Below are 72089 nucleotides of genomic sequence, written 5' to 3' on the forward strand. Positions count from 1 at the left end.
AATATGGTTTATTTCTCCATCAATATAATTTCATCTATAGAGGTCTTGCACATCTTTTGTTAGTTTTATTCTTAGGTACTTAATAGTTTTCTTTCAAATTGTTAATGGATGCTTCTTTAAAAGTACATACTTGTGCATTTCTTGAAATTTTTTTATAATTTGCTATTAAATCATTTTGTAATCCAAAAGTTTTAAAATTCTTAAAATGTCAACTGTTTACATACAATCGATACAAAAATACAAGAGATATTATCTGAAATGTGAAAGTATTAGCATAGTATTTCTCCCCAGCTTGGAAGGAACCCATAATTTAGTATTTCTTGTAGTACATGATTTAAACAAGATATATGCCTAAGTCTGGAAAATGCTGAATCAACTTCCTTGCTGCATTATAAAACTTTATTTTCTTATTCCTCTTTTCTTTCCCATTTACTGTTACCCATAGTGAGCTATTTAATGATTTAGAAAGATAAGTAGGTTCTTTCTGAGCAATCAGAATGTAAAGTCATGCTAATGAGGTAATTAAACATTTTGAATGTTAATTAAGCTGAATCTAGTCAGTGATTTAATTTACTACTAACCTCTATTCACCATGTACTAAGTGCTGCAGGGAAGACAGATTGAGGTCAAATCTCAGCTTATTTTCCTCACTCATAAGGAAAATTAGGAGGTACCAATAAATTATTTAGTTTTTAGCTCCAGTATTTTTAGTCCACTTAGGGATACCCTGAAACAGGCATCCAGCCAGTCTAGTGTTGAACCTGGAAACTGTTTTCCTTCCCTTCCATCGTCATCCCAGACTATGTTTTCTTTTGTTTGTTTGTTTTGTTTTTATATTGTTTATTATAACAAGTATTTTCCTGCTCTGAATAATTCTCAGTATGGTCAAACACTTGACCTTAAAAATAAATCTGGAAGTGCTGTCTTTGTCTTAACGGATTATCTTAACTGTTTGTTCCATATACCGTGATCTCAGTATACATCTCATAGTAATTTAGTTGTCAATCCAACTATGAGGTCCCCAGTACACAGCAGCACCCAGATCAAGGCGATCCAATTAATCTTGCCCAGCCTCAGGCCAAATTCAGAGGCTGATCTACTGGTTGTTGCAGGATGCGTCCCAGCTTCCCAGAAAAACTCATCCCTACCTCAAACCCAGACCCCAAGACCCTCATGATCAGGTGAGCTAAAGCTTCAATGCCTTTCGGGTCTTGGCAGGGCTCGGGCTCATTCCGGAGGGGGACGTCTGCGCTTTTCAGACTAGCAGCACGCAGGGTAGACTGATAATGGCAGAGGAATCTAGCCCCAGACAGCTGGCCCATTGTGCTAACGGCTGGAAAGTCCGCCTCCGCTCTGACGCTAGGAGAGGCTCCGCCCCGCGCGTGACGCCAGCGTCAGGCCAGTCCCGGCATGCTCCGCGGTCACCGGCGGTCGAACGCAGATGAGAGGAATTTTTCCCGTGAACAACCACTGCTCAGTTCAGCTGGTGTCCAGACTTGGGTCGGCAGGAGTGCCGCCTCCAATCGTTCTCCTACCGCTCGCCCGTCAGTCTGAGCGCCCCCAGCCCTCACGCGAGGGCGCCCCGGGACGGAAGGATCCACCAGCCTGTCGGCGCCCGCCGCTCTCGTGGTCGCCGTCGCGGTCGTCGTCGTGGTAGTCTCTGCCGTCGCCTGGGCCATGGCCAATTACATACACGTCCCTCCCGGCTCCCCGGAGGTCCCCAAGCTGGACGTCACGGTTCAGGATCAGGAGGAGCAGCGCTGCCGGGAGGGGGCCCTGCGACTCCTGCAACACCTGCGGCCGCACTGGGACCCTCAGGAGGTGACCCTGCAGGTAACGCCCACACCTCAGCCCTGGGTCTTTCACGACCTTAACGAAGCCCTGGGTGGTCTCACAATCCCTTCTATTCCCGGAGAGAGCTGACGGGAATGTCTTCTCCCTCAGTCCTTTGAGATGTGACCGTGTATTTCCCCGTCACGCCGAGGAAGGTCACTCCCCCTTCTTTCCCAGTTGCTTGCTTGAGGTAGTCCTGGGGGCATATTTCCTCTGTGGAAGCGGCTACGTAAGTGACGCACCCCTTCCCCGCCGGGAGGATTCCTGTTGATAGTTGCCCCTCCTCCCACTCCCCTGTCCATTTTAAATGCAAAATGAACATTTTCCGCCCCTCCCCCTTTGCAAGGGGTCCTCGCCAATCGGCCCAAGCAACCTTTTCTACTCCTTTCGCAAAGGATGCAGTAATTAATCCTCTCTGATCTTTTCCTTTCCCTTCTCTCCCCTCCCCCAACGGTTTACTCCCATTTATGCCGGACCCTGCGTTTTACCCTTTCAAGTCCTCGAATTGGCGAAAGTATTCGATTCCAAATACCCGTGTCCGTGCATTACTAGATTGTGTTCTTAGGGAGCACTACACACATTGCTTTATTGGGATCCATATTAATGAATTTTTTTAGTCGTATTAGTGAAATGAACTATCTTATGTTAGAATGATCAGTGGCTTGTGAATATTTCTTTTTCTTGCCCACTGTATTCATAGACAAAAATTAGGAGAACAAATTCTTAAGAATCTAGGCGTTTTGTAATAACTTCTAATAAGTTATGATTTAGTATACTTGAAATTTATTTTGAATACTCATTTTTAAGTTTTGGAATTTCAGGAACTAAATGAAAATGAACCTTCTTTTCCCTTGCAAACACAAAACAAAATCATTTTAAAGGGTAGGATATTTGTGGTTTGTTTCAAATCTAAGCAATAACGTAAGACTATCACTTGAACTAGCCAATTAATCTGCCTTGTTTTGTTCACTAAATTATTCTGCAGTTTTATTAACAGTATCTCAGATTCTTTGCTAAAGTAGCCACCTATATACAAAGATGAATAAAACATGAACAGTGCCCTAGGGCCCAGAACAGTTCCTGACACTCAAGCTTTCTTTAGTGTTAGTTTCAGTTCTTAATTCCTAGAAGAGTTTTGAGCATGTTTTTTTAAAAAAAATGTTAGACAAAATTCTTGAAATTTAGGGGAGTGTTTATTAGCTAACTACATAGTACATAGTGAATCCAAAATGATTTTCATTTGTAATTAAAAAATTATATATCTAATGAAGGAAAATTAATCAAAACACCAGAGTTTTGTTCTTTATTCATTAACTAGTTTGCTATAGAAGGTTTTTATATTTATCAAAATGATTTGTATTCTGTCAGTCGGTTATTAATTAAACATACTAATTAAAGGCATGCTACCAACTGGTGCTCGCAAAGCAGTTACTTTTTAAGCAGAGATTTTAAAGTTTGAAGCTTTGACGATTGGAGTTTCTGTTGATGTATTTGTAGAACAGTAATAGCTACCATGAGATACTAGGTTTGGATTAGGTGATCTATATTTTTTATCATTTAAACTCCCAAACAATCGTTTAGGTAGGTACTTTCCCTTTTTTTTTGTTTCCTTTCCTATGAAAGTGAAGTAAAACCAGGATATAGGTAAAAAAAAAAAGGGGGGGGCACAAAAATGTGGTAAACATCAAACTGTTTTTGATTGTTGGCAAGTACTTGAGATTGAATCTTCTGTCTATGTAGCTTCTTCTGACTTTAAGACCTTTCAACTCATAAGCCAAACTTCTAATATACTTATTTGTAAGTGAAGGTAAATTCTAGCACTTAATTTTGCCTAAAGGATGATTATTAGTTAGAAATACAATCCCTCCATGTGTAAGCAAAGCTTTTGATCCAGAAGCGGGGACAACTACTAAGCTGAATAGGTGGTTATTCATCTCTCAACTTAGATATGACTCCCACATTCTAGGTCACTACAAACTCTGCTTTTATGATGCTTCAGGATTTACTTAATAAATCTCAATGAGATTTTTTTTTTTATATTTGCTTTTATTTTTTGAAGTGTAAAGATATAAATCACATTTCAGGAGTGGAAGTATGTATCATATAATCAACAGATTAAAACAGTCGGTATCAGTAACACATACAGCCCGTTTCTTTTCAAAAACAATTTTTTTAAAAAATTTTTATGTGATTTAAAATATGCTTTAAACATACCTTAGAAGCTTATTCTAGTAATATGTTTCTTACCTGGCAGTTACTCCTGCCAGCTGAACTATTCAGAGCATAACAGAATTTCCAAAAGCAAGCACAAAAGACTTTAATGCAGTCAAAATGGTAGAGGGCCCAGTCTTTGCTGGAAACTTAAGACACATGGAATAGTGTATCTCATTTTAGATAAGGTTTTAATAAATTTAATTACTTCGTTTTTCTATCTGTACAAGATTAAAAGAATAAAGCATAAAAGGGGTGGTGAGCTTTTTGGTGTACAGTACCTTAGAATAGGCGGAGTAGGTATAAACAATACCATTTTGATTGCTTTGTATTTAATAATATTTTACTGTTTATGAAGCCCAACAACAATGCTGTGAGGGAGATGTAGAGTTTTAACATGTATTTTATAGTTAATGAAACTGAACTTCCACTTTCTAAATGGCAGATCTGGAATGAGAACCCATCTTATGAATGGATCTAGATCAAGAAAAGTTTAAACTTAAATCAGGGAAGCCATGTTTGTGAAAAATTAATTTCTTAAAAATAAAAGCTTTGGCTCATAAAAAGATTTTAAGTTCCCCTGAACATAAATTTATATTACTTTTTACATTTGACGTTATTTTAGAAAAGGGATTCACTTCAGCTTTCCTTTAAGATAGTTACTCCTTTTGTTATGTAACAATTCCCTATCTTATTTGAAGATGTGGAATTTTAATTTGTCTCTATTTATTTGGATAGTCCTTGTATAAAGGAATAAAAAATCAGGTGAGATCTCTTAGGCCCAACAAATAATTCTCAGGAGACTCTTAAAATTGTTTTTCCTTCTAAAAAAGTTGATGAATCAGTGCTTGGAATGTTCCAGTATGTTGTCTCTGGATCTTTCTCTCTGCAATGCTGGTCAATGCTTTTTTCATTAACTTATTATGTGAATTGTTTTTTTCAAATGTGGGGCCTGTAGTAGATGATGGAAAAGGTAGGATAGAAAGACCTTAATTATGATTTGGCATTTTAAAACATTTATTCTTGTTACAAGATCTGGATGAGATCATTTGTATATGTTACATTATGTTAACTTAGTTTTTCAATAAACAGTATACTATAGTGGTTAAGAACATGGGGTTTGAACATAGTGCTGGTTTTGAGTCCCGGCTTTGTACTTGACTAGATTTGTCATCCTGGTGAAGTTACTTAACTTTTCTAAGCTGTAAAATGGATCCAAATACTTCTACCTCAAAAGGTTTATGTGAGAATGAAATAAATCCTATCGCTCATAATTATTGCTACTGAGCATGTACTATATATATTGGATGCCCGAATCAAAAAATCAACAACACATCTCTTCTTTGAAATTTCCAATTAATGTGCAATACAAATAAGAAAATAATTGTAGTGTTTTTGTAACGAGCGTTCAAATTTTATTCACCTGTAAAGATTACACAAGAACATTTAAAAAGCATTTAAAAAACTGTTCTGCTGTTCCACAAGTTTTTGTATGTTTTTGAATGCATAGTTTTGAAACCTTAACATTATTTTTTTAAGTATACATACACTATCTTGGAAACCAGTACTTGTGTTAGGTTGTGTAGCTATGTAGCAGTTTTTATATTCCCTTAAAGTAGTTACTGAAATATTCTATTAAAAATCTATAACACCTTTTATTTTACTAGTGATATTTAATAGTGAATATTCTTTATTTTAAATGAGGAATCAAAAGCCAAATATATACAGTTGCTCTGTTGTATTTTAGTGTTCTAATTTAATAATTAATTTTCCTTCCCATTTTTAAAAAGATGAGTTTGTTCCTTACTTTATATGATAGAAGTTTCTGAAGAGTCTTAGATAAATTTAGGGTACCAGAAGGATACAATATTCATAGGAACCTTGAGTCTTATAGATACATATAAGGGGTCATAGTTTTTATTCAGCATAACTTTTAATATCAGTGGTTAGGTCCAGTTTTCTATTTCCTGTATTTTCTCTTTATTTTCAGTGTTTTATAATAATGCATTTAAGTGGGTGGTAGGACCTAAGAATATATTGACTATGGCTAAGAGATGTATAATGTTTGATAGGCTCCTATCAAAGATGTACAATGTTTGATAGGTTACCATGTGTTTTAGTAAGACATGACTAAAAAGACAGGAGCCTAACGTTCTAGTTCATTTTCAGGTATTAACAGCTGTGTGACTTGGACTAAGCAAACCACTTTACCTCTCCTTGGGGCCTCAGCATAATGTGGCGGAAAGGATGATTTTTGAATTCTGACGCCAGCCATTTGTAACCTTTGGCATGTTTTTAAATCTCTATAAAATGCGATTGCTGTCTGCCTTGGAAAATAGTAGAAAAGTGGAAAATAGTAGATTTTGCTACTATATTACTACTTTACTACTATACTACTAATAGTAATTTTACCACGAATACTGATTTTATTACCTTACTACTAATAGTAGAATATCCTGAGAATTAAATGAAATACATAAAATGATGCATAGCACATTTTAGTGTTAACATGCCTCCAGTCTCTCATCTCTCTTCCTTCCCAAACCCCTCCCCATATTTATAAGTGGAAAACTTGATCTGAAAGAATTGTAAGCCCCTAAAATTTAGTAATTCTGATAGATATTTTTTGTACTAGATATGCTATTTTCAGCAGCATTTCTTTGTACAACTAACTGTACCAGAAGGTAGGCATAGGAGAATGTAGGAGGGAAGACTTCATAGAGGAGGGTACCTAGGCTGAGCTTTGAAGGAAAGTTATGATCAGATGGAATGGAGAAACATTTCTGGGCAAAGAAAACTACTTTCACAAAGCGAGACTGAGTATTTTGGGCAGAATGGAGTGTGAACAAAAAAAGAAGGGACTGATTTTTGAGAAAGGGAGTGGTGAGATATGAAGGTTTCGTACCTCAATTAGGAGGTGGTATTTTATTAGCTAGGACATAATAGGAAACCATTGAATGTTTTTAAATAGGTGAGGTATATCATGTACGTTTTAGAGAAGTGGTAGGCTACAATGTAGGCAGTGGCAGGGTTGGTTGAAGGAAATATTTTGATTTGAGGAATAAGTGATCACTTAGGATATTCGTTTTGAAACTGGTGGTTACCACACACTAATAGGATGATAAATCAATATAGTGGGTTGAAACCACTACAATTTAAATAGATTAGTTAAAATGGCATGTGATAGGATAGATCATAGAGCCTTGCAAGTAATAAGGTAAGTGTTGTTTTGTGAAGCTTGTTTTAGTTGTATATAAAAGTATCTCTTTACTATGTACTGAAATTAGATGATAAACATTATATTTCTTGCTTTGTATTGCATTAAAAATGTTTGAGAAAGAATTAATCTAGGAGAGAGTGTTGTTAGTCCAGACAAGAGGTGCTGGGACCCAAATAGGACAATAACCTTGGAGAAGGGAATAAGGGACAGATTTGACATTTCAGAAAATAAATGTGCATGACTTGTTAATTGCTTGTCGGTGAGGGAAGAGGGAAGCTTATGGATTTTTGTTTTGTTTTTTGTTAGTGACAAAGATGAGGTAATAGAAGATGTGCAAGGAATCAGAGGTTGTATTTCTAATGATTTTGTCTTATAAGGAGTTATTTTACTCTTTGATATAACAGATGGGCTATAAATAGATACTTTTCTGTCACTCTTTTAAAAATTGTGAGATACAACAAACATACAGGAAAATGTATGAAACATAAATTATTGTAGAAAAAATAGCTGTGTAGCCCAAATCCAGGGAGAGAGAAAATATTACCAGCAACCCAGAATATCTTTTTCCCTCCCTTGTCCTAACCTCTCAGTCTTTCTAGTGGTATCACAATAGCATTTTTTTTTTAAAAATTAACAATAATTTGAATTACTCATGTTTTGCAAGTCAGTACTCTGAGAAAATAATATACTGATTAAGTACATGAATTTCCTTTACTATGTGAACATGAAATAATACAAAAAAGATGTATTACAGTGTTAAACTTTGAGTAGAAAACAAATTTCCTACCCATATTTTATTTAAAAATTACCGGTGTTTTATTATCTTCTATTATACTTTTTCCGTTTTTATTTTACATAGTTGTAATCCTACCATATGTACAGTTTTGTATTCTTTTTTAAATATAACCTTTCTTAACCATTTTCCCATATTTGTATGGTATCGACTGTAATTTCTGATAGCTATGAACAGTATTTGGTCATGTTAAACATGTGACTTAATTTTTTAAATGAGGATTTTAAGTTCTGAAGAGTACAAAGAAGAAAATTACAAAGGCTCATTCTATCTAAACCTGTTGATTTTGTTTCAAATTAGTATAGGTAATACATTCTCTTAATAAAATATTTAAAACATATACAAGACTGTATATGAGATGCGAAAAGTCAAACTTCCTCTACTCCAAGTCATTCTCCCAACGGGTAATTTTGTGAACAGTTTCTTTTGAAATTATAAAAATTGAGCAGATTATGGAATTACCAGTGTGCATATCAACCTGTGTTTATAAATATCAGTAAATGTAATTATATTCATTTTGTATACATAACTAAGTTATTCTGTATCTTGCTTTTTAAAATAACATATTTTAGACATCCTCCCATGTCAGAATATGTAATCTGCCCTGTATTTTTTAAGCAACATTGAATTGTTTCTATTTTTTGGATATTAAAAACAGTATTGCAATAAACTGCTTTTATACATATATTTTGGAAGACTTCTAAGTAAATTCTTATTGGAATTAAAAGGTTAAAAACTGCATGTGTCAAGAGTTGTCCAGAGAAACAATCTCATATATATAATTTACTTCAAGGAATTGTCTTATACAACTATGGAGGCTGGTAAGTATGAAATTTATAGGGCAGGCTGTTGAGCTACAAACTCTGGCTGGAGTTGATGCTGTCTGTAGTCTTGAGGCAGAATTTCTTCAGGAAAACCTGTTTCGCTTTTACATGTCCTTTAATTGATTGGATGAGGGTCCTTATGATTTTGGAGAATAATCTTTACTTAAAGTCAACTGATTGTAGGTGTTAACTACATCTACGAGATACCATCACAGTTGCATCTAGATTAGTGTTTGATTGAATAAGTGGATACTGTAGCCAAGCCAAGTCTGCATATAAAACTATCATGCTGTTTCACACCTTGATATTGCCAAATTGTTACGAAAGTTGTATTTATACTTCTCAAAACAGTGTTAGAGAGTATCTTTCTTTTATACCTTGTCCAATGCCTGATACCAAATTTAAAATATTTTGCCATGAATATGATATGATATGAATATGATAATGATATTTTGTTATTACATTACTTTTAATTTTGTTATTTTGGAAGATGGTGGAATCCAATAGTTTATTCCACAAAACAGTTAATTGATTTGTATTAATTTCCATCTTTTAGCCTAGTTTATTAGGCATTATCTTAATAATTGAAACTTGTCTTTACTGTTTTATTGGCCTGAGGAAGCTCATCATTTGAATTTGGTAGTTAATTGGTTGTTCTAGGCCAGGGGTGTCCATACTGCGGCCCGGGCCAACTGCGGCTCGAGATCCATTGTTAATTGGCCTGCAGCAAATTCCAAAAATATATTTAGTTTACTTGAATAAACCAGGTGAGGCGATACGTGCTTCACCTCCAGTGAGTGGCCCGGCTGTTTCTGTATTTTACCGCATATGGCCCTTGGTGAAAACCGTTGAAAAAAGTTTGAACACCCCTGTTCTAGACCATAAATAAAAACGTATCTGCTTCTCTGTTTGGGATTTGTTTGGGGCCGTTGAATGCTGGGAGACCAGTAGTAGCTCCCATCAGTCCACCCAATCGCTCATAATGCTCTATTAAAAACTTTTGCCTCAACCCCATCAATGTCTGCTTTATTCATCCAATTTTTCAGTAACCACTAAAAGCTTCCACTCTTTTGGGACAGATAGATTTGCCATCTCCCTTACCCTTTTTTTTTTTTGAACAATTCTAATTTTCTTAGTATCATCTCCAAGACCCATAAAAGGAAGCTTGAGATAGCAAATTGAGTACAGCATTCTGAACAGTTTTCTTTGTGATGCTAACATTAAAGTTACATGGGGACCCATTTAGAAGGACCTTATTACAGTATTTACCAGGACCTGGTGGCAGGCGTATTAACTGGTTGGATATCCTGGTCGTTACATATAAAGCCAGTGTGGTATGGCCTGCATCTGCTGCATATCAGCCAACTTTATCTGGAGTATTCCACTTTGCATGTGAAGGAGGGACAGGACATTTATCCTTTTCAGGGTAAACAAACTTTCTAGCTCTTTTTTATCTGTTGTGTTAGCTAGTAGTCTTGTTGGGATTAGGTTGCTATGTGTTTGGGTTTGTCACAGCCATTCAGGCCTGCTTAGTAGTGAGCTGTGGGTCTTTCATTAGCCCATATCCTGCCATGGTTTTCCAAACCATAGACTGCTCCTAACTTAACCATTCTTACGAGCCATACTAATAAAGGTTCTTTAGCGAGTTGGCTATATTGATCCAAAAGTGAGACGACGACTTTATACTATATCCCCTGGTTTCAGTAGTTGCCTGATTTTTGTCCCCCTGCCACCTAAATCATCTTGGTAAACAGAGGTGCTTATGCAGTTATCTGCTGCGCAGCATGCTTCTCTCTTTTAAGATGGTTCTGAGGTTAGCAGCCTGATGTTGGATTAGACTGGCCGAAATCTGGGTCAGTGCAACAGTTTCTATCCTGAAACTGTTTTTACTTTAGTTTTGGGGGGGTGCAGTTTGGCTAACAACAGTCAGGGAATTGTGCATTTAGACGATTTCACATTATTTTGAACTTTATTGTGGTGGAGTGACTCAACTTGTCTATGGTTAGAGCTCTCATTTCTAATTGTCATTTACTTTTACTTACTATGACAGATGGCAACATGCCTGCTGTTTCATATTATGAGTGATTGAACAAACAGTGAGGCATCAGGGGTTTTATCATCCTATGCCTCTTATTCTTTTCCCCAAATAATGTGTTATCAATTAGTCTAGGGTCATGCTAGGGAACCCATAAAGTTGAGGGTGGTCTTGATATCCCTGAAACAGGTTTTTAATCTGTGCTGTCACTGTAACTTTGAATAAATATTGAAACTTATTTAGGCCATAGTTTTCTTGTCCAACAACTCGATCATTTTCAAGTTACTTTATAATCTGTCTACATAAGCAAACGTTTATTGAATGTCTCTATGTTGTATGTAAGCCAGTTTCTTTTTATAATTACTCTCTAAAAAGAATGCTAAAAGTAGATTAATTAAAATAAAATTATGTTGATTTCTACATAACAGGAGAAATGAAATACTAAAGAATAGGATTTTGTTAAGTAAGGTTGAGCTTTGGATAGCCACAAACCTTGTAATATCTAAGATTTTTTTTCTCCCTCAAGAACCAATTTTTGCCCCTTTGGTGATGATACCATCCCTGTTGAGAATGCATGTAATAGACTTAAGAAATTTTATTTAATTTTCTGTAGTCATACTTCGTTTTATTATTCTTTGCTTTATTGAACTTCCCAGATAACTGCATTTTTTACAAATTGAAGGTTTGTGGCAACCCTGCATTGAGCAAATCTATTGGCACTATTTTCCAACAGCCTCTGCTCACTTCATGACTCTATTACTTTTAATAATTCTCACCATATTTCACACTTTTTCATATATTTGTTTTGGCGATCTGTTATCAGTGATCTTTGATGTTACTATTGTAATTGTTTTGGGGAATCACAAACCATGCCCATATAAAGACGGTGAATTTAATAATGTTGTGTAGGTTCTGACTGTTCCACCGACATGCCATTCCCATCTCTCTCCCTCTCCTTGGGCCTCTCTATTCCCTGAGACAACAATATTGAAATTAGACCAATTAATACAATGACATCTAAGTGTTCAAGTGAAAGAGTTGCACATCTCTCACTTTAAATCGAAAGCTAGAAATGATTAAGCTTAGTGAGGAAGGTATGTTGAAAGCTGAGATGGGCCAAAAGCTAGGTCTCTTGCACCAGTTAGCCAAGCTGTGAATGCAAAGGAAAAGTTCTTGAAGAAAATTAAAAGTACTACAGTGAACACACAAATGTTAAGAAAACAAAACAGCCTTATTGCTGATAGAGAAAATTCTGGTGGTCTAGATAGATCAAACATTCCCTTAAAGCCAAAGCTTAATCCAGATCAAGGCCCTAACTGTCTTCAGTTCTGTGAAGGCTGAGAGACGTGAGGAAGCTATAGAAGAAAAGTTTGAAGTTAGGAGAGGTTGGTGCATGAGGTTTAAGGTAAGAAGCTATCTATAACATAAAAGTGTAAGTTGAAGCAGTAGGTGCTGATACAGAAGCTGCAGCAAATTATCCAGAAGATCTAACTAAGATAATTAATGAAGGTGGCTACACTAAACAACAGGTTTTCAATGTAGATGAGACAATGTTCTATTGGAAGAGGATGCCATCTAGTATTTTCATAGCTAGAGAGGAGATGTCAGTGCCTGGCTTCAGAGCTTCAAAGGATAGGTTCACTCTCTTAGATGCTAATGCAGCTGATGACGTTAATTTGAAGCCAGTGCTTGTTTACCATTTTGAAAATCCTTGGGCCTTTAAGAATTATGCCAAATCTACTCTGCCTGTGCTCTATAAATGGAAACACAAAACCTGGATGACAGCACATATGTTTATAACATGATCTACTGAATATTTTAAGCCTACTGTTGAGAACTGCTGTTCAGAAAAAAAAGATTTCTTTCAAAATATTACTGCTTACCTCCATCAGAGCTCTTGGGTGACCAATTTTTCAATTATTTTCATTATGGGCAGCATGTTTAGTGTCTTGAGATCTATGCTGAAGTCATGAAGATATTCCTCAGTGTTTTCTAGAAGTTTTATTGTTTTGATATTTTACATTTTGATCTGGAATCGTTTATGATGTGAGATGGAGGGGATCATGATTCATTTTTTTACATATGGCTATCAGTTATTCATTTATTGAAAAGACCATCTTTTCTCCATTATAGTGTCACCTTAGTGATAAATCAGTTTCATAGTATGTGGATTTGATTGCGAATTCTGTTCTGTTCCCTTGGTCTGCTTTGTCTGTTGCACCATTACCACATTGTCTTGATTACTGTCAAATTTGCTATAGGTCTTATTGCCTGGTATAGTTACTATAATCCTTGGTGTAGAACTCTAGCTTTGTTCTTCTTTAAGATTGTCTTGACTATTCTTGACTTTTTAAATTGCCATATAAATTATAGACTCAGCTTTTTAATTTATACAGAATAAACAGATGGGATTTTGATTGATATTTTGTGGAATTTATAGATCTTCGAGAAGTAAATTAACAGTATTGAGTCTTGCAATCTATAAACATGGTATGTCCTATTTATTTAAATCTTTAATTTCTCTCAAACTTGAATTTTTCAATGTGGAGACTTTTCGTTTCATTTGATTTTTTTCCCTCTAGGTATTGGATGCTTTTTGATATTAATGTAAAGGGTATCATTTAAAAATGGTTTGTTAGTATGCAGATATTCAATTGATTGTTATACGAGGTGTGATGAAACAATGCAGTAAATGTTTAAATAAATAAGAAAATTATTACAGTGAGAGACACATTGCCATTAATTCCCCTCAGAATACTCCCCTTTTCTTCAAACACACTTATGCCATTGTTCTTGCCACTTTCTGAATCAGTTGTGAAAGTCCTCTTTTGTGAGTGTCTTTAGTTGTGCTGTCATGGCTGCCTTGATGTCCTGAATCGATTCAAAACGCTTATCTTTCATGGTCATTTTGACTTTGGGGAAGAGCCAGAAGTCGCACAGTGCCAGATCTGGTGAATAAGGTGGATGAGGACACATCGTAATGTTTTTATTAGACAGAAATTGCTGTACAGAAGCGATGTGTGACACAATATTCTCATGATGGGGGATGAATTGCTCATTTCTCAGGCTGTTTTTGATGTTGAAGGACATCCTGATCTCATCTTCAATCAATTCGTAATCAACAAAATCCCTCGTACCACTTGTAAACCATCTTCAGGGTCACTGCAGCATCACCATAAACTAATTTTACCATTTCGTGTGTTTCTTTAGCACTTTTTTGCAGTTTGAAACAAAATTTCATGTTAATGTGTTGTTTGTGATCCATGATTTATGGCACACTTTAACACACACCTTCTCTCAACTGTAGCTCACACCCGACTGCACCAAACAAGTTGAAACTTGTCACACAGTTACTAAGGTTCGACGTGCCACTTGCTGTATTGAAGATCCCTGCCTTTCCATTGGATGGCACTCAGCAGCAGCACTCACCCTATTTTTTGATCACAACGGAAATGCTCCACGTCACACATCCCTAATAAAGCCTCATGCAGTATGCAAGTTGGGTGAGGCAGGGTCTCAGGAAATCACTAGAGTGGAAGAGTTGTGTTTACCAGGTTAAGTAGATTGTGGCTTGGTGCCAATCTTGGGCCTGGAACTACCCAGCAAAAGTCTCAGCACATGGAGTCACGTGGACCCAGTAGTTTTCCAAGAAAGTGCAATGTGGCGAGGCTGGCTGTTCCCTGAGAAAATACTTCCTAGCTGGGGGAGTTGCGTAGGGTGGGGCCCCCAGGAGTTAGCAGAGTGGAGCAATGGAACCAGCCAGACAACTTCAGATTCAGATTTGGCCATGTGTGGGGGGGAGGGCTCAACACAGGAAAGATGGCGCCTGTCGGCTGCGCTGGAGGACAACCCTCTACACAGTGAAAATGGCTACTGTCCCTCCAGTCCTGTCCCCGAAACCACTCAGTCTCTCCCGGTATGTCTCTGACCCCTTTGAGTCACTGTGCCTCCACCAGATCCCAAGGTGAGTATCTCTGAGCAAGTGAGGCTGTGCGTGTGTCCTTTAAGATGACGTCTGGGTTCCCCCCAGCCTTCCGTCCCACTTGGTTGGATGGAATTCCCACTGTTTTTCATAGCCCGATGTTGTTGGGTCTCCTCTTCCTGGCACCAGTACTCTGGGCTGGAGAATCCATTGCGAGGCTGAGGTCCCTCGTTTGTCTAGGGGGACCTTTGCTGCCAGGATATCCCTCCTGATTGTCATCTATCACATGGATGTTTGGGGCTTGCCCTTCTGCATCTCTGCCCCTCCTACTTATCTCAATATGACTTCTTTATATCCTTAGTTATAAAACTTCTGTTCAGCTAGACTTCAGATGGTTCTCCAGGTTGATAGTTGTATAATTTAGTTGTGATTATAATGTGTTCACAGAAGTAGGCGAGGCACAGTATTTATCTACTCCACCATCTGGGATGTCTCACCTGCTTTTTAAATTTTTAATATTTGTACTTACATGTTTCTACAAGCACCCACAGATTTTGATATGTCTTTTTTATCATTCAGTTCAGAATGTTTTCTAATTACCATTGTAGTTATTTTCTTTATCCCATGGATTTTCACGTTCATTGCTTCATTTCAAATAAGTGGGAGAATTTTTTTCTTTATTGTGGCAAAAAGCAAATACAAAATTTACCATCTTAACCATTTTTATTTGATATGTGTATGTGTGGTGTGTTACTGATGTCTAGCTCACATCCATTGTAGTTTGAGAAAATATCTGAATGATTTTAATCATTTGGTATTGAGGCTTGCTTTATAAACGAGCCTACAGTTAATTTTGATAATATTTCATGTAGACTTGAAAAGGATGCATATTCGGTTCTTGGGTATAGTGTTGTATGTCATTTATGTAGGATTTTAAATTGTGTTCAGATCTTTTGTACACGTATTGATTTTTTTCCTGTTTTAAAAAAATCAGCTCTTTAAAGATGTGCTCAAGTTTTGAACAGTTACTGTGGAATGTATTTAGTATGTCAGTTTTTGCTATATATATTTTGAAGTTGTGTTATTGGATGCATACACATTTAAAACAGTTATTTCTTGTTGGATCAATCCTTTTATCATTATAAAATGTCCCTATTTATCTTCAGGACTATATCCTTAAGCTCTATTTTGTTTGATATGATGTAACTACATCAGCTTTGTTTTGCATGTCTCTTGTGAAAGCCGCATATATAGTTTTTTTTTTTTTTCATACTTAGCCTTTTAATCGGATTATTTAGTTCTTTTACATTTAATGTAACTACTTAGGTAGTTCAGATTTTCTTTCTACCATCTTAACTATTACCTTCTGTTCGACCCATCTGTTTTGCATTCCTATTTCATTGCCTTTACTTTTTTTTCTTTCTTTCAATGTGTTCCAAGGCTCAGAAGAATTGACAGTATAATATGGAGTGACAAATTAAGCAATTACAGTGCATTTTAGTAAATGCTATGTGTAGGGTACTAGCAAACACTGAGAAGTATTTATGCCTTACTTGAGTTTAGGGACTGTCTTCTAGAAGAGGTAACCCCTGTATTGGAATTTTAAAGGAAGTTGGAAGTTAGTGAGGTGAAGGAGTAGAAGGGTGAGTTTGTTAACTAGATTACTAGATAACTTGAAGAGATATCAAGGAACTTGCATACCCTAAGGGTCTTGAACTTTATTTTCTGAGCAGTGTGGGACCATTTGAAGATTGCCAATCATCATATTCTTAAATGTTGTTTAGATATCTTATTCAGGTGGCAGTCAAGAAAGAGAATATTTTTAGAAGGCAGGAAGGTGGTTAAACTAGCCTAAGAGAGACCAGTGAGGCTATTGAAATCCTGCAGATAAGAGATTGACAAGATTTGAGTGTTGGAAATAGGGATGGAGAAACAGAAGAATTACCTAGGAAGAAAACTTTATGTGGGGGATGAAGAGGGAGGGTTCAAGTGGTTACCATCAGCATAATTTTACCATCAGCGTGAATAAATAAGTTATATTATTCACATATTTATATTTTTACCCTGGGAATTTATTATGACTATCACTTCATTGCACGTGTGTGCCTGTTGTACAGTAGAGAATGTTAGGGTTAGTATTGGAGTTGAAATTCTGTCATACTTACAAATATCTATAATAGTATTCAGTAATCTGTATTCAGTAATCTTATTACCTATTTCTAGTCCTTTAAGTGCATATGTCTTGCATGTATATTTCTGTATGTACACATAACTGTGTATACATTTTTTTGGCACCCTCTGTATGTAGTTATCCACATACTTGTTAAGAGCTTAGTGGGTGCCAGGCACTCTTCTAAGTGCTTTTATGTATATTAACTCATTGATCCACATAACAATGCTATAAAGTAGATTCTAACATGCTGATGTTACACATGAGGAAAATGAAGCACAGAGAGGTTAAGTGACTTGCCTAAGATTACTCAACTTGTAGAAAACTCAGCTAGAATTCAAGCTCAAACAGTCTTGCTTTGCAGCTCATTCTCTGAAATAGTACTATCCTAAGTACTTGACCAACAATGCAGGATAAACCCTGTGAAAAGGAGCTTCATGAAATTTGTACTAGTTTGGTACCCCATCCATTGATGGATAATTTACATTTCTAGTATACATGTAGTGCAGTATACTTAGTATATGGTATAGTGTATTTTAATTGTATATTTGGAAAGGTCCAGCTTATTGAATCACTTGCAAGTTTATATATGAGGTGGGAACTAGCCAAGAGCAAAGAGCATTATCTATACATCTTTAAAGTCAGTGTTTTCCATGAGAGACCATCAAGAACACACCTATAGCCGAACAGCTTTGGACTGTTACTGTAATAGGGAGAATTTATACCATGGGAAATGGTGGTGATCTCAGTAACTGGCTGTTAGAAAGAAGTTATATAGGATTTGAGTTTGGTGATTTGGGAAAGGGTTCAAGGAAACAAACTTTCCTCTGGATTGGGTGCTGTTAGGAAGGAAGTGGCGCAAGTCTATGACTGTGTGGGTATCTTTTTTTTTTTTAAATCAATTCATTTTATTTTATTATTATTTTTTTCCCAAGTCAATTTGTTGTCCTTTCAGTCTTAGTTGTGGAGGGCGCAGCTCAGCTCCAGGTCCAGTTGCCATTGTTAGTTGCAGGGGGCGCAGCCCACCATCCCTTGTGGGATTCGAGGAGTTGAACTGGCAACCTTGTGGTTGAGAGCCCACTGGTCCATGTGGGAATCGAACCGGCAGCCTTCGGAGTCAGGAGCACAGAGCTCCAACCGCCTGAGCACCGGCCTGGCTGGCCCCCTGTGTGGGTATCTTAATCTTACCTAGAGGCCTGGAGGAATGAAGCCTGTCAAAGCTGTGACTGAAAAAGGAACAGCAGTCACTCAGATTAGCCAAAATAGAAGGATATTTGGTCATTTTTGTGGTTTAGGAAAATTTCATAATTTTGTCTACGTTCAGACATGATTACAGTGATTTTGTTTTTGTCTTGATCTTTTATGGCCCCAGAGAGGCCTCATCTGACGTTGGTGTTCTGTGAAATTGTTTATGTTCACCAGAATCTCAAGGCCTTGCTGTGTGTGCCAAGTTGGTTCCTAGCTGTTGGGCTCCTTTTCATCTCACTAATTTTATTTTTTCACTTGTGAACTAGTTTCCTTGCAGAAAAAGAGTGAGAAAACATACATAAGCCAAAAGAAAAAATTTAAACTACTTGGAAACAAGGAACAAGATTTAAACTACCTCAGATTTTTATTGAATATCTTTGCAGACATTTTATGCTTATTTATACATGAACTGTTTTTATAAATATGAAGTTATATTATTCATATTTATATTTTTGCCCTAGGAATTTATTATGACAATCACTTCATTGCACATGTGTGCCTGTTGTACAATATAGGATGTTAGGGTTAATATAGTTGGAGTTGAGATTCTGTCATACTTATAAATATCTATAATAGTGTTTAGTAATCTGTATTCAGTAATCTTATTACCTATCCCTAGCCCTTTAAGTGCATATGTCTTACATATATGTTTCTGTATGTACACATAAATGCACAATACAGCATGCACATTTTATAGGCAAGAGAGAATGCGTTTGTTAAAAACTAGGTCAAGAACACAATTTTGATAACTATATGGGTTCTAGTGTTTAAGTGTTAAGTATCTACTATTTGCTATGAAGATACAGAAAACAGATTCGAGTCCTGGTATTTGAGTATAAAGTATCATTTAGAAGCATTTTGGACTTTTTCTTAATCTTTATTACAGTAATTGAAATAGTTTCTCTCCACATGATATCTGAAGAAGTTACAGAATAACGTGAAATGATACGGCATTGTAATAAGAAACAACATGATGTTCCTTTTTTTTTCAACATGATTCTCAACACAGGTTTTAATAAAATGATTGGCATTTAGTTTCAGTGCATATGCTTCTTGTCAATTTCTTCCTGCATACAATCTTTTTGAAATCTAGGAGAGTGATATTTTATGTCTCTACATACCTAAAAAATATGGATATTAAAAAATAAGTCTCTTTATATTACTTCATATGTGAATAAGGGTAATAGTCCATCCTTGTATATAATAAAAATCCATTCTATAAAAACTTGTCAAATGTATATTAACTTTAGTAAATAATGCTTTTCAAAATTTCATGTGAAAATCTAAAGCCTTTTCAGGTATCATTACAACAATCTTATTGAAATGGAAACATTTGCCCTCTTTCTCAGGTATTAGTTATAGTATATACATTTAAATTATTCTCTGCCCTTTTTTTCCTTTTCTTTCCAGTTGTCTTAGAAGAAAATGTCCTTAACTCTTATTTTCACTTTTACCTCTTGTCCCTTTATTCCACTTTAGAGCCTCCAAAAGGTCTGAATTATAACTGGGTAAATAGAAGAGTTAGTTTTCCTGTCAAATTAGTATAGAGAAAAATTGAAGATAGAATTTTTGAATAGAATTAGAGAACTCGTATCTGTTTACTTCTTAATGTGCCATTTGTGCTTAGATCTTAAAAAAAAAGGTCTTGAAGTACTTGACTTAATGCTCTTAAAAAGTCCTGAAAGTCTCTTCTAGAAAATATAGAAATCTCTACTTACCTGTCTACCTCTAATTAAGCTTGCACTTCTTTTTTTAGCTTAGTATTCAAGTTTAAATTACTATAACCTGAATACTTATTTAATGCATATTATGTTAAGTAACGTTTAAAATTCAGATTTTGTAAGTTGGAGATTTACATTGTAAATTATGGTAGATGATATTTGTGTATTTAAACTTGTGAACATTATTACAAACCTTTTTTTATGTCATATACCAAGCTAAGAAGAGGGCAATGTCCCTGTTTTCAGCCTTCTCTCTCTCTCTCTCTCTCTCTCTCTCTCTCTCTCTCTCTCTCTCTCTCTCTCACACACACACACACACACACACACACACACACACTTGCAATGATTGCAGTACAAGGCAGACAGATACAGTAGGTATCAAACTGTTTGGAAATACTAGAGATAGAATAATTAACACTTTTGAATCAAAAAAGACAATGTTATAGGAATTAAGGACGAGATAGTAAACAGTAGAATTCCTTTTTTTGTTTAAATCTGGAATTAAAATTATAGACATGTTAAAATTCAAAATTTTATGTTAAAAAGTAGATATTTTAATTAGTATTAATTACAAATTATCTCATATTCAATTCCTTAAAAGTATATAATTGCTTTCCTCCCCATTTTTTCTTTTTTTTTGGGCAGCTTTTCACAGATGGAATCACAAATAAACTTATTGGCTGTTATGTGGGTAATACAATGGAAGATGTAGTCCTGGTGCGAATTTATGGCAATAAGACTGAGTTGTTAGTCGATCGAGATGAGGAAGTGAAGAGTTTCCGAGTGTTACAGGCTCATGGCTGTGCGCCACAACTCTACTGTACCTTCAATAATGGACTGTGCTATGAATTTATACAGGGAGAAGCGTTGGATCCAAAGCATGTCTGCAACCCTGCCATTTTCAGGTACATTTCTTTTTCTAAATGATTTTTCCTTTTGAAAAATAAAGAGTATGAAGTGCACTAGGAAATATATTTTAAAATTGCCTGTTTTTTTCTTTGAGCAACTATTTGGTTAACTTAGAAACTTAACTAAAGAGTTAGGGTTTTGTTTTTGCTAAAGGAAAACATTTTTATCTACCATTCTAATTGTTGACTCTGTTAAAGAAGGGACTACAAGAGGTTTTGGGTGAGTCTACTGCAGAAGAACAAGGCTTGCCCTTAATTTTTTTTAAAGTAGTGCTTGACTCAGTATCACATCTTTCTTATTACTAAGTTTATTTACTCAGTTGTTCATATTTTCAGAGTTCTTGCTTATTATGATTCTTTTAATTGTGTTAATACATCTTTGTACTTTAAACTTTTTATTTAATGTATTTTTTTATAAGTATGTCTTGCATTTGCTTGATCATTTTTCGAAAATTGCTATCTTTTATAATTCTCTTTCTACTCTTAAAAACTAGCAAATGAGCTTGATTTGAAAACAGCAAGCTCATTCGTAATTTAAACCAATAGTTCTCAAACATTTTGGTCTCAAGACCTCTTTACAATTCTTAAAGGTTATTGAGGACCCAAAGAACTTTTGTTTATGTGAGTTATGTTTATCAATATTTACCATGTTAGAAATTAAAACAAATATTTTTGAATACAAAAATATCAAGTGCACATTCTGTTAGCTTGTAAGCCAACAGACATCATCACTCCACTTCATGTAGCTTATCAAACTACACTGTACACTCATGAGAGAATGAGAGTGGAAAGGGTAAATAATAGCTTATGAAAAGAGTTTTAACCTCACAGACCTGTAAGGATCTTGGGTCTCCAGGGATTCTGAATCATATTTTAAGAATTGCTAAGTAAACACTGATAAAAAATTGAATGGACCAGTATCATTTACTTATTTTAAAACTGTTTCAAATAATATTTTGGCATAGAAATCTATTAAAACCCTAATTTTAACCATCAGATATAGTCTCTTCCCTTACATGAGTATACTGTCTAGAATGTGTTGAAGGATCCTGATTAATAGGTTTATGTTTGTTCTTTTGTGTAAAATTTATTTGTGGTTTGAGGCATATATATACATATATATGTGTCTATTATACATATATATTCGTAACATATATATTCATATTCCTCAATCTTGTTCGCAGTGGTTTAGAAATATTTATATAATAGGATTAAAAATGAATAGTTGCATAAATTAGGCCAAACGAAAAGCTGGAGTAAGATTAATATACAAAAAATATTGTATAAGGTTGTTAGAGAAGAGCCATATGAGCTTCCTAACTAAAGCAGGGAGTAAGATACTAGTTTTAAGAGGCACTGTCCAAAAGGTTTAAGAAAGAAGTTGCTTAAGGCTAATACCATTTTTACTGGTGTAGCAGTCTTAAATGCCTTTGTAAAACCCACACTTTCGTAGATTTACATTGATATGCCTAAACTGTCTTTAATACACCAAATTGAAACTTCCATTTGAACTGCTGGCATTTGGTACTGTCTTCTGATAGAAGTTCATATTCAGGAAATTCTTACCTCCCTTTACTCACATGATGGAAACTGGACACCCCTGTCAGTTGTTTTGTTTTTTTGTTTTTTTTTGTCTCTTTCAGTGATAGTGGAAAGCATGGAATCAAAAGCTATGTGAAATCCTATATTGGGCAGTATAACTCTGTCCCTGTACACTTTGAAGCCAGGTTGCTTTAGCTTTGTGAGCTGTGTAATTTTGGGCACAGTACTTTCGTGCCTCAGTTTCCTCATCTAAAAGATGGAAATAATAGTACCTACCTTTAGGATTGTTGTAAGGATTAAAGTTGTTAATATATATAAAATAAGCTAATTGAGGGAAAGGCACATTAAAATGAATACAATAGCTGAATTATGAATGCTTTAAAAAAGGAATATGGTTTTATTGTTTTCAAATATGTACAGTGAAATATTTTTTAAAAACATCAAGTAAGCAATTGGATAAATGATTCTGGAGCTCCAAGTTGAGGTTAGGGATGTAAATTTGGAATGGTGTGCTTTTTTAGCTTTTCTTTCTAAAAAATGAGTTCTGTATATTCATGGTAAAATGGGATCATTGATTTATTAATTAGTAAGGACTTATGCCAATGTGGGTTTAGTTAGATGTCACATTTTGAGCCATTGTTACTAGGTTAGCCTAATATGCAGCCCACAATTTGGACTGATTAATCACAGCTTCAGTAAATACTGATTGAGCCTTAGATCAAAGTCAGCAGTACTCTGTTGTTTTGGCTCATTTAGACATATCTACTTGTCTGTATTAAGATTATAATAAAGAATATCTACTTTAAATATAAAAGGCATTGGGATATATGTTTATGTTTGATCTAGTCCAGAGAAGGAAAAATAATTCAAACTGCTATCCTACAGTCTGTGGCAGACAATAATCTTGGTAGAAACCTAAGTGAAATGATACACATGGAAGAAGAGAAAAGCTTTTAAAAAAAGTGTAGATAGTTTCCTGTGGTATGCTTGGGAAATTAGGCAGTGTTTCACTGAGATCACACTTGAACTGGGTATGTTAAAGGATGAAGCAGAGCATGGAGAAGTCTGAGGGAATCGGATTATAGGTAAAGACAAATTGCACCAATTTAATGCTTAACTAGTAATTCAGCTTACGGAAATTTATCATGATCTGTTTTATTTGAACTCTTCTGTAGCAATCAAGTATTGCAGAGACCTACAGAAAATGTTTTAAAATTCAAAGGTGTTTAGGAATTTTCTCATCAGGTATTTCTTTAAAACTTGACTTTTGGTAGGGATCCTGCCTAAAGTTTAATTAAATATTACCCAGCAACAGACATAATAGGAAATACGCAGTTTTAAATAAATTACTGCACATTTTCATGAAGTATAACTGAAAAATACTGACTTTCAGTGCTGAGGGTATTGTAGTGAAAATGGTACATTGTGGGTTGCAAGTAAAATTGGTAATGTTCTCTTTTGGAAATCAATAAGGTGTTACATAGTAACTTAAAAAAGTTATATACATACTATTTTTTTTTTGTCATGACAACTCTTATATTCAGATATAACTAAGGTACACCAGCATTAATATGTATTATGCTACTATTGGTATGATAATTTTGAATATTGTCTAAAACAGGCAAAATTGCTTATTCGGGGTTAAGAGGAAAAAACTCAGCTTGATGATTGAACTGTAATTATGATCAGGCAATAATTTACTTAATGTGAAAACTCAAAGGGATTATGTAAAAATGAAATAAACTATATTGGAATGGTAAGATTGGGGATTATTTTTCAATTTCAAAAAATTGCTGTTATTGTTATAATCTTAATTTTTTTAAGATGTTCCAATGGAGTGGGGCAATTAGTGAGTATTAGTGGGTATTTGAGGAAATTCTCTGGAGCCTTGAGATTTTTAAACAGTTGGCTTTATTGATTATGGGATTTTAAAGTAGCATTTACCTTGATGTTACTTATTCAATAAGAAAGTTCAAAACCTTCCTTATTGACACTAGGTAGAAGGACCGATCTATAATAGTGAAAGTCAAATCTTTAAGTTTCTATTACCTTTTTATTACTTGTATATACAAAACAATTGTTTATTGAATAATACGAAGTTACCTTGATGAAAAGATTTTTTGTAGTTTTCCTGTTGTATATAAATTCGCTCATAGAAAACAATTGAAGTGCTCTAATCAAGTCTTTAACGAACTATATTTTTTATAATTTTATTTGATTACAATTTTTTCTTTTCAATTTGTAAAATACATGTAGCAATTTATTAAATCATTTTTTAAGTATACAGTTCATAGAGTGTTATAGTATATAAAACATATAGTATATAGTGTTAAGTACATTCACATTATTGTGCAACCAGTCTCCACAATTCTTTTCATCTTGCAAAATGAAAACTTTATTTGCATTAAACAAGTAAACATGTTCCCATTCTCCCCTACCCCCAGCTTTGGCAGCCATCATTCTGCTTTCTGTCTGTATGAATTTGACTGTTTTAGGTACCTCATGTAAGTGGATTCATACTTTTGTCTTTTTGTGACTGACTTCACTTAGCATGATGTCTTTAAGGCTCATCTCTTGCTGTAGCATGTGTTAGCATTTCTTCCCTTTTTAAGGCTGACTAATATTCCATTTTATGTATGTACCATATTTTGTTTATCCATTCATCCACGGGTGGACATTTGGGTTGCTTCCATTTTTGGGCTGTTGTGAATAATACTGTTAGGAAAACATGAACACAGGTGGGCAGACATTTTTGAGATGCTGCTTTCATTTCTGTTGTGAATATAACGAGAAGTGGAATTGCTGTATCATATGTTAATTCTACTTTTGATTTTTTGAGGAACTGCCATACTGTTTTCCATAGTGGCCACACCATTTTACATTCCTACAAACAGCGCACAATTCGTTTCTCCACATCCTTGCCAACGCGTACTGTTTGGGTATTTTTTTTTCTCTCTGATAGTAGCCATTCTAATGGCTGTGAAGTGGCATCTCATTGTGGTTTTGATTTTGATTCCCTAATGACTACTCATATTTACTATTTTTTCCTTAGGCTTGTTGGCCATTTGTAGTATCTTCTTGGGAAAGTCAATTCAAGTCCTTTACCTATTTTCTAGTTGTATTGTTTTTTTTCATTGAGTTGTAGGAGTACTTTATATACAAGTATTCTTGTATATGAAGTATTCTGGATATTAACCTCTTGTCTTATATTTGCAAATCTTTTCTCTTATTCTATGGATTGCTTTTCACTCTGTCAATTTTGTCATTTAATGCACAGTTTTAAATTTTGATGTAGTCTAGTTTATATACTTTTAATTTTGTTGTTTGCTTTGATGGCATATCTAAGAAATCATTGCCAAATCCAATACCATACCTATTTTTTTCTTGTAAGAGTTTTACATTTGGATTTTTGATCCGTTTTGAGTTAATTTTTGTATATGGTGTAAGGTGAGGGTTCAACTTTTTTCTTTTACATGTGCTTACCCAGTTTTCCCAGCACCAGCTGTTGAAAAGACTGTCCTCTGCTTATGGACTGATCTTGGGATCCTTATTGAAAATCATTTGAGTATAAATTTGAGAATTTATTTCTGGTCTCTGTATTCTAATCATTAGTCTGTACTTCTGTCTTTATGCCAGTATAGTAAGTCCTCACTTAACATTGTCAATAGGTGCTTGGAAACTGCATCCTTAACCCAAACAATGTATAACAACACCAGTTTTACCATAGGCTAATTGATACACAGTTGACCCTTGACCAACACAGGTTTGAACTGTGAGAGTCCACTTATACATGGATTTTTTTCAATAAATATATTGGAAAAATTTTTGGAGATTTTCTTAATACTATGAAGCAGTTGTATTGATTAGGCTACCATAAAGAGTCATACTGCTGCTTCTTTGTTATCCATCCATGAATCACTATATCTGTAAATAAATATGGACTTCTTTTTCACATTATCTTTTCATTTTTGTTGTTTACTGTTAGTAATATGTGTAACATCTACAGTGTTTTGTATAATATAAGAATATTGATGTTTAGGTACTGACAGATCTCATAAACGGACAACACAAATTTATGGTATCAGTAAATCCGGTACAGTACTATAAATGTATTTTCCTTATGATTTTCTTAATACTTTCTTTACCTTTATTGTAAGAATACAGCATACAATACATGTAATATACAAAATATATGTTGATCAACTGTGTTATCTTCCAGTCAACAGTAGGCTATTAGTAGTTAAGATTCTGGGGAGTCAAAAGTTATACACGGATTTTCAACTGCACAGGGAGGGGTCGGTACCCATAGTCTCTGAGTTGTTCAAGGGTCGACAGTAAACAAGAGTTAAGTTCTCAGGGCATATTTCTGGTTACAAAAACATCACCATCCTTCTAAATGAAGACCCAAAACACTTCTAATATTAAGCAGTGAAGTACATGTCAACTACACATACATTTAAGAAAGATTAATAAAAACAAGAGAATTGTTTTCTAACCTGTTTATTCCAGTTCAGGGTCATGAGCAGCTGGAGCATATCTAGGCAACTGGGCACAACGCGTGAACCCACCCTGGACAGAACACCCTTCCATTACAGGGTACACACTCTCACACACCCACACTCAGACTGGGGCAGTTTAGACATGCCAGTTCACCTAATGTGCACAAGAGGAAAATCAGAGTACTTGGAGAAAACCTACACAGACCTGGGGAGAACATGCAAACTACACAGACAGTGCTGGCCAGGAGTTGATTTTTGTTTTTTTCATCAATGTTGAATGAAACGACGTTATTTGAGGACCTACTGTGCCACACTGTTTTGATAACTGTAGCTTTGTAATAACTTTTGAAATGAGGAAGTGAGAGTCCTCTAACTTTATTATAATTTTTCAAGGTTGTTTTAGCTATCCAGGGTTCAAGAGTCTATTGGAATTTTAGGATGGATTTTCCTATCTATGCAAAAAGTGCTATTGGGATTTTTATGGAAAGTGCATTGAATCCATAGACAACTTAGTGTAGTACTTACATTTTAAGTCTTCAGCCCGTGAAAATGTGATGTCTTTCCATTTATTTGTGTGATTTAAATTTTTTCAGCAACATTTATAGTTTTCAGTGTACAAGTCTTTCACCTCCTTAGTTAAGTTCATTTGTAAGTATTTTATTCTTTTTGATGCTATTGTAAATGGAATTGTTCTGTTAATTTACTTTTAGGATTGTTCACTGTTAACATAGAGCAGCAACTGATTTTTATGTGTTGCTTTTGTGTTCTGCAACTTTGTTGAATTCATTTATTAGTAAAAACTTAATTTTCTTAAAAAAGCCATTCTTTACAAATGGCTTATTTTGTTCAATCCCAATTTATTAAAAGTTTTCGATGAGTATGCAACTTGTAATTAGAACTTAATTTAATTTTCTTAGCAAAGCCTCTAAGTTTTAAGGACGTAGGTGCTATGATTGTAATTAAACTATACTTGTCATTTCCATGAGGATATTTGTATTAGAAATAGATTTTCTTTCTTTTCTTGTTTATTTTCCTACAGAAAAGATAGACCAGGTAGTTCTTAGACCTGTAGAAGTTGACTTGAATTCTGTATTTTGAGAAGAGCGTTATGCAAGATATGTCTTTTTTACAAAAGAACAGGCACTGTTTCAAGTGGATAGTCACTTTGTTTTTGTATAACAAGGCATTGATTTTGTTACAGTTCTTATTGTTCGAGATTTTTAAAAATTCAAGGAAGATTTTAATCCACCTGACAAAAAACCTAATAATGGGAGAATCCCTTGGTTTTATGGTACATTTCTAGATATGCTCTGAGTCTGTTGCCAAGAGAATGACTAATTCAACAAATAACTGTTAAGTACCTTTTCTAAGTGCTGAGTTGTTAGAACAGGTAAAAGAATAAGGCATGGTCTTTGCCGCTTGTAGGATAATTTAGTGGTAGTATTTAAATAGTATTGATAAAGCAATCTCAACTATTATTATTTGCTGCTATTCTAGTTTGCATTTTGTAGGAAAATGTTGAAGAACATTGGAACGCTCTGAAATTTATTTTTACTTATTATAGAAACATGCTAGCTATCATTTAATATTAATTTTGCCCCTTATATAATCTTATTTTAATAATACACTTATAGATAGGGCAGATATATATCTATAATTCACTTTGAAGATTTAGTAATTAGCTCTTAAGTTTTGATACAGATTTTTTGCTAATATTTTATACTATAGTATGAGCATTAATATTTTAGTTTGTTTTCCAAACTAGTAGATATATATTACCTTACACAGAAATGTTTTTAAAATTTCATATAAAAGTAATTCTCATTTTCGTCTGTAATATTTGTTCAAGTGAGAAAATTGTATTTGATAAATTTTTGATAAAAATCACTATCATTTGGAAAATTTTGCTTCTGTTTACTCCATAGTTTTATGTTCATTTAATATTTCTGTTATAACTAGTAATAAATTTGTGTGAAATGGGAAGTTAGTCTAAAGGATCTTTGTATGTGAATGTGTAGTTCATATTGTCATTACTGAACTTAAATCTTTAGATCAATTAAATTTTCGTGTAATATTTTTCTGGTATTCAGGCCCTTGAATAACTGTGTTTTGCCGTGTAGAATGTGTTTCTGTGTATAATGTGCACCCACATTTTTGGCCCAAACTTTCAGGGAAAAAAATCTTTTGTTTTAATTATTTAATTCAAATTTTTGTTTACATGTAGGTACTTGTTTTTTGTATTATAAAGGAATTTTAGCATTTATTTTTTAACGTATTATGGTACAAGAAATTTTATGTATCGGTAACAAATTTATGATATTTACGCATCATAGAAGGCCAAGAACTCTTCGTAGTTGGAAGTTCGTTATAAGTTCAACAATTCCAGGATTATCATATTCCAGGATATTTTGCATATGGATATCGTTATTGATTTCTAGACTTACACTTTTAACTCATAAGCATAAATAAAATTAAAAACATTTACATAGATACGGAATTAGTACTATGGATGTATAATGTACATCCTTATTTTTCTCTCACAAATTTGGGCAAAAAAGTGTGCATTCATTATACATGGCAAAATATGGTAATTTTAGGTTTGAAGGAGAACTTAAAGATTATATTATAGGCCAGTAGTTTTGTTTTCCTTGTAAGGAAGGTGAGACTCAGAGAAATTAAATAATTTGCTTAAGTTAAGACTGAAAATACAATGGCAAAGTCAGAATAAAAACTCAACTAATTCTGTGCAGTGTTACTGCATCATATAATCAGTTCAAATTCTGGCTCAATTATCCACCTTTCTGCCATAAAAGTCAAGGGTCTCAAAACTCCTATGTGCTTTCTCTCTTAGCAGCTAATTGTGTGTAACAGATTCCATTAGTCTATAAAAGATCCTTGGAGTTGTGGTCATATAAATCATTTTTGAAATATTTACCATAGAATTGTCATTCCAGTCATTCCCAGCTGAATAACTTCTAATCAGACAACTTCTGAGACTACATTTTATATTTTGTAAATCATAATTTCATACAGACTGGGGTAAAACTATAAAAAATGACATTATTTTTTCAAATCAAAGCAAATTAAATTTGTTGGTGTTAAATACCTGTTCTAATATGTGAACCATCTCCTGAATCCAGTCTCAGTAAACATTTCTAGAATATAATGTTCTGTTGACATAGATTGCCCCTTTTGTTTTATGTAACATGGATCATACCTTCAAGCCTCTTGTCCCAACTCTTTCCTTAAAGTTTTAAACTTGTTCTTACTAGCTTAAAATACATGTTTCTCTCGTACACGTATAGTACATGTATACAAGATCTGACAATTAAGTTTGCGAACTTGTTGTGACAATGTTACTAACCTTTTTTGATATCAGGGATTATTCATTATGAATTTGTACCAACTGGACAAACAATTAACCAAGTTTACTATTTGGAAGTGCTGAAAGGCTGCGTGAAAAAGTTAGATGACCTGGACTTTTCGCCAACAATTCATGGCTCTTGCATCACGACAGTGCACCAGCTCACACGGCACTGTCTGTGGGGGAGTTTTTAGCCAGTAAACAAATAACTGTATTGGAACACCGTCCCTACTCACCTGATCTGGCCCCCAATGACTTCTTTCTTTGTTGAAAGGAAGACATTTGGATGACATTCAGGACATCAAGGGTAATACGACGACAGCTCTGATGGCCATTCCAGAAAAAGTTCCAAAATTGCTTTGAAGGGTGGACTAGGCTCTAGCGTCATTGTGTAGTTTCCCAAGGGGAGTACTTCGAAGGTGACTGTAGTGATATTCAGCAATGAGGTATGTAGCATTTTTTTAGGATGAGTTCGCAAACTTAATTGTCAGACCTTGTATGTACGCATGTGTGTGTATTTGTACCCTCCTTTGTTTTGGCTTTGTTATCACCTGGCTTTTTTCGGCAGTTTCCTGCTTCTGAAAGTATCATATTCATTTGGGCCTACGTGTATATGAGAGATTGGCATAAAAATATATTTCTTCTTGTTAGACATGAGTATGTGGTCTTGGGGAAGGTCAGTCAAGTAGCAGTTATTTAATTTATATAAAGAAATGTTTATTTGCTAATTTGAGAGGTATGAACCAAAGCACACATACCTAAAACGGTTATACAGATTTTGATAATTTTGGTTATGCATTAGGAGTCTTGATTGAGGATGATAATTTGAAATTTCAAACTGACTTAAAGAAGAACAAATTTATTGGTACATATAACTGCGACAAGAGTGGCAGTTAAATAATAAGCAATTGCAGGTTCATCTGATCAGTATTTCCACCCCTGGTTGGGGCCGGGGTGGAATTGTTTGTGGGGGTGTCCTCTTTTTCTAATAGCTTCAACCAAAGTCAGTAGTAACTTCAAGAAAAGTTCTGGGATCAAATCCTTTTGGCCTAGCTTGTGTAATATGCCCTGAACCAATTATTGTGGCCTGAAGGATGGAATGTTCTGGGCAAGTCTGTATCATATCTTCACTCCTGAAGTTAGTGTGCAGACGGGATGGGGAGTTAGGATTGAGGTAAACTCTGTATGAACCACATGAACTAAAAATGAGGGGGATGAAAGTTTCACCAAAGGAAAATCAGGACTCTTTCGTTACCTGAAACTAGGTAGATAAGAATATTCACTATAGTATAAAAATAAAAAGTTCTTTAATCTCAGGTTGGTGAAGGAATACTACAATGTTTGATTTCCTGTGTGCTTTAGTTGAGTGGTTCTCAAAAGTTTTTGTATATTAAAATTATCTGGGAAGCCTGTAAATATCTTGATGCCCTGGCTGCACCCCAGACCAATTAAATCACAGGTTTTGGGGGATTAGTACCCAGGCCTCTGAATTTTTTGTTGTTTTCTTTTTAAGCTTCCAAATTTGATTTCAGTGCATAGCAGAGCTGCAGAGCATTATGTTAGCACTCTTCTTTACAGTGGATTAGGATCACCTGGAGGTCTTGTTTAAAATACAGTTTGCCTAGGGCCGACCCCCAGAGATTGTGGTTGAGTAGATCTGAGGTGGGACCTCGGGCGTTCCTAGATGGTGCTGTTGCTGGAGGTCCTAGAACTGTTCTTTGATGAGCATTACATTAGATTGTTAGCATCTTGAAAATGTAAGTTTTAAGTTAATTAATTTATGGATTACTATTAAGTCATTTTCCCATCTATTAGTCTATAGGTTGTTTGGTAACTTATTTCTTATTTCTGTTTGGTATGTTCATTTGCTGTACCATGTTCTGTAGATATAAAGATAGCATGGACACAGGTATACATAGCTTCAAATTGTTTTGTGGTTGCATCAAGAAGATTGATTCTGACATCATAAAATCCTAATGTTTGTCCTAATGTTTGTTCAGAGAATTTGTCTTTAACACAGTTTTAGAAATTAACTCATAGAACCCATTTACCTCCCCAATAATCTTTTTACTTTAGTCCCTTTTTGCCCTTTAACCTCAGTATTTCAAAGGCTCAAAATTAAAATGACTCAGTGCAATTTAAATGTATCTCTAATTCATGTTTAATATGTGCTTTGAAATCATTTGTAATTGTGTATTGTTCTGCTGGTCCCAAACATTGTTTGTGTAACCAGGATAGGCCACCTACTTCCAGACACTCAACCGCTTTGGGACTCAATATTGAATTGATGAATTAATTGTACGTTTCTTCATTCTGGTACTTCAAGCATTTGTTTGACTCTCCTTGTGAGAGTTGACTTGCCAAATTATTTTGAATGTTACATATATATGGTAAAAACGAAATCATGTTATAAAAAGATGTACGCTAGTTATTTTAGTTTACCTGTGGGTAGACATGAACTGTATGATGCTTAACATTTTCTTTTTATGCTGTTTTGTTTTTAAACAGGCTAATAGCACGTCAGCTTGCTAAAATCCATGCTATCCATGCACATAATGGCTGGATTCCCAAATCTAATCTTTGGCTAAAGATGGGAAAATATTTCTCTCTCATTCCTACAGGATTTGCAGATGAAGACCTTAATAAAAGGTAAAATTACTTTTACATTTGAAATGATGTTTTGCATTGTTTTGATCTCTATATTGGATTTCAAGGATAGCTGTGAGGTTTCTGTGTATAAAATATGCTTTGGTTTATCTCTTTGCATGTAAATAAAATAAGCATTGATTCATTTGACTCGGCACTATAGAAATAACAGCCTCTCTCCTCCAGCCTACTCAAAAAAAAAAAAAAATCCTCTGCAAAAGCAGGGGGTGTGGGAGTGGGTAGAGAGGTGAGGAGCCAAGAAGTAAATATAGAACATTTATTTGGAAATAAATGAAATACAAAGTGGCTGTGAAGGGGTACATTTTTGCATAGTATGAGTTGGCCATAGAGACCTTTTTTTTAAAAAAAAAAAATTTGTTCAAAATTATTTTTCATAGGTCTAGAGATCTGCATTGGGGCAGTGGAGTAATATTGGAGCATGAAAAAGTTTGTGTTGTCTTAGTTTACTATGACTAATGAAGTCCCGTACAATGAGGTTGGAAATTCGTTTGCTAGAGTCTTACTCAGATTTTTTATGACTGACTCCCCAGGTTCAAACTGACTAAGATATTTCAGTATTTTGTATGTAAAACAATTTGTAAATCTGTATTTAGAATCTAAATTATTTGAACGTATTTTTACATAGTGTGATGAATACTAGTACAAAAATTGGAAATTTTATTTTGTTCTTTATATCTAAACCATACACAAACACTTCAGCTTTTGTATTCAGGAAGTCTGTTTTAAGCACAACAGTCATGTAGGAACTATAGATTTTTTTCTTGTTTCTTTTTATGTTTTATAATTCATTAGGGGAAATAGTTGTATTGTTCCATTAAGTTTGATTATTTCAAAGATTAGTTTGAGTCACTCTGTGTATCTGTTTGTGTTTGCAGGTAGTTTGTTAAACCTTGAATTTGATAGGGATATTATACCCCATTGACTGGAGTAGGCCAATGTCTAGAAGTGTGTTCAGTGTGCTGGATGTTTAGGAAGTGACAGCATAGAAACAGAAATTTCTCTTTTGAAATAGCTATTTTATTGAAAGATTTTAGGGAAAACCATTTAAAAATAATGAAGTAGATGACAATGGTAAATGTAAGGCTTTCTTGACTTTTTAATATAACACAGAGTTGAGAGACAATATGGCATTGTATGGTTTCAGAGCACAAGACTCTGGAACCAGATTACCTGGGATCAAATCTCAGTTCTGCCAATTAACAGTTCTGCTTTTTACCTTGGGCAAGTTACTTGTTTCCTCGTCTATAAAACGGAAATAACAAGAGTAGCACAAAACCTTCAAAAAAAAAAAAAACACAAAAAAAAACACCAGAAAACAAAATAAAATGACTATTGGAAATCTTCAGTAAAAAAGGGGTGAGGGGTGTGTGTAGTACACCCCTTTTAAAGTTTTTGTGAGGATTGAGTTTTTATGTTTGTGTGCATGTGTATGGTAATCAGAACAATGCCTGGCCATTTAAGTGCTAAATAAATGTTAACTGCCATTTGAAAAAGTATTTGATTCAAAGAAGGTTTTTTTGGGTAGGTTTTGGGTTACATTTCATAGACTCTCCTAGTTTTAATTTAAATTCTTGATGTCGGTGATACTTTGGAAATGCTGCAGATGCATAGTGACTAATGGTGAAAGCCTCCTGTCCCAATAGAAAATATATAACTAGAACATCAAAAATATTAAAATATCAAAAAATATTTTCTTCCATTCCTTGTTTGTACATGATTGTAATCATCATGTTCATAATCCTTTGAATCCTGTTATTTCTATTCAACTCTGTAGTTTTAAAATAGATTTTTGAACAGTTAAACCATTTTGAAAAGAACATAACGTACAAGGATTACTTTTGGAGGCTGTGTGTAGAGAAGAATGCAGTGGTGGAAAAAATACAGGTAGCAAACACCAAAATTGGCATATTCATTAAAGTAAATTCAGTGTACAGAATCTTAATTATATTGTAAAATGGAAAAGTAAGGGGTAATTTGAGAGACTTGAGAAAGAATGAAGAGAATTTGGCTTAAAGTGTAAAGGGAAGAAGAGAAAGAGTAAAGTAATAGCAATTTGGTAAGCCTGACAGTGCTATTGAAGGGATTCATGGTACCACCCTATGTTTTTAATCAAACTTAATACAAATGTAGCATAATAAATAGTGCAGAAGACTGTAGGGTAAAAAAGTCATAATCTCTACCGTGTTTCCCTGAAAAGAAGATTTAGCTGGACAATCAGCTCTAATGCGTATTTTGGAGCAAAAATTAATATAAGACCCAGTCTTATTGTACTATAATATAAGACCGGGTCTTGTATAACATAACATAGCATCACATCACATCGAAACACAGCACAACATAACAACACTGGGTCTCATATTAATTTTTGCCCTAAAAGATGCATTAAAGCTGATTGTTCAGCTAGGTCTTATTTCCGGGGAAACACAGTAGTACAGCTTGCCATACTACCTCCCACCCTTCCCAGTCTTTACTACTGTGAGGCAATTTCTTTAATAAATAATGAGAATTCTATTATTTGATCATCATATGATATTTTAATGATTATATGATTATCATATGAGTCGATTTATCAATAGTAGATAATATCTGTTGACTTTGAAATGTGAATTTAGCTTATTTAGACTGCAGTCACCCTTCCAAACTTGAGTTCTTTATTGAACTGTCTTTGTAACTTTAAATAGTACACTTAAACTTCATTTTATTTAACTCTTTGTGTCTTGATTTTTTTTTTATCTGTAATATGGAGGTTAAATGTAAAACATTTAGAATACTGTTTAGTAAATATTAGCTGTCAGCTATACATATTACTTTTCCCTTCATTTTTGTAGTGGTATATTTTTTACTTTTCTGCCCTGCATTCTAACTCTTGCTCAAGTTTTTTTTTATTCATGTTTAAGTTCTTTGTAAAGGTTTCTCTTTATTCCAGCTTTTGGAATAATTGGCTTATTTTAATTCAGGAGTCTACAATTAACTGGAAAGAATTTATTAAAATATATATTCATCCTTTAAACAAACTTGAAAACAAATGTCATTACTATAAACAAGATATAATCTTCTTTTAAAACTGAAAGGTTCCTAAGTGATATACCAAGCTCTCAGATTCTTCAGGAAGAGATGACTTGGATGAAGGAGATTCTTTCCAACCTGGGCTCACCTGTTGTGCTTTGCCATAATGACCTATTGTGTAAGAATATAATCTACAATGAGAAACAAGGTAGGTATTTGACTTTAGCAGTAAGTAGAGATGATTTCTTTGTTCTTGATGGTTCTTTGATATTTGTATCAAATTTAATTCAAATGCAAGGATGGAAAACATACATGAAGTCTTTAAAGATTTTCTTTTAGGTTATAAAATTATGATAACTGCTAAATTAGGAGTATAAGTTCTCTTTATATTTGTATAAGGTATGTTTCTTAGAATTGGTTTAATAGAAACAGTTTTGTTCCTGTTAAGTGAGTTTTAAATGAAAAATGACTTTTATAAATTTAACTGTAAAACCTATATGGTAATTCTTGGTTTGAAACTATACCTGCTTGTAATGGGGGTTATTGAAAAACCAATTAACATTGAACCGCTTTATAAATACAGAAATTTTGGCAGTGTTAGGAAGTAGTATTAAAAACAAATATGTCTTCAGTTTTTCTATTACCTGTTTATTATGTTGATTTGTTAGATATTTTGATGCTAAGGAGAGAACCACGGATGGAAGAAATGTTATTGGTAGTTGCTGAAATTTACATATACTATAAAGTAATAATCAGGAAGCTATGGCAGATAGTTCTAACATTTTTTGAGGTAGACAGTGATACTTTTTGTTAAAATGTTTTCTGTGATCATATCTTTCTGTATTCAAATTCTGTTTTCATATTTAAACACTTGGCTGTATTATATTATTGGATAAAGTGGTTTGAGGTTTGGTTGCTAAACAATAAATGCCATTAAATTTATTTAAAAATATAGTTTTGGTTGAAGGATTAGTATTAATTAAGAAAGTCTGTTTCAAACTATGAAGCTATTGCATTTTATAGGAAATCAGTTTTGAAGATAGTCATTATAGTTGGAAGATTATTTTGAATCAAAAGTGTGCTGTTGTGAAAGTACTAAAGCCAAAGAGTTCTCATTAAGTGGTTATCATTACATTAAATTACTATTTATGACAATTTTTATTAGATTGTAAGTCAAGACTATTCTAATGCAAAAGTTAAGTTTTAACTTGCTGTAAATTGAAGAAAACCAACCAAAGAACACTGTCAAGGGTGGTGGTATACTGAAGCACCTATTTTTCAAAAACATGTTTGTACCTTTTAAATTTGATATTTTAATGTGGATTAGAGTCTATTATTTACAAATATAACGAGGTAACATCTTTATTTTGAATGTTTTGAAGTTTTTGTGTGGAATCATTTTTGTAAAACTTCAGGTGTACCCTAAAACGTGAGGTACTTGACAGTGTCCTTTAATTTTTTATTGTCCATTTATTATATATATCGTAGTATATATGTACTACATTGTATACTGGTAACCAAATCTCAATGCCATTTGTGAGAGAAGAGTATTAGTTATACATTAAAGCAATGTATTAGCTATTAAGTTCAGTTCAAAACCTAATAACACATTATTTTGTATAATGGAATTTCCAGTTAGGGACTTCATCTTACTTTTGAAGTGGACACTCAGCTTTATTTTTAACTGCAAGTTAATCAAAGAGTCTATTTCCTTTGGAATATAATTTTAACTTTTCATACTTTTATGTTTCTTTTACACACTCATGTCATGGAACAAACTTGTTTATAAAACTAAAATAGAAGGGACCAAAAAAATCAGATTACTTTGTCTTAGGTATAAAAAAGTACATTTTTACATTTTAATTTAACCAGTTGCCTATCTAAACTACTGATCAGTGATGTGAAAAGTTTGCATACTTTAAAATAAAATCTTTATGCTTTAGTTTGGCTTTAAGAATTCAAGGTTGTCATTGTTTATATTACTGAGAGTTACCTAATTAATACTTTTGCGTCTAATTTTTTTCCCTACAGAGAAGAATGAATTTCACAGTTCAACAAATATAATTATTTTGGTATATATCTTAAGAATTTGCCCTTCTTCATAGAAGTCTATTATGTACCATGTGTTTGTTGTCTTTGTAGTTATGTTTGTGTGTTAGCTATGGAGATGTTCTGTTATTTTTTTCTTACCATTGCTTTTATAGTGTCCAGTAGGAAGGTTATTTTGGACTCCATGGCATCGACTTAAAAAGGGAAATCTGGGGGCGGCCGGATAGCTCAGTTGGTTAGAGCATGGTGCTCTTAACAGCAAGGTTGCCAGTTCAATCCTCACATGGGCCACTGTGAGCTGTGCCCTCCACAACTAGATTGAAACAACTGCTTGACTTGGAGCTGATGGGTCCTGGAAAAACACACTTAAATAGATAAAAGTTTAAAAAGAAAAAAAGAAAGAAAGAAAATCTATTCTTATGTGACTAGTTAATAATACATGATCATTAAGAAAATACGGTTGGAATTTTGTTCAAGTAAAATCTAAAACTCATGAAGGTGTGGCAAGAAGCTTGTTCTGTTTATTATCTTATGCCATTTCAAATTAGGAGCTAATGGTTTTGAAGTAATAACTATATGAAATATTTGTTTTTAATTATAAGGAGAAGATACGACGTTTCAGACTTTAAAAAATGTAAGTTCTATAAATTTAGTAAATTTAATAAGCAAAAAAACAGACTGTAGCATAGCAGTTGTATTTATAGTTGCAATCTCAAGGACTATAATAATTAAAATTAGAAATATGTACTACTAAGTTCTTTGCTTTCTTAACTGGTTACCTTGTATAGTATCTAAAAGCCAAGTGTTAAGTCTTGGGGTTAAAGTAATTTCTACATGTAAATATTCACAAATGTGTTTGATTTGTTAATCACTTTCTGAGTCATGTGATTTGAGCTCAGGGCTTCACCATTTTGTACCCACCTATGAGATTATAAATATGTAAAAATAATAAGATGAAAGCCAAGAAACTGGCCTTGACATCATCAAGCTTAGTATCTGTGTAGTAGTATATTTCAGACCCTTAATTTCTCAGAATTGCAAATTTTAGTTAAACTTCATGAATTTATACAGGATCATCTTGAAGTCCCTCCATGTATTTTTCAACCATAATAACTTTGTCAGCAGATTTAAAACTATTTGTAAACTATTATGAACAGATTTTAAAAAAATTTGTAAGTTAACTCTTACAAGCAGATGCATTAAAGCTTAGTTACAAACAAGAGAGGTCAGGAAGAGCATAGATTTTGGAACCAGGCACACTTGGGTTCAAATCCCTGCTCAATCACACATGGAAACAGCATTATACAAGTCATTTTATCTCTTTATTAAGTGTTTCTGTTTAATCTATGACTATCTGCATCAGAATCACCTGGGTTATTTGGAAAAAATGCAGGTTTCTAGGTCCCAACCAAGACCAACTGAAAAAGAATTTCTATAGATGGGTTTGGGAATCTAAATGTTTAATAGATTTCCATACTGTGCTTATATTGTTGCTAGTCTACAACTTTAGTTTGCTTTATTTTTAACTTGGATAATATCTGTTATACTTCAGATGATCCCTGACAAGATTTTAGATGATGCATACAAACTGTACACTGGATGAGGTACTTAGCAGCTCTCAGTTACAGCTATTTATATTTTGGTAAGGGGTGGTAAAACTTTTTCTGTAGGGGAGAAGATAGCACATATTTTAGGCTTTGCATACATACCATGTTATAGTTTCCGTTGTAACTATTCTATCCTGTTGTCTTGTAAACACAGCCATAGATAATACATATGTGTAAGTAAATATATGTGGCTGTGTTCCAGTAAAACTATTTACAAAATCAGTGGACTGGCTGGATTTGTCCTGAGCATACATAGTTTGCCAACCCCTATGTTTTGTTTATGGGATGCATTTTATAAAATGTATCTGGTTCTAAGAAAGTGAAATAGTTACAATGATCCAGAAGGTTAACTGTCCTGTAATTAGAGGAATTATGGCTCATAGGTATGAGATAACAATTCAGTTTCTTTCTTTTAAGTGCAGTTTACAGATTGTATCTAAACTGTACCTTGAGTGATTAATTTAAAGTTTAAAAATGTATATATGTATGCGTATATGTATGCAAGAGTACATATTCATATAGACATACACGAAGACTATGAGTACCCTGCATTTTATAGGCATTTTCACTTGTGGATGTTACCGGAATGGTAGGCATCACAGGAAGAAATCCTGCTACTACCTCTTCTCACCATGTCAGTTGACAGGACTCAGGAATATGGGAGTGAACTTCCTTTCTGAAGTTGATGATTGCTGTCAAGAGTTTTGAAAAGTTAGTCAGTCCCAGAAGTTAGGGGGTTAGTAAACAGCGGCCCATTCCTAGCCTTCAGTGAAATAACATCTTAAAAAGGTAAGAAAAGAATACTTAATGATATGATGATAGAATTTGTTACATAAGAAAACCAAAAGCAGTGGTTCTTGCCCCTGAACTGGAAGACTTAACCAGTTCTTTTAAATTAATAATTAATTAAAAAATAATTTATACTAAGTACATCAAATTGTAGTATTTCTTATTGCCTATCTGACTTCAAGTCTAATATTTTAATTTCAACTAATCCCTTTAGCTGCTGAAATGTTAGAAGTAACTGCTAAAACTTGAGTTTGTTGTCTCATGTCTCGATGCTGTCATGTTTATTGGTGGATGACTCCCCCCATCCTTCATTTCGTCATAAAAGCTCATATAAAGATCTAATATATAACTTTAATTTTAAGTAATGGGTATTTTGATTATTTTCTATGTCAGCGAAATGCAAGAAGCTGAGTTACTATAATTATTTAGGGAAATACAAATGAGCAGAAGAAAAATACAGCTTTTTCTGAGAATTATAGTGTAAACCAGATTTTTTAGAGTTTTGCACAATATATGTAAATAGAAAATGGGCGAGTCACCATTCTTAGTCACCTGTTTGGCTCTAAATCTTATCCACTCTATTATTATTCATGAAAAGGCATTGTTGTGGTTGTTTATTTGACATTTTAATATCTTAGGAGAGTTTTTGTAGTTGATGGTTTTATTTTAAAATTTAAGTAAATACAAATTTATTGTTGTATTTGGTAACCTATTATTTTCTTGGGTGGAATTTTTATGAAGGATAGTCTTAACATTGTTTTAACTATATTCTAGATCATATTTAACATAAAATAAAATATCCCAAAATCAAGTAATAAAAAACTTAAATGGACTGTAAAAATCTGAACTATTAGGGAAAAGCTACGTAAAATAGTTACTAGTTTAATGTTTTTTTCTTTACTCACATATTCAGTCCCACTGTATGTTCAATCATATACTTGAATAAAAATGTCAAAAGTTCCACCCTTTGTTCTTCAGTATTTCATGCTTATTCCCTCCAATCCCCATTTAAACGTGTTATTGTCTCAGCATTCTCTGAAAAACCTTTGTGTGTTCCACTAGCATTTTAATATTTCCTGTGTGCTAGATATTACTCTGTGGATTGCATGATGAAAAATAAAAGGGCCCTACTGCCCTTTCAGGAAGCCATATGCTGTGTAGTGGAGGAGTCAGATCATGGAACAGATATTTACATTCAGAATGATGACTGCTATGGTGAAGGTGTACACAGGGTACTACCGGAACGCCAGAGTGAGGGATGAAAGGAAAGTTTCCCAGAACAAAATACTCCTTTTTTTCTGTGTAAGAGAGAAAGCATTTTGCTAACATTAGTGTAGTCATGATTGTACTTTCTCTCTGTTCTCTTTCTGCCTTACCTAACACTACAGAGAAAATGAGTTGGAAAGATTTCAGGTTTTCGTATTGGCTATTTTGCTTTTTATCTTTATCCCTTTCTCCTTAAAAACAGCACAATAAAGGAATCCAAAAGAATGTGTCATACGAATTAAGTAGCCTTAGTTATTAATAAACTAATTTTTTGGTTGTAAGGTACTTTAAAAGTTGGCCGGTTATTTTCAGCTACACTGAGATTTGAACAATATATTTAACTCAGTAGTGTGTGGATTTTATTACTGTGAAGATATGCAAGAACTACAATAATAAGAAAAAATGTAGCTTTTGAAAATTCAGATTATAGTTTTATTCATTTACCTTATACTTTACCCATTATATGCTAGACCGTGTGCTAATTATATAAAAATACATAATATATAGTCTTAGCTCTTAAAGCACTGCTTCTTTAAGAGGTCAAGGATCCCTTGAGAATTTGAAGAGAATCCCTGCAGAAAATGCATATACACATAAAATTTTATATAAAACTTCATGGAGTATTCTCATTTTTTTCCACCCTTGAAACCCCAACTCAAATTCAAGTCTTAAAGAATTGGGAAGATAAGCATGCTGTATGAGCTATTATTAGTTATTAATAGTTACGTGAATGTTCCTCTAAATAATTGGAAATTTTAGAAGTCAGAAGTTAAATTTGTAGAAAAAGAATTCGGTACACTTTCTGTGGGTAGGAAAGCATTTTCCTGTAATTTGATTTTTCTGGCACCCAAAATAAGGGAAGTAGGCATCTTTAATTTTACTTCGTTGCAGACGATTAAATTTAAGGTTGAGTTCCACTTTGCAATAGTTTAAAAAAGAATAGTTAATGCAGATTTTTTTTTAATTTTTTCCTTTTAAGCTTTGTGTCTTGTAAAATGTGAGTTTGCCAAATTTTCTTCATCTGCTACAGATTAGGTATGCCATTGTTGCTGCCATGTGGCGGCGCCCCCCCGTGCTTCTTAAACGCACTGACTGGAGGTTTATCGCATCACTTGTTCACATGCACGGAGCCTGGTAACAGCCTCATCTGTATCTTGTTAGCTTCATTTTCTTATTTTTTAAATTTCATTATTTATAAACTCAACATAGCATATAAAAATAAAGGCTAGTTTTAATGAATTAATGCTACTACAAAAAGTCATTGCTAAAATTTTCATATTGAAACGGATTTTAACTTCTGTTAAAATGAATGATCTATGCTTTATTTAAATTGTATTTACAAGCAGTCATGTTTTACCTGCCATTTTAACTATATATTTGCCAAAATGTAAATATAATTTTGAAAATGGAAGCTTTTATTTATGTGGCAAAAGTAAGCTTCAGGACTGGGCTGTGTATTTTTATTGGCATGTAAGTTAATATGAGCTCTACAAGAATTTGTATTTAGAGAGCTAAAACAATCAACAGCTGCGCTTTAAAAAAATTACATATTAAAACTGGTTCATTTGTACAACTTGGTAAATCTTGAATCCTGATTCCTTGAAGGCCTGGTAGATAGATATCTCCCAGATTATTGTGTTTAGCCTCTTATCTATTGACAGCTTTGTTTAGAGAATTAATCTTAATTTTTTTTTTAAATTTTAATCTTTTTCAACTGTCTTTTACCCTCTCCTAAAAGTAATGTTTATTGTATAAAGACTTTAAAATATAAGGAAAAAAGGTCACTTTGTCTAACACCTGTAATGAAACCAGTTGAAACATTTTATTTTGGTTTATTTCCATTCATCTTCTTATCTCTATGCATTTATTTATTTTTTCTCTCTTCAGGCATAATGTTTTCATAACTTGGATTACTATCTTTACTATTTTAGAATTTTTTTCATATAACATTTGTAATTCTTGTCATTAAATCATTTTTAAAAATGAAATATTTTTTCATGGCTACAAACTGTTTTATCATGATAGTGTTCTTCACCCTCTCATTCCCAGTGGTACCTTGAAAAAAATTAAAAACATATTCTGACTTCCTATTCTGCAATTTAGTAAAGTGATTTGGTAAAACACTTTCCGTCTTCCCATTCTACACTTGTAAAATGATTTGGTTAACTTTAAGACTTTTGTGGGATTTATTTTTTTTTGTGTGTGTATTCAAGAATATAATACTTTTCATGTTTGAATTGCAGTTATTTATTATAGTCACCAACATTTATAACCTTATATTTTGTCAATATGCATATAGATTTTGACATCTGGGCTTTGCTACATTGATTCTCACTTATTTTACTGATGATTCTCACTTATTTGACTGACTTATACAAGTTTAGAATTAGATATTAAATATAATTACATTAAAATATGCTTTTAAGTAAATTACATTGTTTGCTGTGACATTTTTTTGTCATAAAATTGTTTTTCTGAGTTTGAATATGATCAACATACATCCCCAAATTAAACATACATATTTATATCAAGACATTACAGTTCCAGAGCTCTTTTTTGGGGAAATGCCAATCTGTATAGACCAGCAATTTGTTTTGTTACCTTAGTGTGATTTTTAAGACAGTGTAACTAGGCATATGCTATTCATTTTCACAATATAAGCAGCTTAGAAACTATTCTTACAGCCATCTCTGTTGATGTATCCATTTTAACTGTTTAGCCCTGTAAGCCTTTGAGTTTGTGATCCGTGGTGTAGACAGTGACCCCTTTTAATTTCTGTCTCTCTTTCAACTTTTTCTTTTGTCTCTTTTAAAAAATAGAACATACATCTTTGTTGAGCCATATCCCCTACAATACTCAATATACCTTTGCTTTTTTAAAAGATAAAATAACCACCATAATGCTGCTCAGGTATGTTAAGGGAAACCTTAACTATGTAGCATTCCAGGAAAATATAAGTTTGATTGCAACTAAATTCTTAAATTAGAGATATTGTTAAATTGATCAAATGTTATAACTGCAGGGTTCACAGAATTCAAGTCTTTCAAAGTTTATATTTGATTCACATATGTAGATCAGCGTGTCAGTTCACTGTTGGAATATTGTAGATTAATTTTTTTGTTAAAAACGCTTAGATTATTAACAGTTTCCAAAGATTGTGTTCATTTCTGATTAAATTTGCATTTTTAAGTAACTGGTGCCCCCATGTGGTGAAAGACATATTTTGCTTTTTGTTGAAACTTGGAGAATGGACTATACAATATTGTGATTTTTATTTAATATAATGGACATTATTAATGTTCTCAAAGAAGCTGTTGACCAAGATACGTAATTTGAATTTTGTAAAGCTCATTGCCATAAAATTCACAGCCTTACCCTGTATTGTCTCAGAAGTGCATGTTAACCAAGCACGTACAATGAGACAAAATATTGGAAGCTATTTAATTACAAATAGCATAGGGATTTTCTGATCTCATACATGATTTCTTATGTCTTTTTTTGTGTGTCTCACATAGGTGATGTACAGTTCATTGATTATGAATATTCTGGATACAACTACCTGGCATATGATATCGGAAATCATTTCAATGAATTTGCAGGTAAAATTCAGGGCTTAACTAATGGAGTAAATAGGATATATAACTTTGAAATGATACTTTTGGAATTTTTTTTTTTCTTTCTAAAGAAGATAAACTGGAATCAGCAACATTTTTTTAACTTCTTCCTGACCTTCGTTCTTTGTTGCTGGAGGACAGAGGAGATGACTTCCTTTAAAATAAGATTGTGGCTTTTATTAAGACCTGACATAGCACAAGGTGCTTTATAAATCTCTTCTCACCTTATGTGTTTCTCCACAACAATTCTGTAAGTTAGGTAATATTCCAACTATACAGATGAGGAAAGTAATTCACCATGGTCACAAAGATTTGAAGCCAGTTTTTTAAAAGCCTTTGCTATTTCCATTTTGTACTTAGGCTTTTGGAATGTTTGTTAACTAAACTGAAGAATTTTTTTTTTTTTGGTCTGGCTATGACTAATAAAAAGCTGATCATTTTTGCCCCTGAAAATTAATCTATTATGACTGTTAAGTATGAAAGTTTTAGTTTTTTTAATGTAGGTGGAATTAATTTAAAATACATTTTATTCTATATTTAGAAACATGAAATGCTCTAAAACTAAAGATTAGGAATTCCCCTGGTTTATACCTAGTAGGAATTTTTCATTGGTGAATTTGTATTTGTATACATTCGTGTATTCATGGATTTTCTCATATAACTAGACTGGAGAAAAGTTGGGGGAAAAGTTTTAATTTACATGTTTTCAGTTATTTCCCTCCACCCAGCTTATATACATGCCATATCCTTACATATGCACTGTACATATTTCCATATATGTGTAGGAAAGGAAAGCCGCTGTTCATATAATGAGCTATCACTGTGTTAGTATTAAGGGTAGTTGAGGATGTGAAAGAGGAAACTCCACTTAATACAATTTCATGTAGGAAAACCCCAAACTTGAAAGATAGGTTGTATAGGCAAAATAAAGCTAAAACTTGAAAGGTAGCATTTGGATAGCCAGATAGAAGACAAAGGAGGGTTCTGCAGGAAGGAGGAAGAAAACTTCAGGGTGAGTGTACTTATTTTTGTAGGATATAGAATTCATGAAGGAGAATAGAATGTTATAAGACCGGAGAAATAAGATTGGACCAATTTAAGAACCTTGAATGCTAGGCAAAATAATACGAACTTGATCATCTAGGTTGAGTTTTTCAAACTGCAGATCATGAAATCAAATTTGTGGGGTAATTATTTTAAAGCAAGGAATGGAAAAGAGAAGTAGAAAATGTCAGAATTAGAAGGTATAGTTAGGGTAAATATTGTTTGTGAAACTTAATATCAGGTGTGTATATAAGGTTTCAATGTAAAATGTATTTCTTACTCCGAGTAATGGCCAAAAAAGTTTTAGAGCCACAGTTCTAGGAAATGCTCTAAATATTAGTGTGCATAAGAATCTCCTGGGGTGCTTATTAAAACGGAGATTTGGTGCTTCTGATGCAGACAGTTCAAGCTTTATGCTTTAAGGAAAAATTGAAGCAGTCAGAATTGATTATGGTGATGAACTGTATTGTGCATTAAATTTAAGTTGGAATACATTATGATTGGTTTATTTTAATAAATGCTATGTAACATCTAGTATTTCAGCCAAATGTCTTATAATTCTTTTTCTGAAAAATTATGTACGTGGTCAGGATTATTAAAGTATGCAGAAGAGAATGTGCTTTCAAAATCTTTAGTGTCTGTTTTCCATTTTAGGTGTGAGTGATGTAGACTATAGTCTCTATCCAGATAGAGAGCTTCAGGGCCAGTGGCTGCGTTCCTACCTTGAAGCCTACAAAGAATTTAAGGGCTTTGGGACTGAAGTTACTGAAAAGGAGGTAGAAATACTCTTCATTCAAGTCAATCAGTTTGCGTTGGTAAGTTTAAATATAAACGAAAAATTCTTAATATGATTTAAAAAGCTTTTAAATTTTTATTCTCTTATAAACCAATTTCCCATTTTGAGTTTTGTGAATTTTTGTTCAAAATAATGACAAAATATAACTGTTTACAATTCTCCCATTGTAATACTTTTGAGAACAAATATTTGTTTCATTCACAACTATCATCTTACCCCTAGAACAACAGTGGCTGTCCACATGCACTTATTTGTTTAATGAATGGATTCTAGTTAGAGTTAGGATTAATTGTGAAGCAGTTTTTTATATTTGTATTCTCATTACATTACGAAAAAGATAATCAAGGAAAGATTTATGGGAAATGAGGTTTTCCACAATATAGTTATCACATCTTAATGTTAACATGACAAAAGTATATTGGGAGAACCAGTAGAATTATTAGTATGTTTTCAAAACTTATCCAGTATTTTGTCTTGATCTTTTTTTGATAAGCCGTTATTTCCAGCTTTGTTGACGTGTTAATACCTTCTTATTTTGAAGACCCATTTTCTGTACTGTAAATACTTTTTTTTTTAAACAGTTAATTTAAATTATCTTTTGAGAATTATGTGATACTTTAGAATGAACTTTTCAGTTAGGGTGTTAACACAATTAAATTGAATACTAGGTTGAAATTATTTTAGCTACTTCTTTTTAGTTTTAATAAAATTCCGTACAATTGACATGGGGAACATTTGCTATGTAGTCTTTACAAATAGATGCTCTTGGTGGCTCACAGGTGTGCTGTTTCTATAGTCTTAAAAACAGCATTTCCCTAGAGCCATTCAGAATACATCTCAAGTAAGAGGTTGTGCTGACAACTGACCTTACCTGCTGTTCTGATATCTACCGTGTTTCTGCGAAAATAAGACTGGGTCTTATATTAATTTTTGCTCCAAAAGATGCACTAGAGCTTATTTTCAGGGGATGTCATCCTGAAAAATCATGCGGGGGCTGATTTTCCAGTTAAGTCTTATTTTCGGGAAAACACAGTATTTTCAGTAGAATTGTTGGTTACATTAATGGCATGCTCTCCAGCTGATTGTAGGATGCCTGCTGTTTCTATTTATTTAAGCATCATCTTTAAGTGGAGAATGTAGGGTTTCTTTCTCATGAGGTCGTTGAATGAACTTGAATCAACCTAGTATTTCTTTTTAGCCAATTTCTGTGTTAACATGAGGAGTATTATGGTATAATTTGTATTTTTTCCATGTAACCATTTAAAGAAATTATTGCCAAGGCAATGAATTAATTAATTAATTAATTTATTTATTTATTTATTAATTTCCACATAAAGTCCACATACCTTATAAATTCTTAGTAGCCCCACTGTTTACTATTAGAATGCTAACTTGGGTTCCCTTGTAAACTTTTGATATTTAACATGTTTGTTTGGATACTGTGCATGTGTGTGTGTGTGTGTGTGTGTGTGTGTGTGTGTTATGTATATATGATATTGAAAAACACTTACGGTTTGAGCACCAGGTTATTTATAAATATCCATCAGATATCAAGTACTTACTGTTATTCTAGGTATGCTAGATTGGAGTCTTCAAAAGGAATAAAAGTGCATTCCTTCAAAGTGCTTATAATTTAGAAGGGCCAATAAAATGCACAAAACGCCTCTTTTTGGATGAAATTTGATACACATCCCTATTTAAAATTTTTAGCAAATTACAATTGGAAGGAAACTTAACCTGATTTTTTTTTAAAAGGGAATATATACCCATAAAATATTCAGCAAACAGATTCATGAAATGTCATATGAGCTCTGACAATTAAGTTCGTGAACTCATCCTAGAAAAGGTGTTTACAAAATACCTCATGGCTGAATATCACTACAATCACTTTCAAAGTACTCCGTTGGGAAGCTATGCACCGATGCCAGCACCTAGTCAAAGGTTCAAAACACTTTTGGAACTCTTTCTGGAATGGCCATCAGAGCTGTCATCCTGTTAACCTTGATGTCCTGAATGTCATCAAAATGTCTTCCTTTCAATATTCCCAAGATTTCAGTTATCTTGGGGTAAAGAAAAGTAGTCATTGGGGCCAGATCAGGTGAGTAGGGAGGGTGTTCCAATACAGTTATTTGTTTACTGGCTAAAAACTCCCTCACAGACAGTGCCTTGTGAGCTGGTGCATTGTCGTGATGCAAGAGCCGTGAATTGTTGGCGAAAAGTTCAGGTCATCTAACTTTTTCACGCAGCCTTTTCAGCACTTCCAAATAGTAAACTTGGTTAACTGTTTGTCCAGTTGGTACAAATTCATAATGAATAACCCCTCGATATGAAAAAAGGTTACCAACATTGTTGCTACAAGTTCGCGAATTTCATTGTCAGACCTCATTTGTTCAGTAGAAGTTCTTAAAGGAAAAGGATAAAGATGAGTTGATAGAGACATAAAACTTCAATACCTTTTTAATATTTATTTCTCATTCTATATGTCCTCAGAATTTATATACTCTTATAGTTTTCACATAAGCTTTACTTAGTCTATTAATGTTCTGAGTTTCCTCTCACTAAAAAATCATTGAAAACCATTTTTTAACTCAGTTTTGGTTTGAATTCCTCTTTTTATTTAAATTGTACTGAATCTCTGTCACAAACTTTTCTTGCCCCGTTCTTTTCTTGAACTTTTTCTTCTGAGGTGGGTTACTTTCTCTGTTGTGTTTGAATGGATAAATATTAGGTTGGTGCAAAAGTAATTGCGGTTTTTGCAATCATTTTTAACCTTTTAAAGGACAATTACTTTTGCACCAACCTAATAATTGGAAAGGTAGGTGAAATAAAAGCAAACCCTCAATCTTTCTCCTTTATCATCTTCCGTGCACTCTTCAGACCATTGCAATCTCTCATCTCCCTTACTATATATAAAAAAATAATTCCGGTCAAGGTTACCAATAATGACATAATTGTTAAGTCTGGTTTTTATCAAGTCTGGTCAGTCTTTATCTTACTTGATCTGTCCGTTACATTTGACAGTATTTATCATTGATATTTAGAATTTTGTCTTTCATTAACTTTTGTGATACCATTCTTCCTTGGTTCTCTTGTGCTTTCCTGTTCAGTCTCCTTCTTTGGCTCTATTTTTCCTCCTCTTCTCCCAACCCTCTTACATGTTAGTGTTCCCTGGTGTTCTGATTTTGGGCTCTCCCCCCTTCTTTCACTTATATACATACTTTCAAAGGGTGATCTAGTCCCATGGCTTTTATTGCTCTTTTTGTTACAAGTTGGGTTTCTTCCCTCTGTCAAGATCAGTAGTGGCTATCTCTGTCCCAGGCCCAGTTCGTATTTGACCACAGTATGCTTAAACTTGAATTCTGTTTTATGCCTTCTCTCCTTTATCCCAGTATTCTTTATTCTGCTATCTTGATTTAATTAAAATGCCATCCATTCAGTTGCTGTTTTTTGAAACTAGGAAAGAAGGAATTTTCTTTCTCCAAGTTCTCACATTTTTTCTTTTTCCAAGTTCTGTTGTTCTTGGTTCCTAAAATTCTCTCAGTTCTAACCCCTTTTCCCTAATTATATGACCTTTGATTAAGGTGTTAAAGTCTCACCTGTACTTCACTTAGCCTTTAGTCGTCTTTTTGCCTCCAGGTTTTTTTGTAATTCATCCTGTCTATTTAAAAAGCGATCTGTCTTAATAACTAGAATCTAATTAATGAACTCATGCCACTCTGCTACTTTATGACTCCTTGTTACCGACAGAATGAAATCCAAACAATAGCATCCAAATTTTGTCTTATTACTCGCTATTTCTCACATCTCACCTTTGCCCGACAGAGTCATCTTGTTTTCTGCACACTCCATGATGCTTTAAGCCTTGTATCCTTTTGTATAGGCTGTTTCTTTTTACCTAGAATGCCCTTAACCTTGGATCCTCTGGCAAGTTCCTTTTTTTCCTATGGACATGTCTTAAGTACTGTTTCTTCCTTTGGGATGACTCTTTCCTTAATCACTTGTCACGAAGAAGCTTACATGTACATATATTATAAAGCTGCTTTGATAAGGGGGAAAAAGATTTGAATAAGACCAGGGTGTAGATGTTTTTAAATAAATGCTCGGTAGTAAATGCTTATTACTCCAGGTACGATCAGACTTCTAAAAATCAAGACTTCACTTATTATTAGTTGTTTATTATAATTAATTAATGTTGAAGAGATCGCAAACAAAAGTAGATATTTGCATTATAAGACCAAATAGAGTACACATAGGGTTTTTTAAGCTTTGAGGAGTTTTTAGACATATTGTTTATAGACTTTGGATTATTTCTAAATAAAACATTAGACTTACATAGGGGTATTGCAGAAAACAGTTTAAAGACTCACTTTAATTATTTGTTCATCATATAAAGCTTTGAGTTTTTCTTTGTAACAGAGGTGGGTAGCCTAGAAATTAAAATGCCCTTTGATAGAATTACATACTTATCTTCCAAATCTGTGGGAGCCAGTATAAGTAAATCATGGAATCACAGAATGTTATTCTATTTGGACTTCAGTATTCTCTTTTTGCCATTTTTGGGAAAGCAAATGAAGGGCTATTTCCTACATTTATACTATATATATTTACTACATGAATGAAAATTGATTTGAGAAATACAGTTATCAGCACTGCTTAAAATGGTGGTAAGAGTTTATTTGAAGTCATTTTTATGTGTAGAATGTTCCCTGATTTCAGTCTTTTCTACTACAAAACCAACCTAAGTAGGAAGAAATTATGATACCATCCGCCAAAGACTTTGTATCACTTAAAATATGCTAAGGTAATTGTCATACAGGAGACCCTGCTCGCTGCGCCATGTGTCATGCAGGGTGTCATGCGGGGTCTCTGCTCCCGCTCCCCACATAAGAATGCAGGAAGGATATGGTGAGGCCAAAAAGGAACACTCACGGAGCCATAGATAGGGGAGTCACACCACTATATTCTCGCTGGCGGCTGGGTTAGAGACACAGGAAGTAGGAGCCACACTATCCGCAACCCGCCATCCTAACTGCAGTCCGCGCTTGCCAGCCACCATCTTCTTGCTAGCCCCCATTTTCTATTAGTGTAGCCACGCAGTTATATTAGTGGCCAATGGCTCACTGGTTACAGCTGACGGCCAACTAGCCACAGCTGATGGTCATCCAATCACAGTTGATGGCCATTTACTACCTGAGCCAGCACCTTTCCATGTGAGGCCGAGAGCCTGGAAATTGCACTCCTGGCTCTGTCCCCACAGTAATTTAGACTAGCGTTTCTCAAACTTTTTGGTCTCAGGACTCCTCTTTATATTTTAGAAGTTTTTTGAAGCCTTACCACTATAAGCTGTAAGGTTAATTATCAATATTTACCATACTGGAAATTAAAACACTCAATATTTATTAAACCCATATTTTTAAAAAGATACTAAACCATATTAACAATCAGCATTTTTTAAATTAAAAATAACTTTTTTACTTAAAAAAACAATTTAGAGAGAAGAACAGCATTATTACATACTTTTGTAAATCTCTGTAATGTCTGGCTTATAAACGCTTGAATTTCATATCTGCCTCTGCGTTTCATCTATTGCAATATATTGTTTTGGTTGAAGTATATGAAGAAAGTCCTGTTTCACACATTGTTGGAAAAGAGGAGTATTTTTCCTTTTCAGATAATTGTGGATATTTTTTTGATACTTCACCAAAGCTCAACAAGTGATAGTTTCTTAAAGATGAATTGCAATGTGCAATCTGAATACATCAGTTGACTTTTTGTACTCTAGTACATTAAAATCCATGGGTTTATCTCACAGTTCAAATGGCTCTTTTACCAGTGCATGATTTTGTAATTTTAACATCATTCATTAGTCATTAGAAAAATATCCATTGAGTTGTATAAGATCTTTTATATGTTGATAACATCTCATGTGATATCAAAAAATCACATTCATTAGTATCAGAAAAATGTTAAGTACTGTATTGAGAAGCTGTTAAGCGCATGGAGTCAAATACAAATTTTACAAAGTTCATATTTTAGGTTGAATACTTGAAGTCTGTCATTGGCAACAAATATTTTCAGTTCTTTCCATTGAAATGACAAGTTTTCTTTTTTATATTTGAGAAATGTCTGCCAAATACCCAAGTCTAATAATTAGTTTGTATGTTTGTTTTCTTAAATAAAAATATAGCCTTCCATTATAAATGTGTAAGTTCAGTTCATAACTCAGTCACATTGGTGTTTTTTCCTTGAGACAGTCTTCATGCTTTGGGTATGTAGTTAACATGCTTTATGTGTACTTCTTTATCATTCCTCAGAATATTAGAATAACATGTACTCAAGGGTAGAGTTTAATAAAATTAATCGTTTTAAAGGCTTCATTAAAGACATTCTTTAGTGTGACTGGCTTTTTACTGTGAGTGTGTAGTGATGAAGAATAGGATACTACGCTCATATAGTTTGATGCCACTGCCTTGACTTATGTTAAGGTACCGGTAGCTTCACTCACCATTGTTTGTGAACCATCAGTGCAAATGTTAACATAATCAAAAAGGGAGATGAGGGTAAGGGGGATCAAATATATGGTGATGGAAGGGGAACTGACTCTGGGTGGTGAACACACAGTGTAATTTATGGATGATGTGATACAGAATTGCACACCTGAAATCTATGTAATTTTACTAACAATTGTCACCCCAATAAATTTTAAAAATAAAATTAAAAAAAAAAAATGACAAGTGTAACATATTAGTATCATGAAAAATAGTTTTGGCCCTCAGGAACGTCCCATGGATTCATGGACCACTTTGAGAACCACTGATTTAGACTTTAGAAAGGAAAAAGCATCTCATCTCATAATTCACTTCTCAATACCTAAGACACTTCCTTAGATAGAAAGAAGGCCATTTTTGAAAATCTTTATCATTCTAATTTCATATAATAAGTAACATTTTATTGACTGTTATGTGCCAGTTGTAGATACTATTATACTTTCTCTGATGTGTGTTTTTTCCACGCCATCAAGCAATTTCCCAATTCTCAGCAGATAGTGACTGGGTGTCCTACAAATTTAACTCAATTCTGACAATATCTACCTAGAGATAGTGTCAGATCGCACAGATTAAGGGTTCAGTCCCACAAGACTGCCCCCCACTTCAGATGCCAGTTGCAAGACTGGGTTATTACCTGTACTTCTTCCCCACTCTCAATTCCACAATTCACTTGGGTTTGATTAATTTGTTAGAGTGGCTCACAGAACTCAGAGAAACATTTACATAGGCTTACCAGTTTATTATAAAGGACATTATAAAGGATACAGAAAAATAGTCAGATGAGGAGATACATGGGGCAAGGTCTAGAACAGTCCTGAGCACAGGAACTTCTGTTCCCCTGGAGTTTAGTGTACGTACGTACTCTGCCAGCGTATCTGTGTTCACCAACCTGGAAGCTCTCCACACCCCGCCTTTTGGGTTTCTATGGAGCTTCATACATAGGCAAGATTAAATCATTGGCCATTAGTGATTGAACTCAATCTCCAGCCCCTCTCGCCTCCCTGAAGGTTGGGAGGTCCTGGGGTTGAAAGTTTCAACCCTCTAATCACTTGGTTGGTTCCCCTGGTAACCAGCCCCCCTCCTTAAGGGCTTTCCAGAAGTGACGTCATTATCATAAATTTAGCTGTACTTGAAAAGGGGCTTGTTATGAGTGACGGTACTCCTTTTACTTCTGTGATTCCAGGATTATTCAGTAACCTATAATAAAACACCAAATATAACAAAAGACCACTCCCATTTTGCTTGTGTTTAGGAGATTCCAAGAATAATGGGAGCTGTGATCCAGGAACAGTAGATGAAGACCGAATATATATTATTGTAAAGCATAATGTCACACTTGCATCTTATAGGTGAGACAGCAGTACAGAGAAGTTAAATTGCTCAAAGCCACATAGCTAGTAATTTTTACAGTTTGACTCTAGAGCCCAACCTTTTTTTAAGAAACAAACAATAGATTTCACATGCATGTGACTTTAGCTGTTTACTCTTTACTAGTCTTTATTCTTTTTTAAACCTGTATTTGAGGAAGAAAACAGTGCAATAGTATATTTTAAATAGAGATTTGTATAGCAACATACTTTTTAAATCTTAGAGTGAAAGTTTTTTTTTAATAGTATTTCTAGTTAGAGTATTTCTTGGGCAGTGAAGTCTTACTAGCATTATCAGAATCTTTAAAAATACCATCATGTTTAACTTGTAAAGTACACACACACAATTACAGTTCCTAATTACACAGTCATGTGTTTTCCCCAATAAGTCCTAAGACCCACTTTTCTGTAACAGCGTAAAGTCGTGTTACTTTTGTGTTGCGGTTGGTGATGCATAATTGTTGTGTCACTAAAATTTTTTTTTTAGATATTTATCACACCTGGAACATTTTTCACATTTAAATATATAGTTTTGTTTTTGAGATTTGGATATTCTATTTTGTTTATACTTTTATGTCAAGAAACTAAGTCCTTTGATGATGTATTTTATAGGAGAGCCTGTTAGCAATTAATAAATACTATGAAAGACACTTAGCCAATATCTGTCAGTGTTGATGCTGAACTCTGCCTACACAAAGCAGGTTACAGGAATTGGATACTGTTTTTAATATGACTATGATTTCTTTTAACCTCTTTTGGTATGGACAAAATGATCTATAGTCATCTAGGAAACTACACATAAAGATTACCTGTGTTTTAGATATTTTTTAAAAAGCATTAGGAAAGTATTTTTATGGAATTCATGAAAAAGGAAAAATTAACAATTTGATACTTGTTTTACAAAGAAATGCGTTATTATAATTCTTGATTTTTCTTCCTTCCTTTTTAGGCTTCTCATTTCTTTTGGGGACTGTGGGCTTTGATTCAAGCCAAATACTCCACTATTGAGTTTGATTTCCTTGGGTAAGTTTAATTTTACTGTATGCATTACATTTGTCTCTGCTGTCTTTGAATTAACATTTAGAACTTGCAGGGCACATTCCAGTTATTTTAAGTCGAATGTTATAAAGGTTGCATATATTTAATAGTTGGTCTGAGAGGAAATCTGGTATAATGTTAAGTGTACTTAGTATCAGAAAAGTGTCCAGTAGGTGGTGCAATAAACTAAAAATATGTTCTTTGAAAATCTTAAAACTTAAAAAAAAAATCAGTTTAGATGGGTAAGTAGAAATAAAGGATTAAGTTTTTCAGCTTTGACTAATTCTGTCATTTTTCTCTTTTCTCACTAGGTATGCAGTTGTTCGTTTTAACCAATATTTTAAAATGAAGCCTGAGGTTACTGCATTAAAAATACCTGAATAAAGAAGAGATTTAATTATTCTCAAGTAGCTGAACAATGCTTGCAAATCTTTTCTTAAGAAATTCAGAAAAGCCAATACTTGTTAAAATTCTGTTATTTAATTTGGTTATCTTGCTTTATAAATTATGCCTCTAAACAACCATAGTCTATTTTTTAAATAGACTGAATGATGTAAAAAAATATACCTACTGCTGTCAGTATGTGATGGATTAGAAATTTGTTAAATCTGCAAAAAAGTATAAAGATGTCAGTTTAATCTTTGATAATTTAATCTGTTATATGTGAATTATTTATTATAGTTGTAACATGATTCTGTGACTGCTTTCATCTATTTCATCTTTTTAAATGTAATCAATGAAAATGGTCCAGAGAAAAAATTTTTTTGTTTTGCTTTAGTAAGATTAATTTTAGTAAACATTCTAGGTGTTCAGTGTAACCTTTTTATCCTGATGCACTGCAGTAAAATGGATCATTCACTCTTGAAATGCCAGACACTGATCTAGATAACTTAGGATGTTCATTGAAAAATACCTGTTTAGGAAGGTGAAATATTAATAAATTCACTGTGCTAGTGGTACATCTTATTGAATTGAATATTGGAAAGTTTCTTTTTTGGGGAATATATCTTAGAATTAAATTCCCCTCTCCCTATATAGTCTGGCAGTATACATATTAATATTTAATGTATAATCCAGGAATAGATATGAATGATTTTGTTACCAAAATCTGTATTCAGTAATGTTCTCATATACTAAATGTGGTTATTTACATTACTAGTTTAAGATTTTAGTATATCAAATTGTTTCTAACCAAAAGTTTTGTTATACTTATTGGGATGTGTTATGTATTTGTTTACTAAATAGTAGCTAGTAGAACAGTTGCTAATTTTGGAAACAAGGATAGAATGTTTATCACACTTGGGAACAAGAAAATATCATTTCAATTAATTCTTTTTACCCCTCCACCTTTATTTCTTACATTTTGGTTTCATGTTTTAGTTTGGCTCCATGTCTTTAGAATGATAGCAAATGATTACTTGATTCATGTAGGTTCAGAGAAATAAGTTAAGGTGGTTAAAAGAATTAAATAAGGAACATTCAAGGCATTGATCTTATACACTTAAAATCTGATAAAACAAAATGTGAATTAGGCAGAAATATTCAAGGTAGGAAGTCACTTGTTTTGATTTCTCTTGATTTTGTTTAATTGTGTTTTTTATTTTGTCTAGGAGTTTGAGGATGGTGATTATCATATGGAAGGAAGTTAGATCTTTGGGTTGTTAAGTAGGCTTCAAGTTTTGAAGACTGTTGCATAGTCATGGTTGTCTTTACTTAGAAAATTAATCTGACAAGCTTTGCACTTTGGTCACATAAGTGCCCATGTACAAAGTTGGCTTAATGGATCTGCATATTCAGAATATGCAACTACAAATTTATCCTCTGAGAAATCTTCTGGGGAGTCTGATGTATTATTCCAAATGACTTAATATGCTCAGATAAATGCTTTAAAATACTTGGATTATCTCAAGATGTTTAAAGCTAATAAAGTAAATAGAAACCCTTAAAGGCCATTTTAAATGGTAAATTCTAGTTACATAAATAGAATCATAAAATCTGTTTGTGTCTATAACAGTGTTAGACCAAGATTTGTTTTCTACCTCCCCGATGTTATAAATGTTCTTCTGTTTTATAAACCATATTATTATACTGTAGAAGCAATAGAATTTTACCTAATTGACTAAGTGAATGAAACCAATTAAACAATTAATAGTTTTTTTTATATAATTTAAAGTGAACTTGAAAATTTGTTTTTTGGGGAACTTTCATCTGTGGTTGGCATATTTTCTTATAATGATGAAGAATATGTAATACTTTTGATTTTTTTGTTTTGTTTTTCAACTTCTTAAAGTGCAACAGTATGTATTTTGGAGAACTGGGAGGAGAGATCATTTTTCTACCTTACTCCATATTCTTCAAACTATTTTGAATAGAGATTCACTGAGCCATTGTTGGTAGACTGTGATAGCTGCTAACTGTGACACTATTATAAGCATTTCAGAGAGATTCATATAGAAGTAAATGTAAGGGGGAATAAAGGCTCTCACTTTAGCCCTGTGAGTATGCAGTGGGTCTTGGGAACAAAATCAGATATTTAAGATATTTCTCCCACTCTTTGGCTAGATTTTGGGTATTGTGATGCTCCCACTTTTGTATTGGTTTTTGGGATCATGCTGCAGGCTAATGATAGGGTTCAAAATTGCTTCCCTTTTTATTGACCATTTAAGGGATTCTCAAGGAAAAACATCTCTCTAAAATGTATCCTGTGGCTTGTAGAGATGTCTGTTGCCTTTTTATGTTAAGCTAAAGAACTTGAATGCCTTACCTAATAACTCAACTTGTAAGCTCATTTTGTAAATATGAAAATGGTTGTTAGAGAAGTGGCATTCATGTGTACTCATTGTTAGTCAATAGACCATAGTGGCCTGGATGCTTTAACAAGCAAAATTCCACAACTTTTTTTTTTTTTTTTTGTTCCTTACATACTTGTAAGATCTTACCTGATCAGCAATATTTGATTTTTTCCCCCGCCTGACCCCATACTACCACCATTTTCTGGAAATCAAAGAAATGTGGTAGTAAGTCATACTGTTCACATGATCATTTGAGATCAATATGAGCACAAAACTCATCAACTAGGTTTGCCTGGAATGTATATAAAACTGTAAATAAAAATTTGTAAATTAGTGTTGAGTTGTATCTTGCATATGAGATTGTGTATTGTTTGTCATACTTTTTTTCTTTTGTAGAATTTTTTCTGTAAGGAAATGATCCAGTTCTTTGGTTTTAGACTGGAAATAGTCAACAGTTCTAGCTGCACAGTGGGATAACAAGAGGAACTGGAAATGGGGTCTATCAGTTTTTGTTAATGTCAGTACCTATTTATTTAGCCTCTCAGTGCCTAATATGACTTTTCGTCATTCTTTAGTTGTCCATTGGTTTTTGTGAGGTTAGATACCTGCAAGCAATTAATTAATACACTGTTAGAGCTCTATTCTTTGAGTCATGATTCTAAGCTAAAGCAAATTAAAAATATAATTTAATGATTGCAAACTGAAGTATTATCCTTTTCCATCTTCAAGGCTTTTAACCCTTTTCTACAAAAAAACTTTGAAATATTAGCTATCTCAATACGAATCTCATATATGCAAGAGATCTGATAAATAGTAGCTCTTACTTCACCTTAAGCATATCTCTAAATATAAAGTTGTTCAATAGGGATTGTAAAAGATAGAAAAGACGTAAGTAATCTTTTAATGACTGCTATTTCCATTTTTGCTGAACTAAAAATATTTTAACTTCATAAATATGTTACTGAAGTTTCCAGATTTAAAGAAAAAAAGTTCCCCCAGACACTTTAAATTACAAGTTAAAAACCCCTCACTTTAATAATTATATAGTTATTTCTTTTGTACATGACACAAAGCCTTCTGTACCATTTTTAATTCTTTCGTGATATAAATGAGAATACTATTAGTCTGATTTCTGCTTTAAATTGCCTTTAATAAGCATTTTATACTGCATTCCAAAGTGATACAGACTTAAGGTTTTAATACTAATCAGTCATTCAGTTGATAGACCAAGTTAACAATGCTTTATGCTAGAAGCAGAGTTGTTATTGGCAGCAACTTGCACTTACTTTACACAAAAGGCAAACTCTATTATGCACAGAGGAAAATGGAATTCTGAGTATGTGGTAAAGCAACTTTCTCTTCATTTCAAAATTGATTTGCTCTGATTTTTTCTTTAGTTCATTAGATTTGAGAATGTCCTTTGGCTGGAAACTTAGTTAGATGTTAAGGCAGTCTGTTTTGTGTTTGTCTCTTCTCTTTTTTTTAAAGAAATACATTAGTTTTATTGAACTGCCTTTTTTTCCTTCTTACCACCTGTGGGATTTCAGTGTAATGTCTTGGGTTTAGTGTCTTCAGATAGAAAAGCGTATCGGTTATTTTAAATGAATTTTTCCCATCTTTAAAGCTTAGTCTGTAAAATGCATTACTATAAAAGAATGCTTGCGTTTGCATCATTTAAATACTTGAAAACTGAAATTAATAAAATACGTTACATAATAAATTAGACTTTCCTGAACAGTTTTTTTACACTAAATTTTTAAATTTCTAGATCATAATTTGAAATGGACGGAGGATTTTGAACTATTTGAATGGAAAAAATAATAGTGCTTATAGAAAATACCCTTTTGTGTTGGCGCCATCCAAAATTAAAGTTTTTGTTAGGTTTCTGTCCTGAAATCTGTTTTTTTTGTTCCCTGTGCGCTTACTATGCTACTGATGTTACCATAAATAAAATCTGTGTTAATTATGAATCCAGTAGCTTTTCTAGTTATGAAAAACTTGTGTAAAGTACTCTAACCTTGTGTAGGCATACTTTTGTTTACTTCTTACCCATTAATGGTATAAATGCCATTAATCATTTTAACACAACACTTAAAAGAAGTGTGTAAAAATTGAAAACAATACATCTTGTGCCTGGACTAGTTAGTGAACAGTAAGAAAAGGCTGACTGATTTAAATTGTTTCATTATTTAAATTTAAAAACTCTTAAACTTTCAGAGATAGGTTGAGACCTGATGGTATCCATGTAAATTAGCTCCTGTGATCTGGAAAAGACTCCCCAAAAGCAGTGGAAGAGATGAGAGTATTTACTTGCCATGGCTGTAGTGTGCTGCTACTTCAATTTAGGTAGTGTCACTCTGAAATTTTTGTTGTCCATTAATTTGAAGTTTTCTGTTATTTGTACTAAAGTAACTATAAATTGGTAGAATCTGCAAAGAGGAAAAATGTTAACTACTGTATTTAGGAGCTCTTGTACAGCTGGGTGAAGTTTCCATGCTATAAAGTATTTGAATTTTAAAATATACTATTATAAGAAGGAAGACATGCTATTATTCCATGTGCTTAAATGATAATTTTCTTAATGCAGTTTCAGAAGGAAGAAAAAATGAATAATTGTCATTGCGTTAGTTGTATGTTGAATTGGGGAATTGTGGCATAAAGCTTAAATTTGTGTTTATCAAATGTGAACCATAGTAGTATAATGCTGCTTTGTATATACTGTAAGTGCTACAAATAGTCTCAGCACTGAAAATGTATTGATACCTCTCAAATGGATGCAACTTTTGACGTAGTTGTTTTGATATGCCTCAGAAAGTATCTGAGTGTCTGAGAACTTGTTAATCTGTTTGGTAATGAAGATACTTCCTGTTTTTCGTTGCATATTTTCATGTTTAAAATTTAATTTTTACATTTTTACTACTGTTAATTTAAGTAAAATTTGTTCTGTGGATCAAATGGGGTTTCCAGTAAAGAAAATTAAAAAAACAGCCTCATTTTCATGTAACTGCTTAAGTAAAAGTACATTTTTCTTTATGTTCATAAACTTTTAATGAAACTATTTCTGTTTAAACATAAGTGATGTTTAGGCTTTATTTTTGTTTAATAAGTCCATTTACCATTGATTAGATGAAGGAATGTATCTTTTTGGAGAGATTTATATTCTGTAAATAAAAAATTGGTTGTAACAATAAAGTTGGTTCTAACTGCAGTGTATCCATAAATCTTGTTATTTCAATTTTTGTGGTTTTCTTTTGGTGGAAAAGCAAGACTTTTCAAAGTTAGTGTATAACTTTATATTATTTGAAGTGATTCTTTAATTTCTAATTCTCTGGTTTTATAATATAGTGTTAAAAAGTTTTGAAAAAAGTTTACTTTCAAAAATTTGGTTTGATGAATGGAATATTACATAATTTAGGAACAAATTCTGTTTACCTAGTTTAAAAATCCATTGTTCTTCTAAGTAGTATACTTTGTGTTTTCACTGTGCTTGGAGCTGAAAACATGAATACAAGACACTGGGACTTAGCATCTACGGTCTAGGCAGGGAGTATCTATTCAACTAGCTTTTATTAAGCTCTTTCTAATCAGGTGATGTGATAGGTGATGGAGATACAAAGATAAAATACACTCTACCTTCAGGTAGTGTTTATCATAAGAATTCTCCATAACAAAAATGTGTGTGTGTGTGTTTCATAAAGTGTTTTCCAGTTTGCGTTTGTGTGGTGGTTTCTCATGATTAGATTGAGGTTACATCTATGTATTTCCAGCCAAAATGCTATGAAAGTGATCTGTCTTTGCTAGGGTATCATATCCAAGGAACTCAATGTTGATGTTGATTTTGGACATCTGATTAAAGTATTCTGTGTCTTCATTGAACATTTATTTTCCCTCCTTGTAAATAATAATCTACGGTGAGATACTTTAAGATTATTATTTCGCTGCTTTTCCAATATGCTTTCTCCCCTGATTTAGCAACACTTGATAACTGTCTATACCAATCTTTATTACCGTATTTCCCCGAAAATAAGACCGGGTCTTATATTAATTTTTGCTCCAAAAGACGCATTAGGGCTTAAGTTCAGGGGATGTCATCCTGAAAAATCATGCTAGGGCTTATTTTCCAGTTAGGCCTTATTTTTGGGGAAACTCGGTATGAAGGCTGCAAAATACTTATTTTTCAATTCTGCTACAGGCTCCATGTCTGTTGATTATCTGCATCCATGCGGCTGTACTTTAAGTATAAACTCTTAGGTTTCTGATTTATTCAGGGGAATTATATAATCTGCCACTATACTTACTTAACATCAATGTTAAAATTGTCTTAAGATTTGGCTTGGGGAGCTTCATCAAATCTGGTTCGTGTGTCAATCTGATATGCCCTTAACATTTTTTGAACACTTCCTTGCTTTCTAGTAAAATGAGATGATCCAGACTAATTTTGTACCTTCCCTTTCTGAGCCCTGGAATCAGCCATTTCTCCAAGGAGCCTGGCTGGTTCCTTTTAGGAGGGATGGTTCTTCGAAACGGATCTGGGAACTATGTATGCTCATTGCTTCAGGGATATTCCTGATCCTAGGCCCTTGCAGCTGGCAAAGCAAGGAAACACACACACACTTCAGAAATTGGGAGTCCATACTGACACCTCCAGTTTCTAATCCAACTTTACAAAGTTTTTCTTTAACTCTCCCACTTATATTTGTATTTCCCTTTTTCCTTGCTCTGATAAGGTTTGTATTTTTGTTAAGGATACCATAGAACTGATGTGCCCTTTTCAGTGTATCACACAGGATATATGATGTTAATATATATGTTACCAGTGATTCTAACCTTGAACATTCCCTTGATTAAAGTGTCTGCCATGTTTCTCCCCATTTTCTTTTAATTAAAATCTTGACACTTTGAAACTATGAGAATTTTTGTGTCTGTGTGTGGCTATTTTAACATCATGGGCAGTTGTTGCCTGCAACAATTATTGTGACGTTTGCTGGATGTTGATTTTTGTGTTGCCCTCTTCTACATTCATAAATTGGAATTTTACTGTAAGGAAGAGCTGTACCTTATGTTTATTCAACTATTTGTATCAGTAAGGAAAAAGATATTCTATGGTCTGTAATCCGTTAACGATCCTTTTGTCACTCAGTTTGTTGCAGTTTGGTGATTGAGAGTACCTTCAAACTGGATGCTATATCCTTTCAACATGTTCATGTCATTTTTTCAGCACTTCCTTTTCTGGCAACATAAGACATTCCAGGCTAGGCTTGTACCTTTCCTGCCCCAACAAGCCTCAGCTCAACTATTTCTTCAAGGAGCCCTGACACATTTATAATATTTTTGAGAATGATATTTAGAGACTAAGATCTGGATGCCAGGTGTATTCATTGTTACTCTGGTGTTCTTGTAAATTCCGTCAGTTGACAAAATCAGGAAATTACAACAAAAAATAACATGCACCTACTTCTTGATCCATCTGTTTTTGTAACTTTATTTTGGTCATTTCAGACTTAACAGAAAAGTCACGAGAAAAGTGCACTTCCATATATCCTTTGTTCCAAAGTCCCCCAATTTAATATTTTACTTCCTTTGCTTTATCGTTTTCTGTATTATTTCTTTTTGTGAATTATTTGTACCCATTTCTTTACCCATCAACACTTGTATTTCCTAAGAACACTCTTCTGGTCTCCATTGTTTCTGATAAGTTGGTGATCATTCAAATGAATGTTCGTTCCTCTGTGTGTGGTGTGTTATTTTTTCTAGCTTTCAAGATTTTAAATTGATTTTCAGCAATTTGATTATGATGTATTTAGGTGTAATTTCCTTTGTGTTTTTTACCTTGTTTGAGTTTTGGCCTTTCTGATTATGTAAATTAATGCCTTTGACCAAATTTTGGGGAAATTTCAGCCATTATTTTTTCAAGTATATACATAAGACCCATTCTTTCATCTGAGTCAATTACACATAGACTGTTTGATACTGTACAACAGGTCACTGTTGTGCGGGGGACCCTGCTCGCTGCGCCATTTGTCATGCAGGTCCCCAACCAGCATTGGCCGGAGAAAACGAAGGTCCTTGCGGCCCTGTGGGCTGGGAAGTGCTTGCTGAGGCAGCCCGGATGCAGGACTTGTAGTCCCAGGAGAAAATGCTTGCTGAGTCCTCTGTGGGAGATGAGGGTGAGGTCAAGGTCATCCCTCACCCCCAGGACATCCCTGGTGAATGACCATGGACTGTGGGGAATGGGCTCCATCCCTAATTTAATGGACTACTTGACTGTTTGGGAACATACCACCATGTAGTGGAACTGGCGGATGTTTGCTTTTGTGTCTCGACCTGCTGCCGTATAGAATATGTGAGAAACCATGGCTGTGCCTAGGAAGACTGGTTGCCCAGAAAGAGTGGCAGTGCCCCGAGAGGCCCTGGCTGTGTCCAGGAAGTCTGGCTGTGCCCAGAGAGAGTGGCAGTGCCCTGAGAGGCCCTGGCTGTGCCTGGGGAGACTGGTGGTACCCTAAGAAGCCCAGGAAGTCTGGCTGTGCCCAGAAGAACTGGTGGTGCCCTGAGAAACCCTGGCTGTGCCCAGAGAGCCTGGATTTGTCCAGGATATTGCATTCACCTCCAGGCTCCTCACACAGGGACCCTCTCGGAAGATGCTTTTCGCGTAGATTGTGAGGCGAGACCCTGTAGGGGTGGAGTGTGGGGACAGAGACAGGAGTGCAGTTTCTAGGCTCTCGGGCTCACGTGGAAAGGTGCTGTCTCAGGTAGTAAATGGCCATCACTGTGATTGGATGGCCATCAGCTGTGGCTAGTTGGCCATCAGCTGTAACCAGTGAGCCATTGGCCACTAATAAAACTAGCAAGCAAGCTACGCTAGCAAGAAGATGGTGGCTGAGCTTGCAAGAGTAGATTGCAGTTAGCATGGCGGACTGCAGATCGTGTGGCTCCTGCCTCCTGGTGTTTCCAACCCAGCTGCCAGCGAGACTATAGTGGTATGACTCCCCTATCTATGGCTCTGTGGGTGTTTCTTTTTGGCCTAGCCATATCCTGCATTCTTATGCGGAGAGCAGGAGCTGAGACCCCGCAGGGCGCCCTGCACGACAGTCACTAATATTCTGTTGGTTTTCCCAGTATCAGTTTTCAGACTGTATTATATCTATTGGTCTGTCTTCATATTTCAGTGACACCCTCTCCTTCCCATTCCAAGTTGTTGTTATACCTATCCAGTGACTGCTTTTCATTTTTGCTATTTCAGTCTAGAATTTCCATTTGATTATTTTTAGAGTATTTCTTTTTTGAGATATTTTAATTTATTCATTATGAGCATAGTCTTCTTTACATCCTTGAGCATAGTTGTAATGGGTGCTTTAAAATTCTTGCCCCCTAATTTTAACAATTGGGTCATCTCGGGATCATCTGTGAATTTGGTGTCTTTTAGAATATAGTTTTAATTTATATTTTCCTATTCCTTTGTATATATAGTAGTTTTGATTTGTATCCTGGACATTATGATTGACATATTGTACAGACTCTTGATTCTGTCATGATCCTCTGAAAAATGCTGATTTCGTTTGTTGTAGCAGGCATATAACTTGGCTATACTCAAACTTCGAACTTGCTTCTCTTTGGTGGATAGCAGCTAATAAAATTTTTGATCTCTATTTGTTAGCTTTTGTTGGGCTGCTCGGAGCATGCCCCACACATGTGTAGTTCAGAGGTCAGCCGGAGATTTGGGCAGAGAATATATATGCAGATTTTAGTGCCATTTTTCTCTGTTTTTCTTGGAATTTATTTTTATACTTTCCAGCTATTGAGATTGCTTTGAACTCTCTCCTGGTTCTTCACGTAAGTTAAGACTGAAGGTTTTCTGAGTTTTAGCTGCTCCAGAAACCTCTGACTTGTAGCTTATCGTTAACAAAGTGGAAATTCAGAAGTCTCTTTTTCTAAGTGTAAATTCTGCTCTAGTTTCTTTTTTGCTATTGGTTGCTCTAGTACTTTTAGGTTGTTTTATATATTATATCCCAAGTTTATAGTCATCTATGGGAACATTGTTCCAATAGGAGCTATTCCTCCACTGAATGTAAAACCTTTTTACCATAGCTTTTTTAGTTGGGAATATATTAGGTTGGTGCAAAAGTAATTGTGGTTTTAGCAATTATTTTTAACCTTTTAAACCACAATTACTTTTGCACCAACCTAATAATCAGTAGTTTAAATTGTTATAGATGTTAAAGGCTCTGAAATTTTCTCTAAGTACTGCCTTCAACAAATACCATATCTAACTTGACATGTTTTAACTATTTTTTAGAAATTGGGTAATGTGTATTTCCCTTTTTACCCAAGAGTTAATTTAACACAAAGTTGTTTAATTTCTAGGCGGAAGTCCTTTTTTGAGTTTTGGTTTGTTCTTCATATCTTTATTTAATTGTGATCAGAGAGTGTTTATAATATTTCTACTTTATGGAAATTATTGATGTTTTGACTTATATGATCTACTTTGGGGAATGTTTCATACGTTCTTCAGAAGAAGGTATATTCTCTCTCTTCAGGGTGTGGTGTTTTATACACACAGTGTTCATTCATAGATTCCATATTTGTGAATTTGTCTACTTGCTAAAATTTATTTGTAGCCCCAAAGTCAATTCTTGGGGGGCACTTTTGTGTTCATTTGCAGTCATGAGCATTTGCAGAGTGATGAAATATTTGAGTCGCCCGACGTGCATTCCCAGCTGGGCTTGAACAAGCTGACACTGCCTTCTTGTCTCACCTCTCATTCTGTAAACACATGTCCTTTTCCCCGTATATTTAGTGCCACATTTTTTTTTTTTGCATTTTTGTGCTTTTTGTGGCATTTTCACTTTAAAATGACTCCCAAGCATAGTTCTGAAGACTTACTTGGTTTGGTCTCACTTCTTCAGCTTCAAATCTTCTCACTCCGTGCCCTAAACCTTGGGATAGAGCAACACCCATCAGCTTATAGTTCTGACACATATCAGTCTTGTTCAGATCTCTGCTTTTTTTCATGCTTCTTACCCTCTAGACTAGGTTAATTCTTACTTTGGTAAAATTTCTTAAAACTGTGTTCAAAATACTTTGAAAGTATCACTTCCAGAAATCCATCTCTGCTTGGTCAATTATTCCTGCTGGCCCTCTTCCCTTACCTTGCTGCAGTGCCCCAGGAATACCTCGTATGTATCAATGAACTGACAATTCTCTGTTTACGAGTTTGCCTCCCTGAGTAGATTTTACATTCCTTAAGGACGTGAGCTTTCTTTATAGTATCAACCTTACACAGTGCTAGCTACATAATGAGTCTTCACTTTATGTTTGTTAAATGAATGAAAGGATTGAATTAGTTAAGAATTCTTCCCAATCAAGCAAAAAATATGTAAAATAAGAGGCGGTTTTGGACCTTGGAGAGAGACAAACCCTGGAAATGGCTATACAGAATAACTTTTCTGAATTGATATGATAACCTGAAAAGCTACTTCACTGGAGAAGCTGTACTTCAGGTACTTCGGGAGTTAGAAATTTATTTTATTTTTCACCATATGCTTCTGCATGGTTTGGTTTTAATTTATTAAGTTGACCTCCAATTTCAAGAAGTATGTAGATACTTTGTTAGCTACCATTAATTTCCTAGAGGTGACCAGAATTTAGTGTTCTTAGAATCTACCATCCCAACAACTTTTCAAGCTCCGCCCACTGTGTATTTTTTTAAACAAGTGTGCATAACATTGAAACAGCAGTGAAAAATATTTTTCTTTCTAGGTGAGTTGCAGTCAAAATCTGTAATTGTTTTTCTCATAATATTGCACAAATGTCAATAAAACCCAAGCCAAGCATCACTGACTTACACCAGAACTTTATATTTAAAGTGATCATCAATAATTCATTATGCAGGAAACAACCTACTTTTTTTCCTAAAGATTTGTCAGTTGCATTGGGTTATCTGCTCTGCTCTATTAACCCAATCAGAATATCACAAAAGAGAAATCAGCATAAAACTACTCTGACATATTAGGCATTTTTACTGTTATTTTAATTCAACACAAGATCATAAATCACACATACTAATTTTTATGCCAATTTCTCTTAGTTTTTTTAAAACTCTACTGTGAATCTTAATAGTTGGAAAATTAGTCTCATAAAAACACTAGTAATTAGTTGATAAAGGATTGCCTTTTTAATCTCACCACACTTCAAGAATCTAACTCAAACTGTACTCTTTTTCCTCAGTTTTGTAAAACTTGGAGAAATTTTAAATTTTATTGTGCTTCTTAGAGTTTTTTCTTTTTCTTTTTTTTCTTTTTTCACATATAAGCAGAAGGCTGTGTAGGTGCCTTGTAAAAAGGCTGTCTTGCTGACATCCCTAACAAGAACCTAAAGCAATCCTGCTAAAAATGATTTCTGAGCTCCAGCTTTGAAATATGCTAAAAAGAAAAATCAACAAGAAAGAAATGTAACCACTTGACCACATTTACCAGTGAGTTTTCTTCCGTGGTTAGAGGAGCAGAGTTCTCTGTCTTACTTTACCTGATACTGTGTTGACAACATTAGCTCATTTATCTTTTGCAATAAAAAAAATGAAAGCTAACTGGAGTGGTGGGTTGCTAATAGCACCAGTTTTTGTAAAGGTGAATGGAATTTAGTTTCTGCTCTTGTTAACTCAGAATATCTCTTTGGAGACATCCATACACTAGAGATAAAATGTTGAATAGTGGAAAGACCCTGTTCAAGTGACAGGAACTGCCAGGGATGATCATGGGTTTTGTGTCCTTCATTTTCTCATTTGCAAAGTGATAAGATTAAATAAGATTACCTTTAGAGTTCCTTCTATTAGGTTGGTGCAAAAGTAATTGCGGTATTTGCAAATTTTTTTTTTCTTTTTTAACCTTTTAAATTGCGATTACTTTTGCACCAACCTAATAGTTTTAAAATGCTAGAATGCAGTAATCAAAATACTTGGGAAAGATTTCATATGAAAATTGGGACTCTGATAATATTCTGTCACTTTGGTACATCACTTATTTTTTTCTTTGTTGTGCTCCTTACTTAAAATACCCACTCACTCAGAAGGTGGGCGCAGTGAGCTGACGATACCTATAGCTCTGCCGTATCTGAATACTAGATACCACAGGGAGGTACCTTGTCTTTGGAGGTCTAGCTACCACAGGGAGGTACCTTGTCTTTGGAGGTCTCAGGCTTTGAGATTTACTTCTTCCTGTCTTTTATCTCTGACATATTATGTAGGTTCTTCCTGAATGGGGCCATTTTCACCTAGGTTTGGATGGATATTCCAAAATTCATTATGTTGTAGACCTAACCTCCAGTGTGGATGTATTTGGAGATAGGGCCTCGAAGGAAGTAATCAAGGTTAAATGAATTCATAAGGGTGGGGTCCTGATTCAATAGGACTAGGGTCCTTATAAAAAAAGACACTAGAGAGCTCTTTCTATGAGTGAACACTCACTGAGCAAAGGCCATGTGAGCACACAGCATTTGTAATCCAGGAAGAGGGAGCTCCATCAGAAACCTAATGAACTGCCACCTTGAACACGGACTTCTAGCCTCTAGAACAGTAAAAAAATAAATTTCTATCGTTTAAGCGACCAAGTCACCTGTTACTGCAGGTTTCCTAATTCTATTTTGGTTCATACTTGCCTGGTACATCTTTTTTCCCTTGTTTTTTTTTTTAAGATTTTGTTGGGGAAGGGGAACAGGACTTTATTGGACAACAGTGTATACTTCCAGGACTTTTTTCCAAGTCAAGTTGTTGTCCTTTCAATCTTAGTTGTGGAGGGCACAGCTCAGTTCCAGGTCCAGTTGCCGTTGCTAGTTGCAGGGGGTGCAGCCCACCATCCCTTGTGGGACTTGAGGAGTTGAACTGGCAACCTTGTGGTTGAGAGCCCACTGGTCCATGTGGGAATCGAACCGGCAGCTTTCGGAGTTAGGAGCATGGAGCTCAAACTGCCTGAGCCACCGGGCCGGTCCCCCATACAGTATATTTTTAAATTCAATCTGAGAGTAGCTGTCTTTTAATTGGTGAGTTAAAACATTTACTTTTAGTGCAGTTATATTAAAGCCAGTTCTAGCTCAGTATTTCATTCATTGTATTGTACTCTGTTTCCTTTTACTCCCTACTTGCTATTGTATAAAATGTACCATTGATAAGTTAAAGGTTATGCATGTTTTTATTCTTATGGAGGTTGACCTTAATTTATAAACCATGCTCATATTTATTTATCTTAACTTATTGAACTTATCAGTATTGCATATCTATCAATATGCATGGCAGGTTTGGAAATGTGCTGCTCAGATCTCCAAATAAGAACTTGGATGGGGTGGAGTGTGATTAGCTGACATGGCGGTTAGCTTTTTCCGGCTCTGCTTCATCATTCAAACTGACATCACATTCTTTTCAGGGCAGCTCCCCATCGAAGGGTACAAAGACCTAGCCATTTTTGCCCCATGTGGGTCTTGTGGGGAGTCTTTGCCTTGCAGCTCCCTATTGATCTGGCAGAGACTTTGTAAGCTCTGCCTCATGGTCTGGAATTTTCCCCTGACAAATACTGCTTCTTCCCTTTCTCTTTCACAGGTGCTATTCCCCAATAAGCCTTTTATATTCCAAACCCTGATCTTGGCATCTGTTTGCTGGAAAACCCAACGTGCAACAATTGATGACAAGACTGGTCCAAGAAAGCAGCAGTAAGATAGGAGCATTAGATTTGGAGCTGGTTCACTCACCACCCTCGTAGGTGGTGCACAGACAGCTCCTGGCACTACGTGGCTGAATAATTGATAATACTTCCACTGATCATGATCTGGGATAGTGTGCTGATGAGCGGAGTGCATTGGTCAGTGTGATTATTCAAGAATTTAAAATAACAAGAGGAATGATAAATATAAAGATAATAGAATTGGATTGCTGTAAGCCAATTGTATTGACACCCTGCAGTTTGATAATGAAAAACAGGTCAATTAACAGGTGATTGAAAACCAAGTAACAGAGCTAGTCACTTGAGGGTATTCTCTTGGGATGTGCAATTTAATATCCTAGTAAGGGCTGCAGGGGATGATGAAAACTTGCTACTAGGGGGGTTCCTAGAAGCTGGCAACTGGAGTGGCCCACATGGGTGAAGTTGATATGCCTATGTCGTCATGACAGGTATTAGAAAAAGAACTAAAGGGTCAGGAAAGTGGACATACAGAAATTGAATATTTGAGACCA

At 34.2% G+C, this 72089-nt stretch overlaps 1 protein-coding gene across 1 annotated transcript; it reads left to right on the forward strand.

Annotated features, from left to right (window-relative positions):
- Positions 1-1410: 1410 nt before the first annotated feature.
- ETNK1 (ethanolamine kinase 1) lies at positions 1411-57219 on the forward strand. The gene is made up of 8 exons (XM_033116651.1): positions 1411-1833; positions 20623-20882; positions 32799-32939; positions 36029-36171; positions 45190-45273; positions 46987-47147; positions 55993-56066; positions 56393-57219. The coding sequence occupies exons 1-8, from the start codon at positions 1678-1680 to the stop codon at positions 56463-56465; spliced, it is 1092 nt and encodes a 363-aa protein (XP_032972542.1). The 5' UTR covers positions 1411-1677; the 3' UTR covers positions 56466-57219.
- The last annotated feature ends 14870 nt before the right edge of the window (positions 57220-72089 follow it).

This window comes from Rhinolophus ferrumequinum, chromosome 10 (genome assembly GCF_004115265.2).
Source record: "Rhinolophus ferrumequinum isolate MPI-CBG mRhiFer1 chromosome 10, mRhiFer1_v1.p, whole genome shotgun sequence".
Lineage (NCBI taxonomy): Eukaryota > Metazoa > Chordata > Mammalia > Chiroptera > Rhinolophidae > Rhinolophus > Rhinolophus ferrumequinum.

Bases quoted from the DNA above. Each gene is read 5' to 3' on its own strand.
- ETNK1 (XM_033116651.1), top strand. From the start codon at position 1,678: ATGGCCAATTACATACACGTCCCTCCCGGCTCCCCGGAGGTCCCCAAG. The intron at 36,172-45,189 runs GTAGGTATTTGA...TGTCTCACATAG, and splicing joins AATCTACAATGAGAAACAAG to GTGATGTACAGTTCATTGAT. The intron at 56,067-56,392 runs GTAAGTTTAATT...TTTTCTCACTAG, and splicing joins ATTGAGTTTGATTTCCTTGG to GTATGCAGTTGTTCGTTTTA.